Genomic DNA, 70,916 nt, shown 5'->3' on the forward strand with positions numbered 1-70,916 from the left:
TTCAATGTATAGACAGGAGTAAAATACTAAATAAGAAATAAATAGAGAAGAAAGTCATAAATAGAATTGAAAGATATTAAAATAACAACAATAATAATAATAATTAAAAAGGTATCATTGTGGTAATGTGAGATTGCAGGAACAGCACTGACCCTGTGACCCTTAAGAAATGCAGTAGATGCAGGCTGGCTAGGTTAAGATATATATATATATATATATATATATATATATATTTAAGTGTATATATATATATATATATATATATATACAGTTTTTCATGTTAATTTAACAGCTAGTTTTAAAAACCCTTTAAAATTAATTTAAAAAATGTATGTAAGTACAGATTCATGTAGCTTAAAAACCACCAGAACAGCTTCTTTTGAAGATTTGGGAGGGGCAGCCCTTCCAGCATTACCCAAAATGTGGGTGCAAGGGACAGTGCTGGAATGGCATCAACACCAAAGGAGATGAGGCAGAGCCCCATGAGCAGTGGGGCTGCCTGCAGCTGGAGGTGGGAAGGGAGCCCTGCAGAAGGGGGTCCAGGGAACAACATTCCCCTTGCCTCATTGTGTTTTCAGGCAGGCTGAGGGCTGGGCACATGCAGTGGTGTTTAAATTAGACTGAGTCCAACATGTGCTTTCCACATGAATTTTAAGGTGAGAGAAAGTGGGGGCCAAGCTTCTCTATATGCCAAGTCTGCTGCCAGGAGACTCTTCTCTCTCTCTCTCTCTAACAAGACAGGGATACAGCACTTAATCCTCTGGGCTCTTAAACAGCTCAGATGAAATACTGGCCCTGTGGAAGACTGTGAAGAAAAGCTACCCTTTAACTTCAGTAGGGAATGCAGCTAAGCTCTTGAACAGATACAGCCCTCCACTGGAGCTGCCTTCAGAACTTGCAGGCTAAGCAAGACCTGTCCCCACATGCCTGCCCACCCCACTGCCCTCTCATTAGCTCTGCTTGTTGCTAATTTGCCTTGTCAGCAATGGTACTGGACTGTTCAGGCAGCAGCCCTCCACTGATTGCCTGCTGCCAGGGGGAAGCATCAAGATCCACAGTGTTCCTGGGAAAGGCTCACAAACGCTGTGCTCAGCTGCCTGCTCAAATCTGATGGACAAATTGCCTCCTACCACTGGTCCCTGGATGGCTGGGAAGCTCAGTGGCTTCTGGTACCCAGTGGGGATGCATACACCTCCAACTGGTCAGCGTGATCCTGTCTGGTTCCGTGATCAGCATCACTTTCAGCATCTAAGCCACCATGCCCGAGGCCTCAGCTGAATGTTTAGGCTGGGATTTAAATCCTGTCTGCTTGTGGTGGGAGAGGCCCTGGTTATGCACGTGGTGTGGTGAAATGCATGCTGGCTCCCTGTGCATAGTAGGGAAGGCATCTCTTAGCATTTCTGAGAAGAGAAAAGAAACAGTACTTCTGGTGTTTTCTTATTCCAGTAAATATATTTCTCTTGACCTAGCAATAGTGTATCATTAAGGTAGTGTATTGACAGTCTAGGCACTGTGGAAATACTTGTATGGCTCATTAACCTGAAGCCTTACGTTTGGTTGTAGCTTATTTGTAATTCTTTCCAAGACCACTAGATATTCCTGGACCTTAAACTACAAGATCCCCAAACACTGAGCATGAGGAAAGAGGGCAAGGTTACAAACCAGTTTTTACGGGAGTAGTATCCTATAATTCCCTTGCAAATCTCAGAGATGGCTACCCCAGCTCAAGCTCAGCTTGCAGAGCCCCACTGTGTGGGTGGTAGTGCTCACTTGACTTTCAGCTTCTCCTTGGTGGTATTTCAGTGGTGTAATGATGTGGGGTAATTATTCATTATTCCATGCACTATGATCATAGAAAAACTTGTAAAGTATTTAGCCTTGCAAAGGAGATCTTACTTAACAGCTCTGCACAGGTAAGAGCACGGGGAGGGAGAAGCAGAGAGGCATGTTAGTTCACACAAACCAGACAAGTTCTGGTTTCTTCTACTTCCTCTGCAAAGTGAAGAGGATCTGAGGTGGTTGGAATGGGGCAGCATCATCTTGTCCTCTCTTGGGCCCCTTCCCAGCCTGTTCCCTTGGCTGTCCCTGGTGCAGAGATGCCCACAGCCATTGTGTGCAACAGGGCACTGGGGTAGAGGGCTGAGGGAGGGCCTGCCATTGCGCATGTCTAACCCCAGGATGAGGTATATGAGGAATTTGATGGCCTTGTGTCACTGTGGCTGTGTGCTAGTGCTTGAGCTCTTTCTTAGAGCAGTCTTTCTGGGGACTTGAAGTTTTACACAGCAATTGTGCTTCCCTGCCAGAGCTGCTGTCTCTAAATTGAAGTTAATAATTCCTGACCCAGCGAAAGACAGAGGCAATCTTTTCCTGTACCACCATGTTTGTGAGCCCCTACATAGACCACAACCAGGGAAAGCAAAGCCCAGGCACTCCCTGGGGCACTGAGCCATGCTGGAAAGCTTTTGTTTGCTGAGGTCTATCTCCATCTGGGTCACCAAAGGGCTGGCAAAGAAGCTCAGCATGATAACATCGAGAGGGGCATCCCCTACACAGACCTCTACAACTCTGCGCTGCATCTCAGAGTACAACATGGAGAGGGAGCAGGGTAGAAGGAGGTGGGCTAATGTTGCCTTTTTTCTGGTTCTGGTTATCTTCCCAGCCCTGTTCCTCGCTCAGCTGTGGGAAGCCATAGCTCCTGCTAAAATGATGTTGGCAGTGTGAGAGAATCTCTTTGCTGGCGCCAGAGTCCCCATCCAGTCCCCTGCCCAGGGCAGAATACGCATGTGTGAGTGTGTGTGGGTGGGTAGTGGGATGGGAGAAGCTGCTGGAAGGCCAGTGGGCTCTTGCTCTCTGGAACAGCAGAGCTGGTGTCAGATAAAATAGAGGGAAGAAAAAATGCCCAGGTTATCGGGGAGGTGGCAGCGGGAAGGGATGCATCCCATCCCAGATCTTGATGGAAGAGGTGCTGCTCCACAGCCTCCCTCTCCCTGCCTGATCCCAGGAAGCCGGGAGCTGCCACGTTCATGCCGGAAACACTCCACTTACATTAACATATGTACTTTATATGCCTAGGGTAGCTAAAAGTGCTGCATTCAGATCCCCGAGGAGGCAACTGCTGTCCGGAGTCTAAGCGGGTGGATTTGCTGGGCTGTCCCCGTGTGCTCTCTCCGTGTCTGGCGGGCGCTGGGCTGCAGCCCTGTCATGTCGCCCAGGAGATCGCGGCGCTGTGCTCCTTTGCTTTCATCCTCAGGGCAGCGATGCTGGAGGTCTTGCGGTCCGGCTCGCTGTTCAGCTCGTAGCCATTGAGGCTGGGGCTCATGCCGGCTGTGCCGAAGAGGCCGCCCATGTGAGTCTGTCCCACGTGGCTGCCGGGCCCGGAGACTCCAAGGAACTCGGAGACGCCGCCGGCCGCGTGGGGGTGGCCATGGGGGGACATGCAGGAGGGCACCGTCTCGCAGGGGACGACGCAGGCAGGCACGGGGGAGGCGGCTCCGTTGTTGCCAATCCAGGAGGGGTTCTGGATCTGGGGGTGGGAAAAGAAGCGTCAGGGCTGCCCCGTGCAGGATACATCGGGCAGCTGGCCTGGGGGGATGGAGTGTGTCCAGCCCCGGCCTGGCGGGACAGCCTAGTGGAGGGGCAGCCAGTGAGACGGGCGTGCAGACTGCTGGCCCCTGACAGCTGCGGCACCCCCAGCCCTGCTGCAGCCAGCAAATCCCCTCCAAAGCCTCTATGCCAGCCTGGACAGAGGCAGGGAGGGCAGCAGGATTACTCACAGGGAGCAGGATCGTGCTCCTCTGCCACAGCATCTGTTTGTTTATTCCTCTTCCAGTCACTTCTCTTACTTTTTTTGTACCATGAGCATTTTCTCAGCACAGGAAACTTTGTGTCATCTATGGTGTTTCTGTGGTGCTACTCATTAGAGAGGGATCAGACAGAAAGCAGTCCTGTGAGGCTGCTCATCCACCTTCCTTCTCCAGCTCAGGGCAGCTTTGCCTAAGCAAGGGCTATTTTGTACCACACAGACATACCTGTCAGAGCTGAGCCCCCAGCACAGGCAGCTTCATTGCCCCTCTCCCCCTGCAGTGCCCATCAAGGCAGCATCACCCACCCTGCTGCAGAGCAAAGCCCTGCGGGGCCACCTGGAGAGACCATCTGGCATCCTGCAGTGTCACTCATAAAATGGCATTGCAGAAGAAGAGAGGAGGGCTCACTATTTGACAGAGGGAATAAGTATGCTGCAGCAGGAGGCACATGGGCATGCAGGATGAAAGCAGGGAGGAGGTGAGCAGCTGGCTGGAGCAAGAGAGCAGAGGGTCTTTCATCCCCATGCTCCTTTCCACTGCTCACCCTTGGGCCCTCTCTGATCTCTTACCTCCTGCAAATAGCTTTTCAAAATTTTGATCTCTTGTGCTGGGAGAGGAGGGCAGTACGGAGGGAGAGAGCAGTGTAAGTTCCAAAGGCAAGAGAAGGACAAGCTGAAAAGGCTGCTGAGAGTGTTCTCTGCTTGAAAAGCTGCTTTGGCATCTCAGCTGTTTCAAAAGGGCTTCTTGTACAGTTTATGGAAGATGCCAAGCAGGAGAGAGGTCAAACACTCCCAGCTTGGCTGTGGGGTAGAATTGGTACAGAGCTGGCTGGGGAGGCAGCTGACAGAAAGGGTGTCAGGGAGGGAGGACTTCTAGCAGATCTGTGAGGACAGTCAGGTTCAGAGCATCCTGCTTGCAGAATTGCGCCCTTGAGCAAATTCTGGGTGGTGGGAAGAGGAGTGGAAGATGGAAGGAGTGCTTTCTGGGGCACAGCCTAGCCCTGGAGCTAGCAAACCCCAGTCTGCCTGGCATCATCTGAAGTGTTGTGAAACTGGGGCTGGCCCCATGTTTAGGAGGCTATTGTGCTGACAGGTTTTTCAAGACAGGAAGCCAAGGCGGGGAGGCAACCCTGTGTCTCACTTCCAGGGTCAGGCCAGAAACAGTTTCAATAGGACTCAGAAGCAGCCCCAGGTACCCCCAACCAGGCTGTTCCCTCCCTTCCTTTGGAGCATAAATCTACAACTCCCTTGGGAAGCATCCTCAGATGTCACCAAGTGTGCTGCATGTACCACAGCCCATCACTGGGAGACGGCTGTGGGAATTTGCCAAGGGAAAAAAGCTTTTATCCAACTACCATGTCCAAGGGGCATGGAAACCAGACATGGTAACAGGAAGCCCCCATGGGATCTGCTATTCTTTAGGCATGAATTAGCCTTTTGGATCTTCTTGAAACCAGTTGAAAGTTAGTGGGCAGCAGCACACGTGATAGGATGTGCTGGGCAGGGTGACCTGTGCCCAAGGGTGCTGCTCTGTGTCACACACAGCTGGGGCTTGGTACCTGCTCTAAAGATGGCTGCTCTGGGCCACGGCATGAGGGAGCCAAGCAGGACACCTGACCAAAAACCTGGCAGCCCTTCAGTGCCTGACAGTATAGCCCCAGTGTCCTTGCGGCCTTGCCAAAGGGCAGGTGGAGGTACCTGAGCAGCGAAGCATGGCTTGAGGAGGACTGGGCCCAGAGGCAGCGTGTCCAGCAAGCCCTGTGCCCAGGCTGGGGAATGCACTCACCTGGGCGTAGTTCTCAGCACGGGTGAGCAGGGGCAGCTCATAGGCGGTGGAGAAGTGGGTCCGGACCTGCTGCATCTGACCGAACCGCTCCCGCTTGCGCCATTTTGCTCGCCGGTTCTGAAACCACACCTGGGGAGAGGCGACAGCAGGGCTGTGAACACGGGGAGCCCGGCAGCGGCTGGTAGCCCGGCAGCCCTGAAGAGCCCACCAGAGGGCAGGGCCTCACCAGGCAGGTGCTTTTGTATGGCACAGATGGGCACTGCTCCACACACATGCTCTGCAGGGGAGAGACAGTCCTTCCCTGCTTCTCTTGAGGGTCTGGGGCCAGCCTGTGCCCCTAGGAAGGGAACACTCCAAGCAAAAAGGGGATGCCCATCTTGTGGTGCACAGCCTTTCAGGGAACATTCCCAGCTCTTGCCTCCCACAGCCTGATTTGCCCTGGGAAAGCCTGTCTTCCTCTCACCCCTAAATCTGCGTTACCCAGGCTCTGTCTGCAGCTCTCCTGCTGTCAGCCAGTCTCAGACAAGAAGTGTGAATACATCCATGTGTGCTGCTGCCAGGCTGAAAACAGCAGTGATGGGGCTTTCCCCAAGACTAAGCCTGGCTATGATGATGCCATTGACTGCAGCTTGCATTTCTCACCCAGTCTCTCGCTTTTCTTAACCGCAACAAGAAATACAAAGCTGAACACCCCTTCCTTCCTTAGCTGCAGGAGAGGACAGGTGCCCTTCTATAGCATCCTTTGGTTTACACTGAGATTTTTTTTGCAGGGTTTGCTGCTCTTTGCTTCATAGTGCTGCTCAGATCCCTTCAAGGCAAAGACCAAAACTCTGTTTCTGCTCTTATTTTTACTGGCTTGACATCAGTGTGTATTATTGCACTGTTGTCAGCACCATTGCTCCTGATTTGCATCAGCCTAAGAGAGATCAGAGCCTGGCCCAGTGTCTTCAAAGCCTCTTGAAGCTCGTGAGTCAGGGAAACACATCAATCAAGAGGTGCTTTGAAGGCACTGAGAGATGAGGGTGATCACCAGGGGCTGGGTTGTGCAGGTCACGCCAGTGCATGAAAGGAGCACTCCTAGAGCCTCACAGCTCTGCTTCGAGTTTTACACGGTGACTCGCTGGGGAGGGCAGGGGGGGTATTGCTGACAAGCAGCTTGGCCCTTCCCATGCCTGGCCGTGGGGCAGCTTCGCTGCTTGCCAGGCACCTGGGGAAAGCAGACGCCAGGTAGGAAGCTCATGTCTTCAGAGGCTAGCAGGACAAGCCAGGTGCTTGGCACAGGGTGGGATGGCAAGACAATTTTTGCAGGGGCAGGAGAGTCGTGGCACCTGCAGCCTGAATCAGTGCAGCCAGAAGCTGCTACGGGGAGCGATAAAGGGCTTGCTTTCTGGTCTGGGCTGACCTTCCTGCTCGTGCTGGAAGAGTTGTTTCAGGCTCTCCTGCTTCAGTTTTTGCCTTCCACCACATAGGCAGCCTTGTGCTGGTCTCTCCCAGCCAGGCCTGTGGTATGAGCTGAGGGTCTGGCCATGCACTGTGGTCTGCTTGGGCGGGGAGCCGATGGTGCAGCTGCCAGGCATGTGCTCCGCATGTGAGCTGTGGATAGCATAGGGTTTAGTGCCCGGCCCCATGGCACTGGCAACGCCATCCACAAGCTGGCCAAAGCAGCAACCTGCCATCAACCCCCTCACCCCAAATCAAAAACCCTGCAAGTGTTTTCAGTAGGTGCAAAAAGCATCGGCAGAAACGTCCTAACGTTATCCCAGCTGAGCACACACTGCACATTCAGAGCGTCCTACTGGAGCAGGTTTGATGCCTCAGGCATCTGTCTGTTTTTCTTCTACCTCTTCTTGGCACAGCCACTCCGGCCCAGCTGCAGGCCAGTCCCGGGGCTGGCCTGGATCACGCCGCTTTGATCTGCAGATTCAAAGTTAGCGGTGGTGACCTGGTTCCTCCTCAGGCGGAGGAGGCCCCGCTGTGCACAGAGGGGTGGAGAACAGGTAGGGAGCGGAGTGCTGGCTGTGCATGAGGCCAGGGTGAACATATGCCAGGCATACGCGGCCATTCCCTGTGTGGTGAAGGCACGGCTGCCTTGCCCGCCGGAGCTCCCACCTGGGAGCAGGGCGGCCGCGCTCAGGCCCCACAGCGGTGCGTGGCTCTGCAGTGTGACCTTCGAGGCTGTCAGCGCAGGGTCTGCGCCCTCTTCCTCCTGGGACAGCGCAACAGCTGCCTTGACAGAGCAGAGTGAGGTCTGGGCCTCTGCTCTGACACATTTATGCATTGGATTGAGCAGAGCAAAGTGGTTTAAACTAGCAGTTCCCAAATTTCCCTGTGGCTGGTGGGCTGGGAGGATGTGGCAAGTCATTGCGTTAGGCTGAAGAAGAAGAGTATCTTCAGTCCAAGTGGTGTCACAGGCACCAGAGACACTCTGAGGGCTGACACTGAGCTCTGAAGCACTTGTGGCAAGGTTTGGACCACTTTTTAAAGTTCTCCTTTTTCCTCTGGTCCAAATCCATATAGGCTTCTTGGTATCTTGCAGCTGGGTTTCTCCAGGCCTCCACAGTGCCCAGGGGAAAATGAGACAGGCATGGCAATGTATAATGTGAAAATGTCAGCAAAAAAACCCAACTAATCCTCAGTATTTCACAGTCTTAGAAGACACCTGCTTTTAAAAAGCAAATCTAAACCCAAACAGAAGTTCATTTTCCTTTCATTGCCTGTCACTCCTTGTCGAGAGTGGCTGTTGTGGGATGGGAATGTGACAGCAGAGGTTGCAGTGGCTGGTGCAGCATGTCCTCTGGGGTCAGGATGGGCTACTTTGTGCAGGGGCCAGCAGTCACTGTAGGCTGAATCTCAGTGTTAGTAATTACAGTAGGAGTGTACAGTAATGTCATGTATCTGACTCCTGCAGACAATGCTTTGATAAGCCCTGATGTACCAAATCAGCCCTGTAAAAATCTACGGAACAGAGAATGTTTCGTGTCTCCATAAACATTCAGCCATATGCCGGTACCTAAATCCATATGCATACACAGCTGATGTGCTGTTGGGGGTGGAGAGGCCAGAAGTGGAGAGGCTCCTGCTCGCTCTCTTGCTGCCTCTCCCCACCCAGTGCGCACTGCCAGCCTGCCCCTGCCACCAAGCCCCATGGTGGCAGGTGTATGGGCTCAGCTGGGACTTAACCCAGGACTCTGACCATGCCTGGATAGTTGGGGGCTGCATCACCTATTTGTCCTTCCTCCAAGTTAAAGGCGTTTTCCCCTCTCCCCTACCCCCACCACGGCAGTGATGGGTGAGGCTGACCTCTGCACATGTGGTGGTGGGCTGATAGCAGCTGTGGGGTTGTGCTCATGCCCTGTGCTCAGCACCCCTCACTGCATCACCGCTCTGACATTCAAGCATCTTGTGCTTTTTACTCTCTTCTGGCAGGCTCACAGCATCCATTCTTCCCATTCCTGTCCTCTCACCCTGCTACCCTCCTCTCTCTGCTCAGCCTCCATCTGTCTGTGTGCAGGACCCCATCCCTCTGTGAAAGGTCAGGCCATCTCTCCTCTTGCCAGAGATGGCCACCAGCCCTTTACTTTTCAGACTGCAAGAACAGAGCCAGAATTCATCCTTGAGTGCTGAAACTGGACACCATTTTATCAGTGGCCTGGAATGGGAAATTGGAGCCTGGGATGAGAGAATTGAATAACTCGAGCTTGTTTTCATTTCATGTTTAATTTCCTGCAGGCTTAGCTCAGTCTTTCCGCTCCTTCCACCAGCCTCCCAGGGTTTTATGGGGGAAAAGGGATCAAGATATATTACTTCTTGCTTTGCTTTGCTTTTTTTCTTTTCTTTTTTTTTTCCAAAGCAGTGATTTTGCTACAGCAGAGTTTGACATTTCCCTCTCACTTTCAAGCCCCCGCCGCATCACAGGGTCACTGCCAAAAACATTTCATTAATGGTCCCAGCAATGATAAAGCTGGCTCTGAGGGGGGCTGGCTGATGGGTTATATTCCCTGGCTGCGAAGCCTCCTTCCAGTCCCATCCCTTTCTCCTCTCCCAGAGAGCAGTCCAGGAGGCAGATACTTGATAATCCAAGAGAGGTAAGCAGCCAGGACCAGGCTGGCATGGGCTTGGGATGTTCCTGTGTGTGTTTCTATGCAAGGGGAAGGAATAATGTGTGAATACACGTGTCTACCTTGTTTTTTTAGTGCCACTGCCTCAGACATCTGCTGCAGACCTGGATGAGCTGGAAGAGACTCAGCAGTTGCTGATACTTCTTTCTGGGGCTCTGCAGCCCCGGACATGGAAGAGAACAAAGGAATGGGACATACATGTTGTGTAGGACCTACATGAACACAGAACCCCCTGTGCATCCTTGAAGGTAGCAACCTCTTCCTGGCTGTGCCTCTGCATAGGCTTATGTATGGCTCCTGCTTTGCAAATCAGGGATATGCAGTATCTTAACAGTACGTGGAATGAAGGGACAAGATTGAAGGGAGTAGACAGGAAAATGTTGGATTGCATCACAGGGGAAATTAGCTTTGACATTGACAGACATCAGTACAGATGGCTGGAAACTGAGGCAGGCAGGGAAATGGAGCAGGAGAGGGTCTAGGCCATGGAATGTCACTGCTTCATAGACAGTGTGGTCCACCTCATGTGCGCTGCTGGCACGGGCTCTTCTCCAGGCACCACAAACTCCGGCAGCTACTTCACTAAAGAAGAGTGAAACTTGGGGAAGGGATGGAAAAATCAGAGCTGTGGAGCCTGTCTGGGCTCTGCATCTGCTCCTGCCTGCAGTGCAGCTGGTCATGCTCCCCAGGAAGCCAAGCCTGGCCAGAGGGGATGACGTCCAGCCAAAAGCTGTAAGAGGGAGCATCACACCTTAAACCAGTGCCTTACCTTTCTGAAGATGACCTCCAAAAAGTCATTCCAGGGCAGGATTATCCCTTAGATGACCATACCTTCCTTGTGAGAGGGACTACTGTGCTGCCCTCAAAGCTCATGGGGTTGCAGTAGGTGTGTGCCCAAACACCCCACAGCAGCCAGAGCCTTTCCCAGCACAATGGATGGTGTCTGAGTACTTCACAGTTCTTTGGCTTGCAGGAGAAAGGTAGTGAGGAGCTCATGTCTAATTTGTGGTTTCCACCCTCTAGCCCTTGGTTTTTGGTCCTTGCAGTGGGCATTTGCTTCGCCATCAGCCTCCTGAGCTGCAGCCAGTACCCACTCTTGGGCTGTGAGCCAATGACCCTTGAGGCCACACTGCTGGTGTTGGAAGACCCCACAGAACAGAGCTGCCAAGGGGGTAAAGGCTAAACAAGCTGTAGCACAACCCAAAGGTGGAGACAGGCACTAGGGTGATTCACTAAGGTTTCGTCTCCAAAAGCCCCACTCATGGGAAGAGCAGCCCCATTCCATCAGCAGAAAAACCCTGTGCCACCTCAGACTGCACCTCCCGGGGGCTGCCACTGCCATGCCAGGGCCAAGCAGCTCACTAGCCAGCAGCCTCACCCCTGGAAACACATTTGAGATATCCAGCCCCTGGGCTGCCTCTGAGCCTGCCCAGCCAGCGCCTGCTGCTCTGGGCACAAGCCTGCTGGTTCTTCCTATGCAGTGATGAGAGCCTGCACTGCTGCTGACAGCACGGCAGTCCTGCAGCACGAGGTGGTGGCCTGGTGCCAGCCCACGGCCCAAGTCACCGGCTCCTTCCTGGCAGAGCTGGGGAATGACTGAAATGCAAGTGCTCACCCCTTTCACCATGGGGCAAGTGCTCGAGCGGCCAGGCCACTTAGACAAGTCCTTCAGCAGCTCTGTCACACGAGCCCTGTCATCGCCATCCCAAGTGAGAGGTGTGCACTGGCAGCTGCAAGAGCAGGGAGGCTGTTCTTGGCTGCCTGTGCAACAGGCTACTGGCACGCTTATCTCAGAGCAAGCTGAAACCCCTCTTTGCCAAATATACTCCTGGCTACCCAGGGAGTTGCTTCTACCCTCAGCTGAGGTGTTATCCAGTGGTAAAAGTGGATAAGTGGGGAAAAACTCTAGAATGAAGGATCATATAGTAGATTGCATCTGTCTCACCTGCCCTGGCTCTGATGGCCACCCTTCATGCTGCTGGGATGACACAGTAGCTGCAAACCCTGGCTCAGAAGAGAGCAGGAGGAGCTCACCACCATCCAGCACCTCATTCTCATTCCTGAGCTAGAGGAATTTCATGCACTGTGCAGCCAGTAACCCGATGCTATGTCTGGCCTCCCAGGAGACCCCATTAGCACTTGTGGTGTGTTCTTGGGAAATCAAGAGCTGTATCCAGTGTCACAAGTAAAGAGCTGATGTTTGTAGCACTGCCTTGCTCTGCCCATGCTGCAGTGCCCAAGATACTGCACTCGGGAGCAGTGGGAATCACACTGCTGGCTACTGAAACACATCCATGTCCAGCCTGAAGAGAAACAGCTGTGGGGAAGAAGAGCACACCAGCCCTGCCAACCAATTTACCAAGCAGACAAGAAAAATCCTGCTTCTGGTGAATTGAGAAGTGAATGTACAAGCTAAAATGGACTTAAGCGTGGATGTGGGCCTTATTTGCAACAACTACTTGTAAAGGTTAAAGCAGAGGCTGCCTGGGAGCTGGGAATATTCCTGGTATAAAAGATAGAATCAGGTGTCTCCATGGGCTAATTATTCTTGATGCTAATGCAGGTTCTGGGGGTGGTGAGCTGACAAATGCCTGCAGACGGAAGTTACAGGATTAGCTGTGCTGGAGAAGGAGCTGGCCACCAAGGCGTGAGCTGCGGATGTCCGCCCCATGCAGTGGTGCTCCCTTTTGCACATGCTTCTGAGCCCTGACAGGCCTCCTGTTTAACCTTGACTCAGAGGAAAGAGCAGTAGTCAGAGAATCATTCCCTCCTCTGATGTGGATTTCGGGTCTCCTGGCCCCCCAGGCTAGTTCAAGGGAGCTAGTTCATGAGAGCTGGCACCTGTGTGGGTAGAGATGATTGAGACTGTCAACAGAGCGTGGCTGTTTGACTCTCCTGCTCCTCCTAAGGTTGTGGGTGCACCTTTTACCTCCAGATCTCCAGCTTTCATGCAGTCTCCGTGCTTGCCAAGCAGGCAACAAGAGCGGCCTCTCCTGTATCTCCTCATGCACTGAATTCCCCTCTGCAGCCCCATCTGCCAGAAGGAGCCCATCCTGCCCATCCTGCTCCCACTCATACTGATGAACCTGTGTCCCCTGCAAGCCTCCTGAAGAGAGCAGGTTTTGTGCAAGCTTTGTTCAGGGTGGCGGTGAGGCTTACCCACCTGCTGTCCCATGAGCTCAAGGGCAAGGGATGTTTCTGTGAACTCTGGATTGCAGGACACCAGACCAAGTAAAGGAGTTGACACCAGTGTCAGACATGGAGGTACCTCCTCGTGCTTCCTCTGTGCCATGGGCTCTGATTAGGGCTTGGCTGCCTGCAGCTTATGGTGGGGCTGCAAGGGAACCTCAGAGGTTTTTTGCAGCTCATCCACCTCTCACCCAGCCCCAGGATTTCCCCCCATACCTGTACACGAGCCTCGGTGAGGTCTGTCCTCATGGCTAGCTGCTCCCTGGCATAGACATCAGGATAGTGGGTCTTCTGGAAGACCTTCTCCAGCTCCTCCAGCTGGTAACTTGTGAAGGTGGTGCGGTTCCTCCGCTTTTTGCCCTTGTTGCTCTCCGAGTCGGCCTTGTCCATGGGGCTGGGGAGGTCTGTGCTGGCCCTGTCCTGGGGCACTTTCACCCCGGCTTCCTTCACGCTGAGGTAGCTGCTGTCCATTGCTGAAGGGTCAGAGCTTGGCTGCAAGTCAGGCTCTCCCAAACCGCCTTCCTTACCTATTTCGGTGGGAGGTGGGGCAGGGAAGAGGGGGCAGGTTTGACCAGGGGTAGGGGGCAGGGAGAGAGAGAAAGGGAAACAGATGTAAATCTTTTGATCAATTTTACCCAGCGCAGATGGGCAAGAGGAGGTTGGGGCAAGCTCTCTCAGCTTCTGTTCCCTCTCAGAGATCCAGGTGGGAGGATGAGCCCTGAACACTCTGGTGCACACACCCCAGCAAGACCCTCCTTCAACCTCTCAACACCCACATCAGGGTTGAACATCATGGAGCACTACATTCCCTGGTCCTAGCCACAGGAAGGGTCTCTGAGAGGTCCCATCTGCTGCTTGCACCATACAGGTCCCCTGTCAGCAGTCCATCTGTGCTCCCCTGCTGAATAACGCAGAGTAGGAAACCAGGAGTATACAGCAGCCACACGTGGTGCTCGGTGGGGTCTGTCTCCTGCTCCTGCATGCTCAGGCAGTGGTGGTGTGTCAGCAGAGCGGCTCCTGACTGGCACCCCCAGTCACCCCCACAGCCTGCTGCCAGGACTTGCACTGCTTTTGCCCGTGAACAGGGCTCAGTGCCGTGGAAAAGGACAGTATGAGACCTGTGGAAACAGCACCCCCTGTGTGCAGGGCAGAGGGAAATGAGAGGAGTGTGACAGCAGTCTGGGGGGCTGTTCCCACCTGGTTGCCCTCAATTAATAATTAATGAGACATGACATATGAGAGCAGTATGGCAGAGCAGGAGGAAGGGGTTTAAACCACGGAACCAGTGAACTGGTTCCTTTCTAAGGCTTAGCAGCTACAGTAAAATCACTTTTGAGCTTTGTAATGGGGTATATGCATTCTCAGGTGCAGGCACTATGCGTGTCCTGTCCTGCACACCTCCTGCCTCCTATGACAGTGGTGTCCCCTTCATTTGCAAGAGTGATGCTACGCCAGCAGGACCCTGCTAGGGACCCATGCCTCTCCCTTATCTGATGGCACTGCTCTGCATGGTGGGCTGAACCCAGGACAGAAAAAGAGGGATCTGTGTGAGTGACTGGCCACCTGTCATATAGTGCACAGCCAAATGTCACACCTGGCCACATTTCTGGCTGGGATCTTTGGGCAAAAAACAAGGTGCCCCTACGGCGGGTTTTAACCTTAAGCCACTACATTCAGTTCCCAAGTGTGTGAGAAGTGATACTGTGGTATTCTCTATCCATTCTCTCCTTACCAAGCCAAGAGCACACCAAGTGTCTCATCTTTTTTTGAAATTTCACTTTAGTCTATTTTTAAAAATTAACCAGGAACCAGGCCAGGATCAGTCTTTCTGGGAAACAGCTCCACTATTTAGTGATGTCCCCACTGGGAGCTCTTCCCAGGCAATGTGATAGCCAGGGTCATTAATGCCTGCTTAGGCATCTTAGCCTGTGTCTTTGGCAATACTCATCTCTGGTTGCAAAATCCTTTTGCTAATTCACTGTATATTTACAGTTTAGCCCTTCTGTGAACAGCTCTGTCACATCTTCAGAGCCAAAAGCCCATGAAATTGTGAGAAGGTGTCCAGTACACAAGTCCTTGCCTGTCTCTCACTGTCACAGGTGAAGGGCTGCACTGAGATGATGGGGATGAAACCAGGAAGATGAAATGCAGCTGTCACCCTCAGGCATGAGAGCAAGGGTGGCCCAGGTTTAAGCCTGGGGGAGATGAGCTATGAGAGGTGTTTGAGAAGAAAATTGCCCAGGTGATACAGAGGGCTTGTAGGCAGACCTTGGATGAAGGCAATGGAGTTACCTGCCACTTTCACCCTACTGTGATTTCAGATTTATTGCTTTCTCCGATATTGTTCCTTCAGACTTTTGATGAGCTCCCTACAAAACTTACCAAAGCTTAATGTCTATCTCAGCTCTCTTTGCTTTGATCCTTGGGAACATTTTGACAAAATTTATGCTCCCTGGGTTCCAGGACCAGTGTCTAGTGCAGTGGCTGACACACTGCCTCCTCTTTGAACCTGCTTTCTCCAACTGGCTGACTGCTCCCACTGCTCCTGGGGAATGCAGGTGGACAGACCCATCCAAAATGAGCTGGGACAGTGCCCTGCCCCACAGCCTTGGTAAATCATATGCTACAGACATGGTATTTATAATTTTTACAACTGAAAATGAAACAGTTCCAGAAAGTCTGCAGCAATGACTACCACCTATGAGACTCAGTAGAGACAGAGTAATAAATAAAGTATTCCAAGAGGCTGGGGTGTTTTTTCCCTTTCTCTCTTTCTTTTATTATTGATGATGTCAGGAAGCTCAGTACATTCTCTCCCATGGCTTTGTGCTGCCTGCCTCCCTGACTCCTAAGCCCCCTTTTGCCTCCTAAGCCCCTGTTTGCAGCAGCAAACACAAGACCTGAAGCCTTTCCTTGGGAACTCCTCTGCTGGTTTTTATCTGTTTCAGGAGCTCAGGAAGGTTCTGCACAAACACACACACACACACACAGAGAAAAGCTCTGTGTCAGTTCTAATTTCATTGACAGCATAGCTCAAACTGCAGGACCCAGACTTTCAGCAGTGGTAAGGTAAGTTATCTCCATCACAAACCATCAGCCCCAGGGAGCAAGGACCGTCCCTGCTGCACACACAGTGGGTGTTCCCATGCCTGCTCTGCCAGCCCAGAGCCCTCCTTCGTAGCTCAGCCACACTGCCCTCATGCTCCTGCACTGCAGCAGACATGGACTTCTTCACCTCTAGTCCCTGGGAGCCCTGGTAGGGATGAACTGTTTCCATGGGAAGGGCAGAACCTCTGGGATGGAGGGCAGGATGGCAGCATAGAGAGGACATGGTGTGCATCCACCCTCAGCTGAGCATCCCAAGTAGTAACTCTCATTCCCTAGAAACAGGCTCCCTGACCTCAAAACAGTCACGCTAACTGCTGAAGTGAAACAAATTGCATACATCTGCATATGGATATGCCCAGACTTCCTGTAACTGGAGATGGCCTCAAAGTTTCAGTGCAAAGTTTGGGGTGTCTGTTTCTAATCAAACCTAGAGAGACCTTGAGTTACATATTGTGAAGGTCTCTGTGACAAGGAGTTAATGTGAGCACCACTGTACCCTTACAAGTCCGACAGGATCACTTGGTGCCTCCTTCACTGCTTGCCAATCCATCCTTGCTCTCCTGGCAATAGAAGGAGGATATTTTCTGACTTCCCACAATTATACCCTGCTCTCCCAGTGCCTTGGCTAGACCATCAGCACTCCCAAGACCGTCCCTGAGTCACCCTGTGTCTGCTGCCAAGGGGCAGGGATAGTCCGGGGTAACTGGGCATATGGGCCCCAAGCATCTGGCAGCTCCTTTTGGGCAGGAGGGATGCCTGCATTCCCACTTCTTCTGCAGGGATATGCCTATCAAATCTCACCACATCTGTCCTGGGAACCCTACAGAGGAGAAAGGGGTTGCAGGAGACACAAGACCATGTTCACCTGTGACTATGAGGTAAGGCCCTGAGACAGCCAGGAGTTGCACTGCTTTGCTGACACACTTCTGGAGGGAACAGTCATCTTTTTCACGCTATCAGAATGTTTGGATTCACAACTTGTATCTCTTTTGTTCCTCAGGTGTGCTATTTTGAGAGGGTGACTAAGTAAAATCTCACTATGTACAATCTTATCCGTGGAATTTAATTTAGAGCAAAGTCAACTTGGCGCATCCACAGGGATGGAGATTGGGACATTTCCAACACACAGCTTTGGACCCAACTTGAAATGGTAGGTCTGCTTTGCACAGCACATGCATGACAAGCCACAGCTCCTGCACCATAGGCTCCTTCACACAGATCCTGTGACAGCAGCCCTGCAGTCCATAAGGCTGCAAGAGAGCTACATGGCCAGCACAGCCCAGGCACACAGCCAGCACAGGGCAGTTCCACTGGGCTCCAGGCTAAAAAGCCTGCTGGGTCTTGGCACTGTTAATGTCCTGCTCTGGCAACATCTTGTCCAAGCTATTACAGTCTCAGTGAAGAGCTGATGCTGTCCCAGTCCTGGGAGGCATCAAGAATAGCCTGGAACACCTACTGGCATGTGGCAGCTCACAGGCATTGTCTGTCTGTGGACAACCCATGTCCAAACAGTGTGGCACAGGTGGCATGGGGCTGCACCAGCCTGCCCCTCTGCTCCCACACTAAATGACATTGGGGCCTTCTACCCTCCTGTCCAAGTGTGGGCACAGCAGTGTTCCTCTCGGCCCACCCCCAAATTCTATGGCCTCCAGTGCTGGCCACTTCAGGGTGCCTCTCTTTGCCTGCACAGGCATGGTCTGACTCTTCATAGCAATGGTGCCTTAAAAAAAATGAATTTTAATGTCATTCTCTTAATGCCATTCTCTCAACTCTTGCTTAAATACCAGTGCTAACATTTTGCCTAGAGAGGGTTCAAGCAGTGTATTTTACACTTCTTACCAAGACAGATTTGCACTACAGCACAGCCGGCACACTCAAGGACTTGGCCAACCATAGGAACCTTATCCAACTCCTGTGACCTTACCTTAACACATTCTGAAACCATTATACTTGTTTCTAAGCTGTCTGTTGCAGTCTTCTGCCTCCTATCTGTCATTGAAGTCTAGAAGTCAGCACAAAACTATTATTTAAAAGACATCCACAATTTGGGTTATATAGGAAAAAAGTGACTGAATTTTAGACATATAAAGACCTGAATATTTAGGTTTATTTCTGTTCAGGGAGTCAGTGCTCTTGCATGACTCTACATGTGACATTCTGCACATGTAGAAAAGATTTTAACACTTTTTCAGTTGTATATGGCATCACTGATTTTATTAGCAATGATCAGGTGCTTAATCATACTTTCACTCTCGTGCCCAACTGAAGTGTAAAACTGGGCAACATTCATCTCTTAAATGCAGGTGGTATAATTCTACATAAGACACAAACCATTGGCTTCATTTTGGAAGCTGCAGTTAACATCTGCTGCTGAACAGAAACTGGTTGGAGCATCTCCATTTCAGCTCTGGATAAGGATGAATACATGTCCATCCCTCCCAGACAGGGACCTCTTTTGGTTGATTCTGCAGAACCTGAAGGAAGGCTGAATATGGTCTATGCTGTTCCTCTGCTCGTGGTACAGCATTCACTGACCTCCCATTGTGCTCAGGAGACCTCTGCATGGTTGTTCTCATCTGCATGGACACCACCCATCTCTGCTGAGCTTGTCAAAGCTGCTGGCACTGCTGCCTGCTGCCTCCTTAGGCTCTACAGCAAAGGAGGGACACGTTTGGTGTTTGCTCAGGGTGGAACTCACAGACTAAAAATAGCTGTGAAATACCTGATCACCTTGGGGGTCTAATTACAGACAGAGCGAAGTCCTACAGAAAAGGCTACTTGTAGAAGAATGAAAGCAGGAAAGGAATGATTCTCTTTACTGTGCTCCTCCTGACCACACCTAGGGCTCCCTTTTCTGAGAAGAGGCTTATTTTTCTGATCAGAGCATACAGAAGGAACAATACTAAAGCCTGGAGCTGAAATGTCTAGAAACCTCCTCATGTTCCCGAAAAGCTGGAGTCAGTGTCAAAAGTCTGGAGACAGTGTCAAAGGTCCCATACAGTAAGTCCATTGGTGGCTTTTTGGTGGCCCTGAAGCCAGTGTATAACTCGAGTCACTGGCTCTATCTCCACTGTGTGCCTGGGAGATGTTTCTGTGGGAGTCACATTCCCCTCAGCCCTGGCTGCACTTAAGCCCTCTTTCTGCTGGCTGGCTAGTTCTCCTGGAGTAAATCACTGTACGAGTTTGGGGACAGACAGCTTGATAAACATTAACTCTAGTGCTGCTGAGAAGTTTACATCACAGCAAGCCTGGGGAATATGCACTATTTACTTGGGAAAATTGCTGTTCCTCTCACTTTCATTCTGAGCTAGCGCTTTTTGCCCCACACAAACATCTGTTTTTGAGGGCATGTGTTGCTTTATTGCCTGATTAGCTGGATTCACACACCCTGTGGCTACTTGGGGAGACCTCAGAGTTGTCTGTACAAATGCAACATGTGCTGCTTGCTCCTCTTTCATGTTTTTTAAAGGACACTAACAAAACTGGCTTTTACGTAAACAAATCAATTCTGAAAACTCTGCATAGAAGCTGTGGCTAGAGAAAAAGGCACAGCTCATTCCCCAAGCCCTTTTTCATGTGGCACATTCATCTGAAAAGCAGGAAAGTGCTGACTAGCAAATTTTGTAAGGCTCAAAAATGCTTCTAGCAACCTGCTGCAATTACAGTTGACTTTCTGGATCCCAGAACATGATATAAGGAAAGAGCAAGAAAATGTACTGCCACTGCCTCCATGGAGAGAAAATGAAACTGCTCCATTGCATACCATGGCTTCCTCACAACTGAATGTGAAGGGAGATTATTTCTTATGCCAATATTCTGGGGTTGGGCATCTCAGCTCTCTCTGATGAGCCCATTAATTTCCCAGTGACACGGTCTTGTCCTCTCTGAAACCCAAAAGTCTTCAGTGCTGCAGGAGGTGACACAGTGCCATGGGAATATGCCAGGATCAGCCACAAGATGACTTTTTAAGTGACAGCAGATGGAAGTGACAGCCACCTCGGTGGCATCAGAGCCTCATTAGATCCCACACAGGTGTCCCCAGGCACAGGGCCGGGGGTGATCAACTACAGGTTTGCAGCATGCCAGGCTATGTGCAAAGTTTGAAAGTACAGCAGACAAGATGGGTCAGCTACTACATTTTAAAATGTTGCATTTCCCACTGTAGGCATGTCACAAACCCCTAGGAAAAAGTGATGGCTTTCTCCTCCATGCTGCTTGTGTCTCTGCCTAAAGCAGAGCCTGAGAACCAAAAGCCATCTAGAACCTCTGAACTGATATATCCCCAGTGAGTACCAGCCAAGGAAGATGAACAAGGCAGGCAAGGATGGGAAAGGGGGTTTGAAAGGGCTTTCAGTTTCCTCTTAGCCCTGGTTTTGATACCTTTTGGATAAGTAGTCTCCTCCTTCCCAAGCAGTCCTGCATGCCTTGCCATGACAGTGATCGCCTGAGGGTCTTGGTTTTCCCTAAGCTCCTCAGAACCAGATGTAAGCACCTAACTGCTCTGAAGACTTGGCTCAGTGCTGAGTAGATAAAATATGTGATTTAATTAAGAAAAAAGATAAGCATCACTAATATTGGACAAAGTGTTGAATGGTGTTGTCTCAGTCATAGACTCATACCTACACACAGGCTAGTTACTGTTTATTGGGATTTCAGGCCAGAAGAGTCCACAAATCCTTGGGCAAGTGAAAGACAGGACAGACAGGTCCTCAGTGCTGTTTGCTGAAGACTTGTGTTCTCCACAGACAGGCACTATAGGGTTTTGCACACTTTGATGCTCTGTCCCAATGTGGGAACTCTGTTCTGCTCCTGTCTGAGCTGAGTTCATCTACTGGGACATCCTTACTGGTTGTCAGCATCTGGAGCAATGTCTGCCCAATCCACCTAGTCTACCTTACTTTGGGGTCATTCAGTTATGCCTCTGTTGTGCTGTTTTTAGAAAAATCTAGATCCAGCAAGGTTGCTCCTCCTCTGCTTGGATGCTATCTCCAGCCGAGTTAGCAACAGTAGCATCTAAGGCAGCCAGGATTCAACCCCCCTCCCTGTGCTGGGGCCCTGTGAAATCAGGCCCTGCACCTGTAGCAGGGAAATGTGAGTGCTGTGGAGCTCCGGGCTGGCAGCAGGCAGTGCCACTCAGTGCCTGCAGTAGCACCGAGTGCTGTTCAGATGTGGGTGACAGATGAGGTTGATGCAGGGCTTAGGGCTAAGCTCTCACTCTGAAAGGAGGGGCATGAGAGTTCCCATCAGGTACAGATTTATGTATTCATCTTAACCTCACCCGTATCGTTTGGTCCCTGCAAGGATCTGAAAAGATCCCTCACCTGAGCACTGCAAGAGAAAAGGGGGCTCTTCTCTGAAAGCTGTAATTTTCTCCACACAACCTGTTAGTGCCTCTCTCTTTCCCACAACATGCCCTGGACATTTCCTCTATAATTTCAACCCCAGGCTGTGTGCTGGGTGAGCAGGACCTCTGCTCTGTCAGGGTGAGAGGGAGGTATGAGGCAGTCATGCAGCCTTCCACATCTCAATGTGTGTGTTTCCTTCCATGCCAACCACACACCAAGTGAGGCACCATCAGCCACCACCTGTGGCAGAAAGCATCAATCAGACATCTAGTTAAGAAGGGAGTGGGGGATCCTACTTCCTGCTGGTGAGGAAGGCTGGTGAGACAAAGCTGCCTGGAGGGAGTTGATCCTTGCTCTGATGTCTGTCTATGGCACAGTTTAATTCCCTGCTACCAGCTTGCAGAGTGATTCACCCCATCCTGTGGGTCGGTGCCTGCCTGGACGCTGTTCACGTCATTGGGTTGGTTGGTCTCTCTGCCTCTCTCTGCATTCTTCTCTGTCGGCTTTGCAGAAGCAACCTCTCTGCAGCAGAGACAGCCATGCATCGCTGAAGTTTAGCTGCCTCCCAGAGGTGACTTCTTGTTGCCTGTTTTGTGCTGCTGGTGGCAGGGCTGGATCTGCAATGTGAAATTGCAGGCTGAGAAGAGGGGCAGGAGGAGGGAGGCTAGGGCCATTTTATAATGGGCTGGGCAAGAGCTCAGCTGCATCTGCATTATGAAGTCCTGGTTCAAATTAATGACAGACAAACTTCAATGGCTTGTGGGCCCCGGCCAGGGTGGTGTCCGAGCAGGCTCTGCCCAGCTGTCCAGCCCAGCCTGCTGCCCTAGTCCAGCAAGACACTGCAGCATATGTGTGTCCCTGGACTACCCTTTCTCTGAAGTGCAGTGTTTTGTACTTCAGATGGGCAGTCAGGCAAGCCCAAACAAATCTTCCTGACACCACTCCCATGGTGCTCCTTGTGCTTCTCAGTTTGGGCCCCCAGGTGCCCCCACGGAGAAGAGCTGGGGACTCCTGAGTCTGGATGAGATGCTGTGGCAACCCCATTGGAGCACAAGTACAGCACATCTCAGGGGCAGTTGGGTGCTACCAGTTACACTTGGAAATTGGAAAGGAGGAGTAATAGAAAGCTGGAGAAAAAGCAGAAAACAACCAAAGTTGGCTGAACCTCACAGAACCACAGAAAGGGTTGAGTTTAAACACTGAGACAAAGTTTGGGCAAGATTTCTTAGCAAAGTAGTTCTGTTGTTCTTCAGTTTTATACAGCTGATTAGTAAAGAAAGGCCCAGACAAGGGAAGAAAAACATTCAGCCTTCCCCAAACCTGCCTGTTCTTGGAAGAACATCTATAATTTATTTCCATTCCAACTGCACATTGCAAAACTCAAGGCCAGTCGGGTCTGGGAAAATTCCTACAAGCACTAGGCTTTTAGAAGCATTCCAGAAAGAAATTAGGTTTCTGGCTACCAAACCCACTAATTCACAGTCACTGGGCCTGGGCAACAGACTGGCATCAGCTTTTACTGGCAGAGAGTAATAGGGAACAAAATCCCAAACTGAAGCAAGAAGCAGCACAACCAAACTGGGAACTTTCCAGCCAAGAGACAAGACACAATAACCAACAGAAAACCTGAGAGCAGTATGGTTGTTTCCCCTGACCTTTACACCCTCATCAGGAAGTGAGGACAGTGCTGCAGCCCCACAGGGGTTTCCTGCAGAGGAGATGCTGATGCCAATAGGGGTGGGAAAGCCCAGACTCCTGACGGGGTCTGAAGGTGGCATCAGCAATGGCCAGAGACTCTCATCCCTGGTCTCCATGAACCCACATGCAGTGCAGGGGTTACACAGTGACCTCAAGGTCTCTCTGAGCTTGAGAGTTGTTTTGAGGTATTGAGGAGACGTGGCTGCACTGCATGGCCTGGTCATGAACCACAGAGTGTCTACACTATAACTGTGGAGAAAGGGCAAAGACAGAAAAATCCATCTAAGACTGGCTTGCTTGGAAACTCCAGCTGACCCTGACACAGTCTAAACAAATATTTTTTTAAATTACTCAGAATGCCCCAGTCTTCTTATATGTATCCCCAAAGACTATCATAAAATGTCTACAGAAAGGACTCCTTGAACCTCTGCTGCCCTGCTCTAGAGGCACATATTTCAGCTCCAGTCAAACTGAAGTTTAATAAATCCTTGGCCTTCCTAGGTTCCCTCCAGCCTCTGCAGCAAACAGCTCTCCCCTGCCTCAGTCTGGCTCAGGGTCTGTGTCCACCATTGGTGTTTGCTGTGAGCTGCCAACACTGCTGCAGCCTCTGATGGGAGACCACGATTAGTTGTGAGTGCTGCACTCTTGCACTTCACTTTTTTTTCTTCTGGGGCTGTGAGGAGTAGGGAAAGAGTGTTTGAAACTCTCCCTCTTTTGTCATCAGCTCTGAAACATATATACCAACTTAGGACTCCTATGGAGCTTTAGCTGCACATTCTTCATATCCTAGAAGAGAGAAGGTATATGTTGACTATGGGAGCCGGGAAAATCTAAGTCTTTTGAATGATACCAATAGCTGATGCAAGCCACTGTGCTTGGTAAAATACTGGGAAACCCTGCTTGCATCATGGTTTAAGTGCAATGCTTTCCTCATCCAGAAAAAAACCTTATGTGTTGTTCAATAAAGCAACTTTTAATGAAGCTTTGCCAATTCATCAAGGAGTAAAAATGATACTGCATGACTTGACCAGTTACTCTCACGAGACACTCGTGCAAGAGCCCAAACACATGGTTCCCAGAGGAAAGGGATGAAAATGATTTACAGAGGCTGTGAGGCAAAGGTTTATTGATAATGAGGCACTAAGAGGAAATGGGATGAATGTGCCTAAGATTCCTCTAGTAAATGAACAACAAATAGTATTCACAATCAGCAACTTACATTTTTAATTTTGAGCTGAGAATAGCAACAGATTCACAGATTATTCTGAGTTAGAAGGGACTCACAAGGATCATTGAGTCCAAGTCTGAAGTGAATGGCCCATATGGGGATTGAACCCAAGATACAGGTCAAATGACAGTTATTAAGGAAAAAAATCCATTAGGTAGTACTGAGCAAGGAAAACATCCACAAAAGTGTGCTCTTACTTGTGGAAGGGGAGCCATGAATTGCTCAAAGGGTAAACTGTGCTTGTCAAGTAATTCAGAGAGTTATGCACTCTGAGGTCAGAGAAAGGGATTTCATTTCACTTGAGAACTACTTCACCTTGCAACACATATAATTGTCACCGGGGGGGAAAAAATTAAATTAAAAAACAAAAAACCAAGACAACCCCAAAAAAAGCCAACCCAGAAGTAGGGTTGCATGAGCCAAGAGCACATGACCTTTACTTTCTACTCCACCTCTGCATGTCAGTTCTTTTCCCAGACTGTGCCTGGTGAGCCACATTCTCGCAGTGTCTGCCCATCCCACACATGCTCTCCAGCTACCTGACCCTGATGGCCAAAGTTACCAGAGTCTGTCCACCCTCTGTACTTGGTGGTGACCAAGCCAGGCCAAGACCTGGATCTCTGACCATCACCTGCACCACTTAATTCATTTATAAAGCTGCTCTGGGACCAAATTTTTCTAGAGAGAGGTTGTTGCCCCCGGTGCTGTTGTGGCTGCAGATGGTTACATTGTGTGAAGCCTCTGACAGCTGGAATGGTCCCTGGCTGCATGGCACCGCAGTTAAACACAATGCCAGGACCAAACGTGTCTACTGGACCCAAGAGGATAAGCAGTGAGAGCACTGTCTGAAGGGCTTCTTCACCAATCCTCTTACTTTTTTTCCTAAATACTTCTTGCTTTCTGGGTCTTCAGATCAGACACTGGACCCCTCTCTGTGGTGAACACTTCTCTGTTTTCTCATCATCATCACCCAGTGTTTGAAGGTGATCATTATTTACTGCATTTATTCAGCAGTGTCCTCTGGGCATCCCTCGGCACCCACTGAGCTGTGCCAGAGGGTCGTGCAGAGATGCCCGAGTCACAACAAGCCAGGGGAGGTGAGGCACTGCTATTTCTCATGTTGTGTGGATGGCAAAGTGAGACACAGCCACCAGGCACACAACACACACTCTGTCTAAGCCTCAGTTTTAAAAAGTACTTAGCACTGTCTAATATTTTTGCAGCCTGGAGGTGAAGGTCCTATGCCTCTCAGGTGCCCTGAATCATGTGATATCTTTGTGTCTTGGCCAAGTAGATCTAAACCCCCATCCAATCCAACACACTCCTCAGTCTTCAGAACAAGTTTCTGCCACATCAAAATCCCTTATCCTTATCCCAGCCTTTGCTTCCTTTCTTTGTCTGGGTCCAAGCAAGGCTGGACCAACTACTGGGGTAAAAGGCCACTGCAATAAGAGTAAGTTCACACCTGTCTGAAAACACTCCTAGAACATGAGAAATCTGCAGTGTCTTTAGGTGTGAAAATTAAAAGTGTCACTGCTGAGGCAGTTCAAACCACAACTCCGTATGGTTAGTTGTTGGATAATCTTTCAGAGGAAAGGCACAGAGCACATTTCCTACCCAAAGCCCAGCTCCACTGTAAATCTGGTGATCTTGCTCCACAGCACAGTGCAGCAGAACTTACGAAAAAAGTCATCATCAGAATTTTTTCCTCACATGGAGAAAACAAAAATGTGCTTAGTTTTAGTTACATTCTTAGAAATGGCTTAATTGATTCGGAAGAACTTTAAAAAAAAAAAAGTATTATAAAAACAGCCAGAGGCACACAACTGCTGTGGGAGCTTTTAGGCAAGACTGTTAAGTTTTGATTAAGTTAGAAGAAACTGAACACAGGATTGTGGTATGAAGTGTCAGGCAGTAGACACAAACAACACTGACTCTGGTAACACATTTTCCTAACAGAAAGCAAAAATATCATGACTCTTGGAAGGAGAGCAACTCCTGGAGCACCATTAGTTCTCAACCAAACTGGATGATTACGTGAAATATAATGACCATGAAAATCAGCCTAAATTAAAAAGCGGAGTTCATGCCCACTTTTGTGTTTGCTTCCAGTTAACATTCCAGGACGGGATTACATTGACATGAGTGACTACAAATGTGAAGTAAACATTACCAAACATTTACAGAAATCATCTTTATGAACTTGTGAAAAGGAATTATTTGTCCCAGAAACCTGCTCCTGCCAGAGGTGCTCATCTGATCAGGGAACAAGGACTCATCATTTGTGTCTGCCTCCCACTCACCACCGCAGATGCCCTTTCAGCTGCCTGCTCCTTGCATCAGTTCACACACACACAATCTGCTGACCAGAGATTACTCACAAACATCATCCCAACAACAATTTTGTGTCCCAGACAGACCACAAAAACTCGTACCTTGCTCACTATTTGCAAATAAAACACACGGGGCATTCATCCCTCCTGCTCCCTGTCTCCCAAAATACTTCCTTAGGAGAGCCCTTATTTTGGGAGATACCTGATCTCTGTAAGGGTGGCTGTGTGCTGACATGGACCACAACTCAGGAAGTCTCTGCCTAGAGACATCATGATGCCAGTGCCACAAGCAGAGTTTCACTGCTTAAAAGCTGCCTTTTTTAGCAGGCTGGGAAGCAACAGGAGGCCTCAAAAGCAGGTGGAAAGAGTCACTGCAGGCAGGACAGCCTAGAGAGGAGAATAAAATACACAGTCAGAATACATGGGCTGGAATCAATACACCTGGAAAGCACTGGTTGAAAAGGTATGTGCTGTTTCAGTTTCCTAGATGACAGCACACAAGACTCCTTTTCACCAGCTGTCTTCCTGTTCTCTTAAGAAACAAGCCTGTCTGCAAGGGTCTGGAAAGGCTGAAATTTAGGAAGAACAGATAAAACACTTCAGTTTCCCATGTCTGAGGGCTCCTGGAATTAGTGGGCCCACTAGGCATTGGCTGGCCTCTGTTTCCCCAAAGCATTTACAGCTCGTGGGCTCTGACTGCTTGCAGGGAAAGATGCTGGGGGCTGTAGTGGGTTGCTTTCTCCTTCCTTCTCATCTCAGACTAGGCTTCCCACACACTGCATTCTCAGATTTACTATCTCACAGTACATTTGGGTCACAGTTTTTCGGATTTCATGAGAGGCAAATGAAAATGCCTGTGTGGGAATGTGCAATTTCTTCTGCAATTCACTTGGTTTATTGGACTCTCAGGAGAAAATATACAGTTGGATGTAAACAATGAGACTCCAAGCTCCAAAACCTCTTCAGTGAACACAGTTATGAGTTTGTAGCTTCCAAGAAGCCAGGGTTTTAGAGCCAAGGTTTTAGTGTTAGAGGAAAGTCTCCATCCCAAAGAAGGGATTCTGCTGGTAAGGAGAGACTTGCCTGGAATCAGGGACCCTCTGAGTATTTGCTGCTGGTGTCCTCTGTTTTCCAAAGCAAAGACGCATCTTCCTGAACTGGATTAAACCACATTGTTCTTCCCACTGACACCTCCTACAGCTTATGAAGCTGAGGCTTATGAACTGCTATACAGTCCAATTTGCTTTAAACTGTAGTACACTGTGGACTACATGACATGAGTTTGTAACTTTGTCAAGAACATGATCTGACAAAGAGAAAATAAAAGGTTACTTTGTCCCCTGTCAGCTGATGGGCTGTGGTGTTTGGATGGTACAGTGGGAAGCTTCATAGATTATTACCAGGCAGGGAGAGTCTGGAAGCCAGTGTGCCATCTTTTTGTTTAATGGTTTTTGCCCCAGAAGAAAGCTGGGCCAGGAGAGCTGAAGGCTGAGGAGCAGAGCTGCCTGCCTGGAAAAGGGGTGGTCTGATGATGCTTTGGGTAGGACACAACAGAGTGAGGAGCAGGTCACCTCAGCCATGGTGCTACACCACTATCATGCCATGCTGCCAGGTCCCCTGCTTTCCCCTGCTGCCTGGGCCAGGCATGCTCTGGGATGTGCTTTGGGCACTCTTCACTGCCCATGCTCACACCACTGGGTTAACACTTCTGGCACAGGACTGAACAAAAAGGAACTGCTTTCCTCACCATTGTCAGGCATCCCTGCAAAAACATGCCCTGCTCAGCCCCCTTCCAGAAGGACCCAGACCCATGGACCTACCTCATGTCAGGCATACATGGAGGAAGTGCCAGAGCAACCAGTGTAGCTATTTACACACTCATATCACATTTTCCTCTTGGGACATTTTCACAGAGCTTGGGTTGACTGTGCTCCCACTGGGATGCCACCACAGGCTTTCAGCTGCTGCTCACTTTTCTTTAGAAATTCTCTCGAGGAGGAGTTCTCAGCAAAGTTCTTGGTTTTAATGAAATCTGTGGGCTAAATGTGGCCATTCCCTGGTTTTCCCCAGTGGGAAACTAATTTCTACCAGACTGACACCCTTAGTTCTTGGCTTTCAGAACCCACTCAGTTATCCTCATAACTTCTCCTTGGCCAGGACCCACTGGTCTCTTACGTGTTAATGCATGTATGCGGTCTGTGCTACAGACCATGGCTTATCTGCTGCAGGCTCCTAATATCTCCATCTCTGTGGGATGTGCAATCAGCCAGGTTTCCACACAAAAGCCTACATCAGACAACATTCACATTGCCTGGGGCAAGCAGTACTTGCATCAGATTTTCTCTAGAAAAACCTAGCCCGTTCCACTTGATTTTTGCAGAGTTCAGATAGGCTGGACTTACATAGTCCAGATTTACGAATTTCTTGCAATTTCTTTGTGTTTCCTGGATAATGTCTGAAAAGGAAAACTGGGTCATACAGTGCTTTCCCTTTACAGTGAATGTCATTAAAACCCAACAGAACAGACAAAGGGCTGGATCAGTCCTGGTCCTTTTGTCACTCTCTTGTGAAGGGTCTGGAGGATGATTTGGTTGCACACTCATGGCGTTTTGGTGCTGTGTAAAACATGCTAAGGTCTCTCAGTGTGGGGCAGGTACCCAAGCCTTGAGGAGCAGCACAGGGAGAGCAGGGAGTGTAAATGGAGGCATCTCAGGCCAGGTGGCATGCAGTTGGCTCAATGCCTTCTCTCAGCACCAGCCAAGCTTCTCCTCCCTACCATCTTTAGGATGCTGGAAACCTCCCATTTCCTTTACTAGCATCTGACAAACCTGTTGAAATACTTCGGCTTCAAAGCCTCTGCCTTGTTGTGTGGTCTTTGTGTCTTGGTCCCCAAATATGGTGAAAAACTCAGCCCTTAGAAGCTTGGTTAATATCACAGCCCCTTGGTTCCTTTTTGGGTAAACTTCAGGTCATTTTCTAAAGAAATCCATAGCTACCAACAAATATTGTCTGGCAGATTCTGTCTCGGGCAAAAGCCCAACAACATCAACAGCAACAAATCGCAATAATGTCCCAGGAGACACTGCTCAGTAGGGTTTCTCCCCATCTTTGGGGACCCACTTTAGAAATACAACACATGCAAGAAAATCATCACACCTCCTTGTAGAAATTTTCCATCATCTGTCTGCATTTTCCTCCAAACCAGTTCTCTCATGGCTTGACTAAAGACTTTACAGCTTCAAGACATCATAGCAAAACATCAGAACCTCTTTTTTGAGTGTTTTGGTGATAATGAGTTCTTGTCACAAGTTGTTTTATTTTCCCATCTCCTATACAACATTTCATCTTTAAATTCCAAGCTTTCCCACCATGACCAGAGGGCTTTTGCCTTGCTAGTCTGAAAAGAGTCAAAAAGCAGACAAGGTTGCCAAATAAGGGTTTGTTTTTTTTAATCACACCTTGTTTGACATCAGTAGCCTTTTTGAGGAACATTCCCCTCTCAGTTCCATGAACTCTGCTCTTGCAAACTTGTATCTATGGATGAAATAGGAGAGTTTTCATTCCTGCACACTGTGGAAGAAGGAGATAAAAAAGGATGCAATCTCCATTTTTTCTTGCTCCCCTGCTGAGGGAGGTATCTGCACAAAAAAAAAAGCCTTTGAACAAGGCACTGGCAGAACTAGTCTTTGGTGACTGTGCTCTTGTGTCAGTGCTGTTCCGACCCCACAGGCACCCCCGGCTGTGTTCAATGGAAACTGCTTCAGCCCTGAAAATGCCTGGCTGCTCTCCTTTCACCATCAGGGTAGCTTTCTCTTCTCACAACGGGCATGTGGAGCTTTTGTCATCCTGGCAAGTCTGCAGTTGAGCCTCCAGGAGCAGGATCAGTGCCCTGCAAGGCCAGACAGGCTGACAGTCCCATGCTGCCTTCCCTGACATTTCCTGACACTGCCCCTTTGCTCCTGGCTGAGTTTGCCCAGGATGCATGTTATGCCTCTCTTCAGCAGTTCACCTTGCTCTGGGTTCAATTTAGCTTGGCAGCCTGGAGCTTATGACAGCCTGTTTACAAAACATCTTCAGTTCCTATTAAAGGGCTCACCCCACAGCAGGACATCCCAGCTGTGCCACAGGGACTGGGTGGCTGCCTATGCTGTCTTGGTCTCTTGAGGGAGGGGATGGGAGACCCACGCTACACTATTTCAGTGTGTGGACTTGTGCTAACATGAAAGCCGTTTTCACCTCCAGATACCCACTGTGGTAACCAAAATGAACCCAGTAAGGCACATCCCAGATATTATCTAGTAATGGTAGGACACAAACACCCTCTGGTTAATGTATCACACAGCAAAGCTCTTCCTGGCCTTCTTTTCTAACCAGGACAGCTGATGAGGTCCAAAAACTGTGTAGAAGCTCAAAGAGACAGCTCAGGTCCTGCCCACAGAGGCAGGTGCCACAAACAGATTGCCCAAACCTCTTTTTTTCACATGAGCTGTGTTTTTGAAGGAAAGCACTGCAGGCTGAAAGCCCTGATGCTGACTGACCAGGTGCCAACCACAGTGATATATATGCTCAGTGTTAGCTCATCTCCCACCTTGGCTATGCTGAGCAATTTCCTGGAGCCCAGCAGTCCAGTCTGCTGCATGCATTTTTTGCCAGCAAGGACACTTTCCTCAGGCCCTGCCTTCCCTCAGACACATGCGAGGGTGAGGGCTACATGTTGGACTGTCCCATCATCTCCCTCTCTGGTTTCCATGACCAGCTGCAGTAGGGTTTCTCCTCGTCTTTGGGGACCCATTTTAGAAATACAACACATGCAAGAAAATCATCACACCTCCTTGTAGTAATTTTTCATCCTTTCTCTGCATTTTCCTCTAAACTGGTTTTCTTATGGCATGACTAAAGACTTTACAACTTCAAGACATCATAGCAAAACGTCAGAACCTCTTTTTTGAGTGTTTTGGTGATAATGAGCTCTCAAGAGTGCTTGCCATACGTTGTTTTATTTTCCCATGTCCTATACAAAATTCTAGCTTTAAATTCCACACTTGAATGAGCACCTGTGATGCCTGTAAATTACACAGGTTATAAACCCCTCTCCTGCTACTTGGCTATTCCCATTGCCCATCCTCTGAGGTGGACTGCTGACAAATGGAGAAGAAGGTTGTTCAACCAAGAACTCAAATTTTTACCACCTAGGCCAAGGAAAAGGGGATTTCCAGGACAACCAGCCACAAAACCAAAGGCCACAAGGGAACAGCACGGTTTTCTGGATATCAACTTAATATCCAAACCTAGGCACAAATAAGCTTTATTATAGCTTCAACTCTAACTTAAAACCAGCATCACCAAAATTTGCATGTGCAGCTACAAGTCCCTCTGTTTCCTGAGCTGACTTTGGGCCTTTCAGTAGATTTTTATGAGGCTCTGTCCTGACCAGTCAAATATTTATAACAACCCTCTCTGTGGATACTTCCCCTCCCCAACAGGGCCGCAGTTAAGTGAGTTGCTGCACTCATGTTTGATGTTGCAGCCAATACCCCATTGCTTTCTATCCTTCTAAGTCTCTTTTTCTAATAGCTTGAAGTGGTATAAACTGCATGGAAATACTCATTTCTCTAGCACAAGACCTCATACCTATATAAAGCAACCAGCTTCCCCCTCTTCCAGTAGCAGCTTTCCAACTTCTGTTCAAGAGCTGAAATGCAATATTTAAGCTCTGCCATAAATCCCACAGCTTTGTGGAGTGTTTCTGGCCTTCTGCACAATCTGTCTAACTGTCTAGCAATTGGTCCATCAGCTATTTGTCTTGGAAGTCCTCACTGGAGATGTGAGAAACACAAAATGTCTGCAGGTCCTCTGCCAATTTAGGTAGGTTCTTCTTCCTCTTGCCTTCTAGCATTTGGCTGTGTCCTGTCTAGCTCAGAGTGATATCTGGCTCCAATCTGCTTACGAAGGTACAGACCAAATCTTGATAAGCCAGGTTATGTCTATAGCACAGTGCTTCTCAGCTCTCAGCTATGGGTCCTTGCCACAGCTGTGCTCCTGACTCTACTCCAGGCAGAGGTCTGGGCATGCACCATCCCCTGGATGGCTGGGAAAGAATCGCACGGTGCTCCAGAAGGTCTCGCTGCCTCATGAACCATAGACCAGCACTGTGGTCCAGGCTGTAGTGCATATCCTGCCCCACATTTGGCCTCAGGCTCTCCTCTGGGAGCAAGCTCTGCAGAACAAGGCTCTGCCCAGTTCATCTTTCCAGCTGGCTGCACAGTGGGAACGGACATGCATCAGCCTCCCGTGTGGTATTTCTTGAGTGGCTTCTCTGGGGCAGGAAAAACCTGGTGTTGTGGGCTTGTGCACACACACTGGAAAGGACCAGTCTCATCGGTGACCCATCCCCACCTGGCAGATCCAACAGCCTGAGACCAGCTCCATGCCCAGCAGGCTGGTACCCCTGTGGTGTAATTTTTTAAATGCTTTTATTTTCTTTTGAAAACCTTGCTGTGGCTCAGGTCTCATATTAAGTTTTGGGCTGAGCAACATATTCCTGTTTCCCCTGTTTTGTAAAACTTCTGGCCTGTGTCACACACATTCCTCAACACCTTGTAGAGTTATGGTCTTGCAGATGGGCCTTCAGGTCTCTCTGAACACTGTACCAGAACAGAGTAATTCTCTGATTGTTTTCAACCCTTTATGGGAAAATTCTCGATATTGCACTCTTTCCCTGGGCATAGTGTAAAACTTTGGTTTGTTTTGATTTAATTCTGGTATGAATTTCTTTCACTTCCCACTGCTCCTGAATAGGTTACATACCTGCAAGTGCTTTTGTTATCTGATCTCTCTAGCATCAAAAGAATTAATAGTTCCCCATTTCCCCTTTTGGAAACAGCATCCTACCCTAAAAACCAATGTTACGGCTCCCAAGTGAAGAAGTCAGTCAGTATCCAAAGCCCCGGGGGTACTGCTTCCACTACAGGGAGGAATTGATGTGACACAAGATATTTCTTTTAGGCAGCAGTGCTTGCACCTAGAACCCTCATGGGGAACAACAGCAATCAGATAGGTGATATACTGAGACCTTACAAATTTATTTTATTTCCCCCCAACATCAGTCTACCCAAAGCATTTGTTCTCTTCCTCAGTTTCCTCATTCCCCATTGATAGCACTTCTCTGATGGGCCTTGATGCTGTTGACTCCCTGCCCTTTGGTTTTGTAGGGTTTTCAGGCTTCCACTGAATATAGGTGGCTGCTATCTTAAGTCCCACAGAGTTTGCACCTGGGCTCAGCATACAGAGTGGAGTATGTTGGTGAATAAACCAGCTTACCTTTCAGCCTCCACCACCAGCTCACCCACTGCCTTACAGCTAATGAACTCAGTTCTTGCCAATAAAGAATATATTTAGAAATACTACCGATTCAACCATCTCTTTCCAATAAGCAGATGTGATAAGAGTAACACTTCAACTGCATCTTCATTAAAAAAAAATATCATTTGATACAAACAGACTTACTTAAATAGACATTTAATACTGAGTTGGGTAATGCAACTGTCTTCAGTCAGTGCAGATGAGAGACCATAGTTCATGATATACCAACTTGTCATGACTAACTCCTGCTGGGACCTGAAGGCAGCAGCTACAAAATATTGAATCATGGCTATTCTCAAGGGAGATATAAAGAATTTGATACTGGTGGATTCATACTTAGATAGTTCATAAAATCTGTTGCAAACCACCTTCCATAATAATGCTGAGTCCGTCACTGTTTATTACCCATCTAAGATATCTCCTCTTCTTCTTTTTCTTCCCCTGCCTCTCCTCATTCATCTCTTCTTCCTCTCTACATTCATTTACCCTATTTCTCAGCGATTTCTCTTTGACCAAAATATGACCTTAGAGTTATCATGGTGATCACAATTGCTCTTTCACTTCGTGTCTACTTATGTGACAGTCAAAATATGAAGATGATTTGCAAGCATGAATGAAAAATATGGCCAAGCAGATTCACCAATATGTATAATAACATTGAATCATCTGAACTTGCACAGAAAATAAAGTGGAGGTAATTTATTTATTACATGTAAGTGCTTTCCTCCTTTACTTATGAACTTTCCTCTACAAGTTGAGGCTGCTGAGACATTATGATAAATTGCTCTGACATTTTATTAATATGAAATATTTCCATCCATCTCTTAGTAAATGTTTCTCAAGTCACAGGGGTCCTATATCAGCTGCATTACCACTCAGGCTTCTCCTAATCCAGAACTATCTCTTTTTTCCATATGAAAATGTATCTACACAAAGATATTAGACCTGTGCTTTCCAACATGATTAACAATTGAGATGGGATTTTTTTCAGATGTGTAGGAGGAGTACCTCAGAAACATATGACTTTTGGGGCAGTGATTGCTCAGCAATTTCTGAAAAGCACAACTCATATCTTGTGTTGGCCAATATAGATTGCCTACACTGATGAGTTGCTTTTTACAGATTAGACCATTAACGTGGATTGGCGGGTTGAGCCCAATTCACATGAGAAACCTGAGGACATGAGGACATACCGATTGCTTAGAGCTTTTTGTATGGAATGAGGATATGACTGTCAAGAAACCTAAGTTAAAGCCCCTCCAAAATCACACATGGGACCTCTACTCTGTGAGTTTCTGACTCCAGCAGCAGCTCCTTCTCAGGCGGCCGAGTGCCTCCTTCTGCCAGAGCCACGGCCCTGTGAAGGTCACACAGATGCCACTGAGGGGCCACACCTTGCACAAGCCACTCGGGCATTCCAAGTGTCTGTTTTTCAAACTGTAAAATGAGAATAAAAGCTTCTTACTGCCCCAAGACATATTCACATTTTTTACCTGAGAAATGCTAAGCCACAAAAATTCCCTGAACAAATAATGCAGCATCTTAAGGACTCTGGGGAGCAAAACTGGCTAAAGGGCCAGGAACTAGGTGAACATTAGGTCCATTAGGTGACCTAATGGACAGGTCTGGAGATGTCCTTTAGCAGCAGACCTTGGCTCTGAGCCTCTCAGCCACCACGTCCCTCTTACTAGGGAAACTCACCATGGCTTTGAACACGGGGCTTGGAAAATGAATAAATCCTCACGATCTGAGGGACTGAAGTCTGCACATTAGCTCCCCTTAAACCGTGGGTGCATTTAACTTGGGAGGTTAGAAACCACAGCCAAAGAAATCTCTTTTGATTCACAACTTGTTTTGAGCAGTCACCCATAAAGCAGCCAGTGAATCACTCCAGCCAGTTAGTCATGCAACCACACTGCATGTACACTCAAAAGGCTGCACAAAATAAACAGCCTGCAGCTCCAGATAACACACACAGAGCTCATTTGCGCTATCTGGCATCAGCATATATTGTTAATAGGACTCCTACACCAAACCCTTAGGAAAAAAAAACACTCAAATAAGCATCTCCAAATCTCTCTCTCCATCAGTATTTTTCTCGTCTGCTTCACTCTGTGTTGCTTTCAAAATAATAAAGACTAGTAAAAGTTTTAAGACTCTTTCTCTTTCTGCACCTTTTTGTTGCTGGTAACGTCCTGCTGGTTTTACAGGCGTGCGCTGCTGAAGTGTAGGGCTAAAGCGGAGTTAATTCCAATCAGCAGCGGACAAGTCGAAAATAAACAGCTCCAGCGCGAAAAGAAATCATCCTGCAAGGAGGGAGCTGCAGGGATACAGGGGGAGGGAGTCTCCCGGTCCTTTGACACATGAGTGTTATAAACAGCTCGGGTCAGGAATCCTATAAAAGCTTCCAGCCAGATCTACTGTCCAATTCAAGAGAAGCGCAAAACACGTTTTGGAAAAAGCCGCGAATAAACCTTCCTGCGCGGCCCTAGGGGTAAGGAACGTGAGCCCTACCTTCGCGTCTGGCTCCCTGAGGAAATCCCGCAGGTTTCCGCGGAGGAGATCCCGCACCTCCGAGTGTCTGCTCAAACAGAGGCTTAGCCAAACTCCTGGCGAGAGCTCCCTCCCCTCCCTGGGAGGGTGCCGGAACCCTTGAATGGCAGATCTGGTGGCCCTATTGTGGAAAAGAGAGGGCTATTGCCAGGGCGGCGTCAGCAGCACGCCGGGAGCCGGCGGCCGAGCCTCGCCGGGCAGCCGGTCCCACATCAGCGGGAGGGAAGGGCCGGCTCTGCCGCCCTGCTCCCTGAAGCTCGCCTCGCCTCCCCGCCCTCCTGGCTCCGCTTGCCGGCTCCTGCTCCTTGATGCCAGCTCGGATCACGTCCCCCCGTGTCCCCTTCCCCCACTTCCCCACTCGCGCCTGCCTCCCGAGCACTTCTCCCCTTTATACTGGCCCGTCTCTGAGGGATCAGGACAGCAGCATCTCCCCACCCCGGCCGAGAGAGGTGCGGGGGAGGCCGCGCAGCCCGCCTGCCTCCCCGCCGGCTCTCTCAGCCGCGCCGGAGGAACCCGGGCAGGAGCCGGGAGCCGGGATCAAAGCCACGGGGAGACGGAAGGGGAGGAAGGGCCGCCGCAGCTCGGGACACCCCTCCCCAAATCCTCTGCACCCCGGGCTCTCGGCGGGCGAGGGGCAGGGACCTCCGTCCGGCTCCTGGCAGAGCCGTTCCTGCGGAGATCCTCAGCAGGGCGGCCCGGACGCCGGTGCGGGGACACGGCATGGCCCGAGGAGGGGGAGCTCTGAGGGAGTCCCAGGGGGAGCACACGGGCCCCGTTACCCCGTTCCTCTAAGGGCGCGGGGCTGCGGCGGAAGCCGGGGGAAGGGGGCAGACGCCGGCTGCGCTCCCCGGAGCACGGCGAGCTCCGCAGAGCCCTTGAGCGTCGGCGGGAGCTGAGCGCGGCCCCGCGGGGAGCCCCGAGCGCCTGGCAGACGGAGGTCTCTCGCGGGAGGAGGAGAGGGACCGCCAGCGAGCTCGTTCCTGCCGTGCCTGCAACTAACATTACATCAGGGAAGGAGGAGGAGGAGAAATACATGAAAAGTGTCAGTTTGAAAAGCACGCAGAGAGGCTCCGATTCCTACAGCGGTGGCTTTCTGTACTTCTAATAATAACGCACTTACGGCCGCACTTTTTATTTGCTAGCTAAATTTTTTAAATGGTCGTTATTTGTATAATGCGGTACTTAAAGAATTTCCTCTGTTAGGGAAAGTCGTTTCCTTTGTTCTGTTTCCTTTGAGCAAATATCCCCATCACATTTGCCTTCTCTCCCAAAAGGATTTTGTTCCAGTCGGTATTTCTAGACAGCAATATACGTATACATTTCTCTGTGTGTAGGGGTATGTGAATACATATGTTTCAAGAAATACAACTTACTTCAGCTCCACGCAGTAGAAATAGCAAGTCAGATTACTACAGCACATAAATCATCCAAAAGCTTTATCCCCTCCTAAGCCAAGATATATATAACCTGTTCTCAGGACTAAATGATCTTGAAGGTCTCCTCCAACATTGAAGATTCTCTGATTCTATGACTTTTATTTAAGAATTCGGCTGTCACTGTTCGTGCCGGTTTGCGGAATAGCCCGTACCCCTATTCGCGTCAGGGAACGCTGGGTAAGCAGTGCGAGGCTGCCGGCCCATCGCAGCGCAGGGGCAGCGAGCTCCGGGTGGGCACAGGAGGAGCCGTGCCGGGAGCCCCATAGGGCCAGGCCGGCAGCCGCCGCTGCGAGGGGGCCGCGAGGAGCCCGGCCGAGAGCCAGGGCGCTCGGTGCCGCTGTCCCTGCCAGAAGCCGGGCTGGAAGAGCTCCGACGATTGCCGTCCGTGTTCTCCGTGTATTTACGGCCGCAGCTCTCCCTGGCCTATATTTATCCCTACAATGCAGTGGAAGGTCTTAGATCTAGAAATAGAAGCCGAGAGCAATAGAGGGCAGGCTCGGGCTTTTTATAACTCAAAAAGACTTGTTTATTAAAGAAATAAAATGAAATCAAACAACTAAAATAAGGGAGGGGATACCGTGTCCCTCCGGCGCGCGGTGTGCGCGCCATGCCCGCCGCGCCGGCCCCCGCCGCAGCCCCCGGCCGCTCGGCTCCGGGCTCTCCCGGGCCTCCACAGCCACCAGGGGAAAGGCGGAGGCGAGGGCTACAGGGTGGCCGTGCAGGCAGCAGCATCCCCAGGAGGGGACCAGCTCGGGCGGGACCGGCCGGGCCATGGGCCCACCGCAACGACGGGAGCGGGGGAAGGGGACCGCCTGAATATCGCCTGGCAGGAGAGCCTGCCTGCTGGTTGGCCTCGGTTTGTGTTTCGCTTGCTTGGGTTTCTTTCCTCCTCTTTGAGGGTTTTGTTGTTTTTAAAACTGAGGGGTTTGCAGTCACGGCGTCCCAGCACTCCAGCATCCTGCTCAGGCCCGGACAACGGGGGACGCGGGCAGCCAGTGGTCCCCGCCGCGCTCCTTCACCACTGCGCAGCGCCCACGGCAGCACCCAAGCTGCGGCGGGGTGTCGGCGGGAAGCAGTGGGACAGCCGCCTGTCCCCGGCTTCCCAAGCAAACCTCTCGGGGTAGCTCTCCTGACCCGCCTTGAGTGCCGTGTGCGCGCTGGCTGACCGCGCTTGTGCCCGCTGCTGAGAACCAGGACGGCTTTCTCTTTCCCCGCGCCCACCCGCACCGAGGGGATCTACCCCGACTCGGAGGTTTCCCCTTAGCCCTGGCGGGGTTCCTCGGGCACAGCTCCTGCTCCCGGCGCTGTGGTCTCGCTGTTTGGGAAAAGGCGGAGAGGCGGCTATGGATGTTGCAGCCGCTCCGCGAAACCCCGATCTGTCTGTTATTAGCGAGTCTCTCTCATAAACCATTAAGCACTATTATTATCACTATTGCTATTAATTATCCTTGCCGAACCATGTGTCTCTCATTACAGCCCACCGTCCCCAGCCACATCACAAAGGGCTCACAACGAGCGCGGTCTGGGTCGGGCCGGGCCATCCACCACCGCCGTGGGGCTCCCACTGAAGGAGAACCCCTAGCCTAGCTTGAAAATAAGTCGGGGGAACCCCGGCCGTGTTAGGAGGGCAATAAACTAGTGTGATTCTACCGGGGGGTTGTAATGTGTCATCACAGGCTATGCCGGCGCCCCGGGCTTTGCAACCTACAAAAACAAGAGAGCCGGTTAACAGAGAGAGGATGTCAGGGCGGCGGGGAAGGCACGAGGGGCTGTCCTGCGATCCCATTCCCGGAGGGAGCGGGGACCGGTTACCTCCTGCACTGGCCGCAGCCCCGCAGGTCTCCCCGGTCCCACCATGTGTCCTTTGCCGCGGTGCCCGGGCTGGCCCTAGAAGGGCTCCGCCTGACGCTGGTGGGGGTTGTCCGCCCACGGGGAAAGGGCAGGGGAAGAGAGCGAGCGTAGGAGAGGGTCAAAGCTCCAGTTCTGGCCAGAAAAAGTGTGCAAGCATCCATCAAAGAGAGCCCTCATGGCCTCAGGGCCCGGTGAGGAGATACCTGCGGGAGGATGCTTGTGCCACCGGCTGTGGGGAGGAACCGTGCGGGTCCGGGCAGAACCCCGTCCGGGAGCAGCGTAGCTGGGCTATGCCTTCGGCTCCCGGCACGTCTGTATGGAGAGAATTTAATGTCTTTTTCCTTGGAAGGGAAGCCACCTGTGCGTGGGAGAACTGAGGCTGTGGACCTGGATCCCGGGGTACCTCAGCTGCAAGCAGGGAGCGAGGGACTGCGCCTGAAGGCGACCTGGCAAGCCGGGGTTTGGGAGACAGGCAGAAATAAGGCGCTTCTACCCTCTTTTAAGTCTAGAGATGAAAGGGTAGAGAGGAAAAGGGTAAAGAGAGAAAAGAGTGCTCAAATGACAGCGAGAGCCTAGAAGTTGGATTGCTGGCCTGACGCGGACCTCCTCCACCTCCTCTGTGCCCCCAGTCCGTAGTTACTGCCTGTCTTAGGATCACCCTGGAGACACGGTCCTATAGCTGTCCTTGCCTTTGGGACTAACGCATGGAGAATGGGACCCCGTCAGCGGAGACACGCTCTGAACCTAGGCCGGGACAGCCCCTCGGCTCACAGAGAGATCACCGGGAGGGAAAGGAAGAACTTTCATTTCCACCTTCTCTTCTTGGGAAAACTTAGAGGGGTTTATTTGTTTCGTTGTTGAATTTTTCTGTTTGTTTGTTTTTAGGGGGGGGGGGGCTGTTTGTTTGCTTTGCTTTCTCCTAACCACCCCGATACAGCGGAAACCTCCCGAAGAAGCCTTCTAAAGCCACGGTCGGAAACGACATGAGAAGCGCCCCCGTTCCCGGCTGTACTGCCGAGCCAGCGTGAGGGAGTGTCTTAATTGCCGCTAATGACCCACGGAGGGGATGCGAGGGGGTTATCTGCAGCCGGGCAGAAATCAGTTAGGGGAGTGGCAATTTGGGGAGAAAGTGAGAGATGGGAGAGGTCGTTACTGCTAAAACTGATGATTTCGGCGAAATTTTCCAGAAATTCTTTCTGTGGAAAACAGTCCCCTCGGAGAGTGCGTTGCACAGCCTGGTGCTCCGCTCTTTCTGATTCTGTTTCCGTCCCGGATTCCGCGGAATTCCCCGCACTGCTCAAGAGCTACAACTCTGCGGGCGCGCATCGCCCGCGTTCCGAAATTACGATTAAGATCACGGCTAAGCGGGAGCCGGGGGAAAGGCTGCTGCCCGCGGGCATCGCGGGCTCCAGACCCGGCTGGCAATGAAGATACTCGTGGGGCACGGCGGCCCCCGCTGCGGCGACAAGGGGCTGCAAGCCGGAGCCGGCCAAGGTCTCAGTGACCCCGGTAGGGTTTGTCCTGCCAGGCAACCACCCCCACGTTCCCGGGAGGCCCTTTCCAGGCCCGGGAGTCTCTCTCTGCTTTCGCCTCCAGCGCTTGCCCGCCGCACGCCAAGGACTCACCGTAACAGGAGACCTGCAGGGCTCCGTTGTGGCCGCTACTCTCTTGCAGCTTGATGTTGCTGTCCGGGGGAGTTTTGCAGGGGCCTCGCTGCATGTAGAGGTGCGGCGGCTGCTGCTGCTGCGGAGGGTATTTGTTAAAGGAGGCCGGAGACCCGGCAGAGCCGGGAGCCTGCACGCTGCCATCCAGGGACTGACATTCCTGCTGGCTGTAGCGGCTCCGGCACTTAGTGCTGCTGTCACCAAAGCCTTGTCCTTTGCTGGCCAGGAAAGTAGGGCTGAACTTGTCACTTGCTTGAAATGCCCTAAAAGGCGAGGAGCCTTCTGTGTCCTGGGAGGCTGCGTTGTAGTAGGAATCCATGGCAGCCGGATCACAATAAGAAACACAAGTATCAGCATTCATTCCTAAAATTAAAAGGCCCGAGTGTCCTTAATGCGCTTGGAGGGGCACCAGGAACCACTCTTTCTCTCTCCCTCTCGCATAGACACACACTCACAGCTGGGCCGGGGAGCTCTAAGAGGATTCAGATGTTCGTGAAAGCTGACCAGATCTCCAAACCCCCTTAAGTTCTCGCACAGTAAAAGGGGTCTTTTTCTTTCCCTCCCTCCCTCCCTCTCTCACATACGCTTGCCCTCGTGCCTCCCTCCAGACTACACTCTAAAGAGGCTCTTCTCTGCACTTTCCCCCCCACCACATAGGAAAAAAAAAAAAAAAAAAAGAGAGAGAGAGGGAGACCTCTCCCCCAATTAATATGTAGATGATGACAGTGGAGGGGAGGGGGCCCAGGAAGGGGTGTGTGTGAGCGTGTGTGTGTGTGTGGAAACAGAGGGACGGCGGAGGTCATATCTTTTGCGTTTAAAAAAAAATAAAAATAAATCAACCAGACCAGAAAAACAAGCCATCCCCCAAATTTTTATGATTGAAACCCAGAAAATGAAGCAGATGACATAAACGCCACAAAGGGATCCGCGCCGGCGGAAGCGCCGGGGACGATTAAATGGTCGTGACACGCTCCGTGCACTCCGGCTCTCTCCGCTGCTCACTGTCCCAGCTGTGGGGACCCTCGCCTCTGCGACCCCCTCCTCTCTATTAAAGGCAATACGGATTTTCCCCGCAGCTATCTGCCTTTAAGCCTCCCCCCTCCCGTTAACCTCTTCAGGGCCGACAGCTCTCCCAGCCCTGCCGTGAGCCATTTCCCTACCGTGGCGCGGCGGTGGCGCGGCCGCCCCTCACAGAACAGTGCGAGCACGTTTATGATGGTCATTATTTATTTACCTCGAAAAACGTGCTCTCTTCAGGTGTAAAACTACTGGATCCAAACGGGAGGGCGGCAGGGACGGATTTTAACAGGGTCACCAAGCACACAGAATTGGACCAAGCTTCTGGGATTGCCAGAGGTGACTTGCAAAGGGACAGAGGCTGGCAGGAGCCCTTTTTGGTTTGAGGGGTCAATTACAACCCAGAAAGAGCTTAAAAATAAATCAATACTCACCTTTCGTCGTCCTTCCCCCCTTCAACCTGATTCCCCTCCTCCCTCAGTTAACTCCTGCTACCCCTTACTTACTCTTACCCTGCCTTCCTCCCATCCCCACATCTGGTTTCTATTGCTCACTTACCTTGAAGTTTTCAGTAATAAAGATATTACGCAAACTAAATCCACAGGAAAAGAAAAGAAAAGAAAAGAAAAGAAAAGAAAAGAAAAGAAAAGAAAAGAAAAGAGAAAAGAAAAGAAAAGAAAAGAAAAGAAAAGAAAAGAAAAGAAAAGAAAAGAAAAGAAAAGAAAAGAAAAGAAAAGAAAAGAAAAGAAGAAAGATTTTAACGAAATAAAAGAAAAAAGAGTAATGGAAAGGGAAGACGAGAAGAACCTTAACCCCTTCGGGAGCGCGGGCCGCAGCAGAGCCGGCTGCGGGAGGGGAGCGGGGGCACCGGCGGCTGCTCTGGGCTCCCAGCGGGCTCCCCCCGGGGCCCGGAACATGTGTCCTCCCTTCTCCCGCGTAGCTTCCCCCACCCCGTGCAGAGCAGGGGGGACTCGTGGCTTTCATCTGTGTGTGTGTATATCTGTGTGTGCGGGGGGGAGCGGGATGCGGCTCCGGGGGGAGCGGGAAGGCAGAATGGGAATGCGACCCCCCGAAACTGCGGCTCGGGAGGGGCCCTTGGCCACCGTCACCCTCCAGGCCTTGCTCCACAAACAAGACCGGCACCGCAGTTTTCATTAGCTCGGATCTGTCAATAATAGGCGACCACCCCTCGCCCCCCAGATGCAGAAGGGATTTCTAGCGACGTCGTCATTAAAAACAGCCAGAGACGGATTCATTTACGAGATTTGAAACCATTTTGTGAGTTTCCCTCAGAGCAGGAACGGGCTCGCTGAGTTTTCTAGTCCAAGAAAGCTTTCAGCGGATTTGCCTTCTTATTCTGTTTATTACCTCTACTTAATTATTTTCTCGTCCTTTCTTTCTCCCCTCCCAAACTCGCCCACCCCACTGCAGGCCCCTTTCTTTCCCTTGTCCACAACATAATAAAAACCAAACCAACTCAATGCACGAAAGCCTTTCTAAAATCCGCTTCGGGGCGGCCAAGGGAGCCTGGGTACTGCCGGTACCGGCAGCCTGCGAGCGGCTCTGCTCAAGGGCAGCTGCCCTGGGTACCGAGAGCACCTCAGCTCCCGCATCCCCAGCTCCTCCGCAGCGGACTCGCAGCGGCGCTCACGGCAGAGGAGCGCTTCAAATACGTGTTTCCCAGTTCGTTTCCCCGCGATTTTTTGGGAGAATGGAAAAGAAGCCTGAAACAAACGATGTGAGGGCAGTTCTCGATGCTACAGCATTATACTCGGCCTCGGGATTTCTCTTCGGCAAAGTTAAACAATTTGCAAGAGCAAAAAAACTGAAGGGAGAGATCTGGGGATCGGGCAAGAAAAATTATAAACACACACACATATGTGTGTACATTTACATATATATGTACATATATATAATTTTTATTCACAAACGTTGCAATGCACTGTCTCGGAGAGGCAGTGCAGCGTGGCCGACCCGGAGGAGGGCTGCCCAGGGTGTCTTCGGTCAGAACGCCCGGCTAGCCTCTCCTTGCATTACATTATAACGAAAAATCCAATAAATTCAAATCAGGGCTAATCCGCAGCCCTCGGAAAAGACAGCAATGGAAACGTCTGTCTAAGAGCCAATTTGCGTTCCTAGAAGCGGGAGGTTAATTCGGGAATCGTTACCGGGGGAAAGGATGTGCGCAAATACCTGGCGATCTAGCGGGCGTGGGGGGGAATAACCGGGAAATCACTGTTCCTGGATGTTTTCGTTTAGCCGGACTAAGTTTGGCGTGCGGTTCTCTCAGCAAGTGTGACGGGGGATTCCCCTCAGCCCCTTCAGCCGGGAGCGGAGCCTTGCGAGTACAAAAGCCTGTAGCCGCCTTCCCGGTAAACGAGGCGATGGAGCCGCGTGTCGCGGCGCAGCCGGGACTGCCGTGTCCATCCGGCCGCGGCGTTCTGCCCGCCCGCTGTCCCCGCATTCCCGACTGCGGGACCCAGGATCCGCAGAGCAAGGGTGCAAAGGGACGCGCACCATTTGAAACACGATCTCGTAATTTTTCCTCCGAGTGACCTCAAATCTACCCTGCCCCTGCATCAAATGCATCCAAAAGGGAAGGGAGAAAGCGCGGCCGAAAGGTTCGCGCTCCATAGCAACAAGTTGCCAATTCCATGTGTACGTGGGTTTTATATCGAGACAATTTTCAGGTACGGTCGCTGTTGGTTTTGGAAGGGGTCACTCCAGAGAATCCCTTCTCCCGCAGAGCTGCTGGAGCCCATGTAAGAGCCAACCGGTCCCTCCTTTATGGACAGCAGCTCACAACGACCGAGTAATAGATGGGAGAATCGTTAGGAATCTGCAGTTCCGGACGCTCCAGGTGTCGCCTGCCGGCCATACCCCAGGGAGAAGGGATAGCCCAGGGCAGCCCTGACTCGCTTGTTTCCGAGGAACTGTTTCCTTTCCGCTGAGGCAAGGGCGGGTGTCACTCCCGGGTGAGGACCCGGAGCGAGGCGCAGGCGATGGCGGGCATATCCTGCATTTCGATTTCTGATAGAACAATAAATCTTTATTCCTGTGTGATTTAAACATTCAGGCTTGTGTTAAGCCCAGGGAAAAGGCAGAGGTTTCCGCTGGTCCCTGCACACCGGGCGCGGCATCGCAGGGCTGCAGGGAGCGGGCAGGCGGGACGGCTGCTGGGACGAGCCCGGCTCTCGCAGGAGGCCGGGGGGAGGAGGCAAGAATGCTCTTCCCCACTTTCCCAGCCACCGCCGAGGGAAACCCGCGGTGTCCCCTCAAACCTCCACCGTCCTCCTGGTACTCCCGATGTCTGCGGCCAGAGCGGCGGCGGGATGGCTGAGAAGAGTCACGGCAGGACTCCGGGGTGCCGGATCCAGCTCCCCAGGTCCTGCCCTCACCTCTAAGCCGTGGGAGAGTAAATACTTCGGTTCAGGGAGCGGGGTCGTTTCACTGGAGAGGGGGATGGAGAGAGGGGGGATCTTTCACACCGTTCCCTCCTGGCACTTTGGCAGAGCCCTGCTCTTGGAAACTATTTCGGATTTGTTTCCCCAACGGTTTGGTTTGTGTGGTCACTTCAGAGCTGCGGGCTCCTTTTGTACTGGACTGAGGTCTGAAGGTGACCTATTTATAACACCGCTGCAAGGGGGAGTGAGGGAAAAAAGTACTCGTGCTAATCTCCCCCAACATTTTTTTTTTTTTTTTCCAGCGGGACGAAGTTTCATCTTTATTTCGGGAGAGGAGCTTGCTTAGTGACCGTCCGGCCGGTACCTGCCGCCTTGCACTCTGGCTCCTGCTTCCTGCCTGGCACCGGCTGGGGCCTGAGCTGCACCGTGCGGGGGCTTTGCTGTCCTGCCTTTTGAGCCTTTCCTCTGGAATAAATATCTAATGTTTTTAAAACACGTTCCTCGTGTAACGAAAGCGCTTGCAGAGAACTGAAGCTGACCCGCTCGCCTCCTTTCCGGGAAAAAAGGAAGGACCAGGCTCCGATGCTGGCCAGTCTAGCCCCTATTTCTCTGAGCTTGTGCTGCAAAGCTATTTCACCCACGCCCTCAGATCCCTCCCCGCTGCCTGTTATCGCCACCTCAGCAAGAGAGCTCCGTTTTCCTCAGCTCTCACCCCTCAGCCCTGCTGCTTTTCGGCCGTGGTCCCGCAGCCGCGCTCTCCGCGGCTCTGGGCCCCACTCCGCAGCGCGGCCCGTCCTGCTGCTCAGGGGACCGAGGGCTCCATAAGCATCCACATGGCCACCTGTGCCTGTGTATCTCTGTGTTGTCACCAGAGAGGACACCTGCTTGGTGGCTGGGATGCTGAGTGAGGGACCCGCCAGACGCAGGCTGCCTCCGCTGCCGGTCCGCGGTCTGCGCAGCTCATGGTGGGGCCGAGGTGCCCGCTCCGGAGGAGGGGGCGAGGCAGGGGTACCCAGCCCTCTCCGTGAGGGACACAAGGGGAGGCAGCAGGAGAGAACGACAGCCACCATGGCCTGCTCTGCTCGGACCGCGCCGGGGTCCCTGAGGTGCCTTAGGGGACTGCTCCGGGCCGCAAGGGTTTTCCAGATGAGAATTGTGCTCCCTTAGGTTGTTTTTTTTTTTGCAGACAGTGTGGAGCTCGCACCCAACCGCGGGCAGCGAAGGGCATTTATGTACCCGGTCCTGCACGCGACTCCGGCCGCGGCCGGAGAAGGGCGGCTGGGCCCACTCTGAGACGGGCCGTGCCCTGCGCTGTCCGGCTGGTCAGCGGAGCCCGGGAGTCCCGGAGCAGCACAAACCCCTCTATTCCGCCCCTTCCCCAGTGTTCCCAGAAAAACATGGAAAATCATCTCTTTCTGACATCGCGCTCGCGGGGCTCCGGGTGACGCCAGTGTGTGAGAACCAATGGGAAGATGGAGCAGGGGAGGCCCCCGCACCCCGCTCCGTGTCCCGCCGGGCGCGGCGGAGCGCACCCAGCTGGCATCGTGTCCCGGTCCGGGGACCACAGACAGGCTTAGACGGTAGAGCCGGGCTGAGTTAAAGCCGTGCTGCTCACTTCGTCCCGCTTGCAAGCACCCCGGACAGATCTGGGATGCATGGTGGTGGGAGGGAGTCTATATTTAATGTGTCATCCCTGCTGGCTGATGGTAAATTCCTTCACGCGGGGAAATATGCACTTGCTATTAATTTGCACGAGACTTTCCTTTTACGTGTGACCTTGCCAGCACCGGCCCTGAAATCAGGGGCTATTTTTTGCTTAAGTCAGAAGTTCGGTCGCAGTGAAGGCAGGGCGGCTGTGCCCTCAGGGGAAGCCGTGGTCCTCCGGGCGGTAACGCCGAGACAGCGGCCGCGCTTACCCCGCAGCTCCTGCCGAAGAACGGTGCACGGCAGCAGCTACGGGAGCTGAGGGAGGCTCGGCGGAGCCCTGGGGATGCGGCACCGCGCTCTGGGTACCGCCCGCCTGTCCCGGGGTGCGCTGCGGGACCAGGCAGAGCCACCGCCCCGAGGGTCCCGGCTCTGGTCCCAGAGCAGCGCAAGGACAGCCCCCGACACCGGTGACCTTTTGGGGCCGGGCCGGGATGCGCTGCGGGATAGGCATTTCCCCTTGGGGTGCGTCGGCCTGGGAATGTCCTCCTTGCCCTACGCTTGAAACAAAGAGGTCGGCGAGGAGGGAGCTCCGAGCCGAAGGCATCCAGTGGCAGTTGCTGCACCTGTCAGAGCGGAGAGAGCGGCTCCCCCTGACCTTTATGAGCAGGGCAGCGCTGGGACAGCCCGCGGCGGCGGGGGCGAGGGAGGAGAGACGGGGACATGCTTCAATAGGAGGGGGGGAGGTTGAGCGAAAGGGGATCTCGCCCCCGGTCCGTCGAGACCCGGCCTCGGGGACGGCGCTGGCCCAGCCCGGAGATCCACCTCCAGCATCCCTCGGCGAACAGCAGCTGGTGCCTGCTGCCAAGGGAGGATGAAAAGCGCTCCCAGAGAAGCGTGGATACTTTTTATGACAAATATGAGGCACTCAGGGCAAGGCGACTCCAGGTCTGGGAGAGGAGCGGCAGATCCTCTCCCGTTCCCCCACCCTGCAGCGCTCTGCTCGGCACCCCCGAACCTTCGGGCTGCCGCGATGGAGCGGCCGGCTTAGCCCTGTCCCCGGTCCTGCCTGGCCCTTGAATTTCGTTTGCTCCTCTCCTTTCCTTACTCTCTGATAGGTATTTCCCTGGTTGTTTGTAAAAAATAGATATTTCTCGTTGCAATCTCCAAGCAGCTCCCTTAAACCATGTCTAAACCAAAGAAAAAATAGATCTTTCAAATAAAGCAACTCCCGACCCAGAGCTAGGAATTATAATCGCGACGATTTTTTTTCCCCCTGATAACAATCTCGTATCAATTACAGATATCACAGCACAATTTAGGCGGCCAGTCCACCACTCACAAACTTATTTTCCGTATGATTTGCGCCAAAATCTGCTGCCCCAGCATAGTTTAAGTGCTCAAGGCGATGGCTCAATGCGCCTAGGAGCTCCTGAGCTCCTGGCTCGGGCGATGAGCGCCCGTACTGGGCTCCCACGTTTGCTCCGGGGCCTCGGGAGTGGCTTTCTCCCTTCCCTCTGCTCAGAGCGCTGGTTTCCGAGGCATCGGCGCCGGAGGAAACCCCTCTTTTATCAGCAGGTTCATTCGAGGAGGAGCACAGGAAGAGCAACGTGTGATTTTTGGTGGGCTTTTCCAAGCCCTGGAAAAGTCCTTTCCAGAACTGTCCCGAAGAGGGAGGGGAGCAGGACAAAGGGGATTTGCAAATAAAATGCTCGGCTTCTTCGTACGGTGTCCTCTCTCAGGACGCTCCGCACCCGCCCTTGGCGGCAGTGGGCACACAGAGCCCGGCCCGAGGGCTGCCCGGCCCCGCCGCCGCTCCCCGGGGCTTTAACTTTCCGCCACGGCCGGGTCTCGCAGCCGCAGCGGCGGATCTCTGAGTAGCTGTGATTCCTAGCAGGGGCTTCATGCTGCTCTTCCAGTCTCCTGAACGATAGATATGACCCCTTCTTTCCTGTTACTCGTTTGCTTGTTTATTTTTTTAAGCCTTCCAGGAACACTGCTATTCTTTTTTTTTTTTTTTTTTTTTTTTTTTTTTTTTTTTTAACTTGCAAAAAATCCTATCAAGGCTTATTGTGTCAGGGCCATGTCTAATTAAGGGGGAGGCGGTTCACAGGGTTCACAAATTCCCAAATTCCCTCCACAGGATGGTCCAGGGTTGGTCTTACAGAAAGCATCCAAGATATTTTGCAAGCAGTGGAACAGGCTGAGGAGATGCCTGTGTGAACATCCCACGAGGATGTCACGTCCTTACTTTAAATCTCACACTGAGGGAAGCACCCTTGATTTAAGACAGAGAAAACAAGTCTCAAACAGTGATTGCCTGAACTCACACTCAGCCACAGTATTTGCTGTCCACTGGAAGCTGGGAAAGAGCCCAGGAGTCCTGTATGTCTCTGCCCCTTCCTCCAGTGGGCAGCTCAGCAGTAGCAGCCACCTGCCCAGGTGAGCGGCTTGGCCAGCCTCTGCATTTCAGGCAAAAGTACCTTATCTACTGAAAGACACAGGGACACAAGTGACTGGTATTTCTCTAGGTCCTGAACTTCTTCAGCTTTCCCTGGAGAAAGCTGCAGCAGCTCACACAGAAGTCTGTACTAAGTTAGCGGCCTTGGTGAAGTGTACCCAAGTCTCCAAATTACATGGTGACAACCTTGCCCAGTCACAGCAACAGACCTTTTCCCAGCTGCCATCCTCAGCTTTTAGGGTCATCCACTCATGAAAACTTCTCATCAGGACACTCTGCAGCCAGGGCACAAGAGAAAGTCACCGAGAAAGTCTGAAAAGGAACAATGTTTGAATTACATCATTAGGAAATTTGCTATCAAAGCAGGAACAATGACTTAGTCTGACTGGTCGTTTCTGGTGGCTTAAAAATCAGAAGGACAAAAAGAGGGAGTGAACCCAACAGCAACAACAATAACAGCAAAAGGTCATAGAATGGTTTGTCTTGGAAAAAGAAGCACAAATCACCCAGTTCCAATCCCCCTGCCATGGGCAGGGACACCTTCCACTAGTGCAGGTTCGTCAAAGCCCTGTCCAACCTGGCCTGGAACACTTCCAGGGATGGGGCATAAACACCTTCTCTGGGCAACCTGTTCCAGTGCCTTACCATCCTCACAGTGAAGAATTTCTCCCTAAAATCTAATCTAAACATACTCTCCTTCAGTTGAAAGCCATTTCCCTTTGTCCTATCACTACATGCTCTTGCAGAAAGTCCATCTCGCTCTTTCCACTTTAGGTGCTGGAAGGCTGCTGTAATGAAGCAAAGGCAGAGCCTCCACAGCCACTGCAGTCTGTGATGGAGACAGCCTGTGGCTGTGCTGATGCTGGGATGGGCTGGCAGGACAGTCAGACAGACCTTCCCCACGTTTAAAATGACAGTCCTGTCAGCTGAGCCCCAGGGCCACCTGTGTCCTCCCTGCTGCTCAGATTTATAGAGTGTAACATTTTAATAAAAAACACACACACCTCTCCACTTTGGTGCATTAAGAGATTTCTAGCAAAACACAGTAATGTTGCTATAAATTTCCCTCCCAGCACCCTCACAAGTAATAACTCAAGCCCCAGCATTTTGCATTTAATGTTTATTTTGATGGCTGCATTCCAGAAAGAAAAGGGAAAAAGAGGCAAAATCTACTCAACCGCTCTCCCTATTGCTATTAGCCTGATGTTTTCAATAAAATTTAGTGCAAACTGGGAAACAAACACTTGGAAAAAGAAAGGAGGAAAACAAGCACACTTGGGCAAAATTCTCCTAGACATCTGCCAAGGCCTGGGTTCGAATCCTGGCTTAAATTACAGATGCCCTGCCATGGGTTCTCATTATGTTCCACTCTCTTGGCATGTTTGCACAGCACCCTAGGATGCCATACCTGTATTCAAAAAGGTTCAGAGGTGGGATGCTCTGAAGGACTGAGACATATGGAGGCTTAAGGTTGAAATGGCCAAGTCTGGAAGTTAAAGGCTGAGGCTTCTTGGCCAAGTAGTGCAGGGCAGAATACTAGGAGTGCTGCCAGTCATGTTTGAAGTATGTGGCAGAGCTATTTAAAGCTTTCAGAGCACCTGCTTTTCTGTGAAGCCACCAGTCCTTCACGTGCACCAGCACTAAGCCCACATTTGCCACTGAGAAAGGACAAAACCATGCAGACAGATGGTGATACACCCAGACAAGCCATGGGCATTTGCTTGGTGACTCCTGACTCTGCTGAGAGCAGCTTAAACCCTCCTGCGATGGTGAATATTTACGCAGATGCAGCTTGAACTTCTGATTGCTTACCCAGAAGCAGTAACCCTCATTCAGATGTGATTAACAAAAATGTGCTGAGAGCAGCAGCACTACATAACCTGGTTGCTCACTACTGAGAGATGTGTCCCAGGCCCATGCTGAGACGCGTGTGTGAAGAATGCATGGGCTAATCATGGAGAGCTGCACATCCAGAGCATGTGAAACACATCTTTGTGCTTCAGGCCAGGAGAAGCCAATGGGTTTAAGGAATTACCAGATTTAAATGTTGTAAAATCTTTTGGGTTGCCTGTTATGCAAGGCACACTTCACCTTGCATTCCCTGTCCAGTAACTCCAATGCTGGTATGGCTGTGTCTCTGCCTTGAGGTGTGTATTCATCCAGCTGTGGCTGGACCTGAATTTTTCAGGTTTCCTTCTCTCCTCAGATCACTCTAGACCCCAAGCAGATTCAGAGACTGATCATACTGTGACGTTTCACTGAACCACCAGTGCCTGTACACACTCCCAAATTCCACTGGTTCAGGAAGGTGCCACCAGCTCAACCAGCTCTCCTTTTTCCATGGAGTATCTCTGATCTCTGAGTACTTTTATATGGCACTCACTTCTCCCCATTTTTCAACAGTGAAATTAGAAAGATTCTCTGCCCTGGGTCAAAGGCACCAAATCCACCAAACAGTTCTGCTATGGTGGCACAGAGTGACCCTTTCTTGCATTCAGGCCATATGTCTCTTGAGTTCACATCCAACACTTGAGGTTTCTATGGACAAAATTAGTGCCTGTTGTTTGGCTTATGATATTAAATTCATTGGGAAAGTGGGATGTACTAAATTAGATATTGTGGTCATGACTTCCCTATGTGGAAAAAACTGTTATCTCACACTAATTCTTATATTTTGATATAAACGAACAATTTGTAAGTGTTCACAGTACCCAGATTCTCTTAAAAAGGACTTCATGTTGTCTGTTTTTCTCTGAAATTTCTATGCCATCTGAGCCAACCTCTGCATTGAATCCTGTCATCAAAGGCAAAAATCTCCCAAATCATAGAGAGACAAAATATGTTACTCCTGCCCATGGCATCTTGCAGTGTGCCTCTGCTTTTTTCAGTGGCATGAAATGAGCAATCAGGACTTGGTCCTGAGCACACTGGTCAGAGTGGGGGTGTCACTGCCTGTAAAGGTCAATAAAGTTTTTGATCTCCATCTTTGAGCTAATGTGATTATTTCTATTTGAATTATTCCTAGTCACACACGTCATGAATGCATGAGGCATGATTGTGAACTCATGTCTACTTTCTGGAAACAAAAGGCTCATGGCAATGGTGAACTTCCCACCAGCAAGGACTACACTGACAGGAATGGGAACAACTCTCAGCTCCTTGCCAGTGATTGTCAAAAGTATGTTTACTGCCAGAACATGTCTAGAAAATGTCAGATTTTTCCTTCCTTCAAGGTGCTTACTCTATTGGCTTCAGTGTGGTTACCATGAGGATAACATTAGTTTTACACCCAGAAGCTGGTCCTTTGCTTTCTTTTCACTCTCCTTTTGAGCAGAAAATTAATTAAACAGCCTACGGCTCTGTGGGGCAAGCTTTAAAAATGCTGGTAGAAAAGTATTAATCAAGCACTCCTTCGCTATTACCTGGAGAACATCTGCTTACTGAACAGAATTTGTGACTTTTTGACTCCTTTTAAGAAACACATCTGTCTGTGACCCCACCGGTCTGAAACATGAACCTGCTGTTTCTAGAGGGGTTAAGGCACACCTTTTTACCTTTTATATTTTCCCATCTTCCTTCCCAGCAGAACTGTCTACAGCAACCTTAGTGTACTGAATACCCAGGATCGTTTTGCACCTCACAGAAATTGCCATGGCTCTGATGGCATCATGGCAATTCACACAAGGCATTTGGCTCTTCAGTATTTGTCTCAATTTTTTTAAAAAAATCTATGTTTAAAAAAATTAATGCTGTTCAGAAGGAAGGCAGCTTGGGTTTGTGTTGATTGTATTTCAACAGTCAGAATCAGCAAAACTTCCAGCCAACGTGGACAAAAGGAGAGAGTTCAGTGGTGTGTCTATCTGATTTCTTTTTTTATGCAACACCCGACACTGAAAAATATTGGAAGAGGTATAGTAGTTCCTCTTCAAGGCCTCAAGCAGCATGAGGGATATATATTCACTAAAAACCTTAAATTGACCCACTCAACTGATAGCCAGTTCCAAGAAAGTCAGCATTTTTATTTTTTTTATTTTTTTTTTTTTACCTTGGTTAATATTATTTTTATAAGGAGAATGGGAATAAAAGTTCACTCTGGATGACTGGCATGATTTACTTCAACTGCATCAGCACTCTCACAGGTCATATTTGAGGCAGTTTTTTTGTGATATTTCCGGGAGGGCAATGGAGTTGTGTGATGCCATTTAAACAAAACAGAAAGCTGAAATATGATTTTTTTAGGTTCCTTAAGGGACAAGAAGAGATTTGTTTTAAAAACCTTCAGTCACCTTAAATCCATAAATTTATTTTACCTTGGGACAAGCAGCAGGGATGAGATCACTGAACTGCACAGATGAACAGAGACCTCACAGATACCAAAGAAACACGAATCCAGTGTACTTCCATGGCTGAGGATGAAATGGAACTCCATCCATTGCCCTGTGTCCAGTTCCTCCTCTCTCCAGGGGCATAATTTCTGTGTTACCCTGGGTTCAAGCCTGGCAGGTGCAGTCAGTGCCCTGGGTTTGGCAGCTACCCAGGAAACCTGGTGCAAGAGGCAGTGGAGATGATTTGGTGGTGTCTTCTTGGACACTTTTCCCTGACCTCCGTTTCAAACCTACATGTGACAAGTGCCAAGCACTGGTTTGCTGCCAGAAGCGAGATGGGCTTTGCCAAGCTGATCCTTCTGGACTGCCCTCTGAAATCCCTAAGTAACTATGGCAGGAAAAGAAAAATGGTGTGGTTATGACTGGGTCTGCAAGGTTATGTCCTTCTTTGAGTGGCAAGTGTGGTCATGGGGAACTGAATTTACCTGGAGATTAAATTAATCCCCTGGAGGAAAAGCCCTCCAGTAAAGTTTGCTGCAGTGAAGTTGCTGTTAGGTCTGCTGAGGATACACCTCTTGCATAGTCTCCTTACAGAAGCAGAGGCCAGTTCAAGGCTGTTGTACTGACATTTCCATCTCCTGAGAGATTCCTCTGGTAAAAATATGAAGGACCACATACATACAGCATTGTGGACACCCTGCAGCTCTGGCTGCTCACGGTGTTAAACCTGTAAAAGGATGTCTGAGCTCGAAAGAGTGCAAGAAAATGCAACAATCTGGAGAAGAGTTAAAAATATCCATTTCTTCATCCCATCTTTACCCAAAAAGTACATCTACACATATGTTCTACTAGTACAGGTATGCAGACTATTAAGTTTGCTTTCCTATCTGCTAAAAAGAGAAATATATGGTTTTTGGAGCTGTCCAAGAAGAATACATCCAGGTCTGTGAGGGAAGTTGAGTTTTGGGAACTATCTCCTTCTCTTAGTCACACGAAGCTCCAGCATTTCAAGCATTTGGGTAGACATGTTTCCAAAGGGAAATCTCCCTAACCTCTTGAGACTGCATTATGTTGGCTCATACAATCCAGATAGCAACTTTTCCTACTTTCTCTGTGCCTGGGCCCAATCTGGCCTGTGCTAACATCAATAAAATTTTTGCTGTTCAACTTCTTGGCAGCAGGATTAGGCTTTCTGTTTGTATTACTTCTTTATCTGTGATTTCGATTTTTCTGCCAAGGCCTTTAACCATTGATGTCAATCGATGAAAGTGAGAGGAGAGGGTGAGATGATTTATTTTTTACTTGAAATACTATACACTGAGAGTTCAAGCATCTTACTAGTTGTTTACAAAACTAACAGTTCTTTATGCAAATGCCCACTTTCCCAGATTACAATAACTTGGCAAAGTTACTCTGTACTTCACCTTTGCATAATGGCTCTTAAAGATATTTGTACATCTTACGCACTTAGAGTATTTTCCAAATAATTTAAGAGCCGAGAGCAGGAATATGCCCATGAGGAGTTGTTCTTCAAAAATTGTGTAAAGAAGAATCTAAAGTTAAAGTTAACTTCTTTCCTCTCTCTCTGTTTCTCGCTGTCTCTGTCTCCCTCTGCCTCATATGGGCCATAAACCAATATCCTCTATTCTCCAGAAGCAGCAGGAACAGTGGCTAGTAGCACAAACATGCAGATATTAAAATTTGAGCTTATTCAACCATAATTGACCAAAACTAAAATGAAGTGAAAACAAAAAGCTTAGTTACACAGCTAAGAAAAAAATAATGTGTTTTCTGAACATATAAGGGTACATTTCTGTCTCTCTGATTAGAAATCCTCAGGAGAGGTGGGTTTCAAGTGAGCTTAAAAGCTTTATGACTTGTTTAGCCAACACATGTAAACCTAAAGGGTATTTTTGGCCAGGAGTGTGTCCTTGGTGCAGGGAGCATTTGCAGACAGGCAGGGACACTGTCCCCTCTGTGCTGCTGCCCAGATGGTACGTGAGCATCCTTTGTGTGCCATGCTGGGAGGCAGCTGCTGGAAAGGCAGCTTGGGAAGGGCAGTTGTGGGAGTGGGATTTCTGCACCTCATGCGCAAAGACCAGGATGGCTGAGGGCTCTGGCAGGGATGGACATTGTGTCCTGGTGGGGGCAGCTGAGTTACACCCTGCTCTGCAAGCAGAGAAAGGAAGATTGAATGCCCGAGGGTTGCCTCTGGCTCTGTCCTTCCTCCCTCCTGAGCAGGAAAATTTCATGTCCAGTTCCAGGCTGGAGCCTTAACACAGCCCAGCTCCCCAAAGTTTTGACAGACAGACGCTCTTACATAAAAAAATCAAAGGACAAAAGCAGTTTTTCTCTAACATAATAATAGACCTACAGGGACAGAAATATTGTGGGTTTGGATCATTGCTGCAAAATGTTACTGTGAAAGTGTCCTGGCTATGTCCCTTCTCCAGCACGGATGGTTAGACAGAACTGCTCCCGAGTGCCCAGACTGGGCTCTCAATCACACAGAGGTAAACCTAGGGCCAGTCCACAAGACTTGTGTATAAACAGTGCTAAGTCTGGGACTGAAAGATGATTCAGGGATCTATAGACAGAGCAGTCTGATACTGGTCATGGATTAAAAGTGCAATAGTTTTGGTAAAAATCAAGGACAAAAGTCTTTTCCCAATACACTGTTTCACAGGAATGGGTCTTGTGAGAGGAGCTGCTTGTCCTTTTGAAAAAGGAATACAACTTGCTTGGTAAAGTCAACTTACATTAAATCCATCTGCTCATATTTCTTGACTATGCTTGTCTTAATACTGCCAGATTAAAAACTTCTAGTATGAGGAATTAAGATGGAACTTTATAAACTGAAAGAAAATTTGTTCATGTATTTTAGTGAAAATACTGCCAGTGTTACACCAGTAGAAGTGTATACTTCTGGGAGCAGAATGACACTTGGTAAGGTTGCTACTCAAATGCTGCACCCAGGTCTGCTCTTCTCTGACTGGACAAGTGCTGGAGGAAGCTAAAAAGATTTTTAGCAAGGCAATCTAAAAAAAAAAATCACAGAAGGAGGCTGTGTAGAACATAATCCAGTAATTTTATTGGCGACAAAACGTTGGGAGATCACTGACTGTGTGCACTTGCAAACAGAAATATCCACCTATATGGATCTTTTCCATCCTGCAAGCAAAAATGCTTTTTATGATGCAGTGGCTAGATTCTGGGGTCAAGCAAGTTCATCCTTGGAGCAAGGTATCATTTTATTGTCACAAGGTTACCCCTGCCTATCCCGGACTCTGCCCTGTAGCGTACTGGCGCTCGGGAATTTTAAGCTTGGGCAGCTTTCAGAAAGACTTGCTTTAACCCAGCTTGTGGGAAAAACCTATTGCCTGTGTAACACAGGAAGCAAACAAGAAGATCACAGCAATCCCCTCTGCTCTGGGAGCCTGGGAATAGACGAGTGGAGGTGCTTTGCTTTTGCAGTGGCATGTGGTGATACGAAAGCTTCTTGGTCATTTAAGAATTTTGGGGTCTTTATTTTATGGGCAGGGATAATGTCTAAATACACATTATTTTTTTAACACCACCACCCCCTCTTGTGCTTTGTAGAGTCCCAAGCTACAGTTGCAGAGCTGTGGTCAGGATAAAAGCCGACAGTCCAGCCATAAATCAGCCAGAACCAAGTTCCTTAACCTTTCATATTAACCTCTTGCATTGACTTGAGTTAGGTGCTACGCTCTGCTGCTATAAATTGTCCTGCAGTGAATTTATGAGCCTCAGCACAATAAAGGAGTTTTTCTTTGCCCCCCCTGCCCCCCACTTTTCTCTTAGTGCATTTTAGAAATTATGCAGGAAAAGCCTAATGACTGGGATCTGTGGATATTGCTGACTCTCTTTCCCCACCAAAGGGATCTGACAGGAAGATGTGGGGGTTGGGAGTGGGCTTAGAGAAATTCTTAATTCTTGTATTGGTGACATGAAGAGGAAAACCTGTTCTAAAAAAACCCAAGAAACTGTTAGCTTCCCCTTGGAATAAGGAAAAAAAATCCTAGTAATTAAACCCATTTGAGGGTTAAAATAACAATCTATTCGCACAGTTGCAGTCATCACTCTGCTTCCCCCTCACCTCAAATTATTGGTGCATAAAGGCGGTGGGATGCTTTGCCCCCTGGACCCCGAGCACTCTGCTCAGGTCACCCCTGCACACTTTCCAGGGGCAGAAACTCTTTGTGCTCCTGAACAACATGTGTAGGAGCCAGCCTGTGGCAGTTCTAGGAGAACCCTTGGAGCAGCACTTTCCTCTCTGCATATCTGCAGTGGGGCTGTGGTACTGCACTGAGAGCCAGCAAAGCCCCATGGCTGGCTGGAGTGCAAATGTGCCTTTCTGCTCCTGGGCACTTGGGGGGAGAGCCAGGGCTGGAACTGCTGAGGATGAGCGTGCAGGTGAGATGGCTTTACAGTTCTTCAGTGCTGTTGGGAGGGAGGAGATATTTTTGCATAGACATCAAACACCATGGATGCCTTTTGGTGTGAGTGGGGGCCTGCCAAATCCTTCCTTCCTTCCTGCCATTAATCTGTAATGCTGCAGTTCGCTATCTGCTTCCCTCCATCCCAGAGCTGGCTGAATTTCTCTGAGGTTTGGAAGTATTTTGAGATATTTACACAGTGATAAAGTATGCGACACACATCTGCATCCTGATGTCTTTGAGCCTGTCAATCTGCAGTATTTCCATGGTGCTGGTGACTGCAGCACCTGACCAAGAGCTATAAAGAGTTTGGTGTCACAACCGCCGGGTTTGCTCCTACCTCTAGATGTGACCCTGCAAAACAATTAATGCTGATGGACTTCATATTGTGTGGATGACCAAGCCCTGCTTGGCCTTGCAAACACAAGCTCTCTGACCCCATGGCTAAAGACAAGACCTTGTGCCTTTTGAAGCTTTTGGGGATTTCTGCACCCTGATGTTTTGATGGTTGATGTGTCAGCTGCTCTCCCAGCAGTACTGCTGGGGCTGGGGGGTTGGAAACATCCTTGCTGTTTCCAAAGCAGCACCTCTGGGTCCCACACCATGAGATGGTATGGATCAGAGGTACTCCAGTTAATTCAGACAGAGCTACCTTGGAGGGAAAGCATGAGCATCAGCACGGCCCGACACCTTCCTGAATGATCTACTTTTCTGTGGAAAATCAGGAAATGAGTAAAAAATGAGCCTTCTTCTGTCCTACCTGCAGTTCATGCAATTTCAGTATCTCTTTCAAAGATAAAATGGCCACTTAAAATAAACATAACTGGAGCTACAGAAAGCGTTTTTTTTTTCCATTGTCTGCATTTATAAATATAGCTGGTGCTCCCTAAAACTAGAGTGACTTTGCTGAGATGCAGGGAGCCATCTGGGCCCTCCTGTCTGGGTGATGGTGGGGAGCAGTGGCTGCTCCCTGGAGCTGGGGATAGTTTGAGGGATCAGTGTGGCACTCCTGAAGGAGAGGCACAATCCTGAGGACTTTGTTTCCCCACTGGGAGAGCAGCACAGCTGTTCCACGGCTAACCGGGCAAGTGCGCCTGTGTTAGGGAGCCAAGCAAATATCTAGCAAGGAGAAAGTTAAAAAGAGCAGGTTTCCTGGTTATGTGCAAGGTGGGAGTGAGGACCTGTGTATTTTTATATTGTTTTGTTTTGTTTTGTTTTTTTTCACTTTGTGAGAAGAAAACTGAAGAGCGTTTAGCTGAAAGTTTTTCTCGTGCATTCTGTTTCTCCTACTCTGGCCACCACCCTTGCCTCTCTGTCTGTGTGTGAACTTGTTGCTTCTCTCCTACCCCAGATTTCTCCAGAGGAGCCCCAGTGTGTGCCTTCTCGTCCCTCCCTGAGCCATGCAGCATGGCCAGGCTGTGCCCAGGTCCCTCAGCCCAATGGGTTCCTATGCCTGCCTGGGGCTTCTCAAGCTGCGGGGGACCCTGCTGCAGCCAGCAGTAGGGGAGGGACTGCAGTTTGTGATGGTGAGGAAATGCTCCTATTCCCCCATTATATGGTGGTCCCAATTTATGTTATCCTCTTCAGTGCTGAGAAACATCTCACATCTCAAAAGCTGTGGTGCACCGTGGGCAGTCTTTGGTCCCGTCCCGGGCTCCTCTGGGTGGGTGCTGTCAGCCTTTCCCGGCCGCTCTCGTGAGCCCCACAGGGCTGAGCTGCCTGCCCAGCCCCTGCTCAGGTCCCCTCAGAGCCCAGCCTGAGGGCACCTCCTCTGCCCCTGCCCTGGCCATGCGGGAAATGGCACCGAAAATAAAGGGAAAGCAACAAAAGGCCGGACCCCTCCAGTCGGATCATTTGCGGGTGTATTTCTAGTTCCCCGTTTGTTTACCTTATAGAAAAGTTAATTGGCTCCTTTTGATCTTACAGTGAAAACCACAAAGGAAATTTTGTTAGAGTAAGAACAAACTGAAGCCTGTGAGTTTCTCCGATATTCATTAAAGCAATTCTGTTCGAGTCTTAATTTAAAGAAAACATTAATTTTTTTCCCCCCTTGCTTATTATTAAGAGCCCACTACGTCCCTAGGCTAAAGCGCTCGCTCCACAAATAACCTTCCCGACAGCTGCCAAGTGGGTGCAGTTTATAACCTGCCCTTGCAATATATATGTATGTGCCTGTACCTGGTAATGCAGAAAGAGCTGTGTTTATAGTGGTATTGTCTTTAAAATTTCCAAATAGGCAAGTCAAGATTATTAGAAAGTTTAACGGGCTAAAGGAAAATCACTATAAATTTAGAGAATGCTACTTTATTCTTTTTAAATATGAGTCTTCCCAGTGTACTGAAATTAAAACAATTTTTTATTCCAAGTTTGAGGCGGTTAAATTGAAAATGTGATGAGAAAATATTTCTTTTTTGAGGTTGATTTAATTATCAGAGCTATATTAGGAAAGCAAGTAATGCAATCTATTTATGGACAGATGTATCTCTACATAATAATAGACAATAAAAATAAATTAAAGAGAATCACGAGGCAAAAATAGCTTATGTTTTTCTCAAGTCTCTTCTAGTAATTTCTTGAGGGCAGTAGGCAGCACATCTCTGCTACTCCCGTTTTTTTTTTCCAAACAAAATGATTCCCTCATTCTTTTTATGAAATCTCTGTCTATTTTTATGAAAATAGTTGAGGAAAAAACAAGTCACCCAGCAGTCACCCTCCCACCCCTCACTTCATTTATAACTGTTGCACAGCAGCAAAATGAATTTAGTGAAAATATGGCTTGTGACAATTGATGACACAAAGCGAACAAACAAATAAGGTCTGACCTCATGCTCTGAGGAAGAAAACTCCACATTTTAAGCAGATAAAAATCTGAAGGACAAACTCAGAGGAAACTTGTGTGCCAAACACATGAGTAAACCAGTACGGCTCGAAGGCAGGGAAATAATGGAGCGGCTTCCTGTAGGATTTTCTTCTTTTAGTTGTAAAACTTAACTATACCCACTGCCCATCCATCCGTGCGCCTACGTACAAGGGGACAGAGAAATACTTCATTGTGGCTCGTTGTCTGGACATGCTGCCATACAAATACAAACTCTTCTGAGAGCAGAAATATGTTGAAGACAAAAAATAAATTGCCACGCAGCAAGGCTATTGCTGTGTGATTATCAGAGAAGAATAAAAGCAGGGAGTCATTCTGGAAAGGGAGCGAACGCGCTGTGCATAATTACAACATCATGGTCAAGATATTTTATTTTCATTTTAAAAGGCTACATAAGTATTAGCCAAAATGTGACAAGTAAGCACTACTTAAATATGTAACATATTAAAGAGAGTTTTACAGCTTTCTTGTTATGCTTTTCATTGGTAAATTTTAAATCAACATATTTATATGGAACATATCAGACATTCAAAAATAAATTGCAATATTTGTTGCCCTTGTTTTAACATGCATGTATAAGAAATATGATGCTGTCAAAATATCGTTTTAAATAATTAAAAGAATAAAAGTGGAACTAAGTTTGATTTTTTTTTTATTTTTTTTTTTTTAGCAGAAACAGGCTTTAGAAAATATCTTGGAAGATGTTACAATTCTTACAGAAATTCTTATGGTGTTTTTGGCATTTCTAGTTGCCTTTTCCAAACCATGAATAATTCTCTTCTTTAGTGAATATAAAGATGTTCGCGAGCTATTATGTCAAGTAAAATAAAGGCAAGGAAATATTTTTGACTGGTAAAACGGGAAGGTATTTTTCAATATTTTTAGTGAAAAAAATCATAATAAGAACACATTAATGCTGTCTAATAAGAAACAAAACCTACTTGAAAAACAAATTTATCCTCTCCAAAATATTGTTCTAAACAGCATAATTTTCCCCATTTTTACCAGCAAAGACAAATTCGCAGAATTACTGAGAAGTAACAATTATTTTTTTTTTAACATTAGAAGGAACAAGGAAAATAAAAATTTCTGCAGGTTGGTGACTAAAATAAGATAATTCTCAGAAGGGAAAGAGAGAGGGAATGAGAGTGTTGAAAAGCACAAACAGGCAGCAAAATACAAGTGTATCTCTTGCCAAATCCAGCTCAGCGTTAAAGCAAATAAGTTACACAGCAAAGAAAGAAAAGTTTGGACCCTACCTTTGTCAGCTGAAAAGTAATGGGGAACGTCTTCCAATTCTGAGAATGACCTGCACTGCCTATAGGGTACTCCTTACCTTAAAATCTATACATTTCTAACCAAAACAGCTTGGAGCAATTCACATAAAACAGACCCAAATGTTGCCCATTCCATGTAAAAGATCAGGTTTCTGTCTCAGCTCAGCCTGTGATATCAGACTTGGACTTTTTTTTTTTTTTTTTTAAATATGTATTCTTATGTTTCCAATCCTCCAACACACTTTTTTCATCTTAGTAAAGTTTGCTTTTTGGAAAGGGTGTGTGGGAAGGATTTTCAACTTGTCAGAACTCTCTCTTTTCAGTACAATTAAGCTTTCACTTGATCATTTTGCAGGCCGGAATGATTTTCTCTGGTCACCGGCTCCTTATTATTAATATTGTTTCAGATACATAAAGTTTACTGCAAGCTGTAAATATGTCAGGTTTTGCCACGGGTTTTACTAATAAAGAACTCTTAGAGGGGGATTATTGATGGGAAAGATAATCTTTTCAATAAGGGTTCCAGCTTTTTTTGTTTCGCTGGGTGAGCGCAGTGCAGGGGCACTCCCCGTGGGGGACGCCCCGGACTCCGTGCGCTTCCCTGCAGAAATCACAAGGATACCGGGCAGGGCCCTCCTGCTCCTGCCTTCCTCCCAGCCTGACACATTTCTGTCTTTCTGCAGGATTTTAAGTGCCCTATTAATTTTTTTTTAATACCTCTGGTGCTACAGTTTTTTTAAATGGGTTTGTGACCATAAGGAATTGATTGATTGTCAAGTGACACTTCCAAGTTATTTCTGTAGGTGTCACCTTGGGTTAGCGTAGTGGTATTAAACATAGCGAGTACTTCTGTTTCTTTCAAATATGGCCACACAGCTCAGCTAATTAGTTATTTTTTTAAGCAAACAAACAAGAAAGAAGCATATATGTTTGAATTTCTCTTCTGCCAGCATTTCTCTTTCTTCTTTTGAAACATCCTATTATTAAATATGTATATATTTGGTCAAGTCACAATAAATGTCTGATCAATCATTCTTAATTCACTTTGGTATTTACTGTAATAACAATAAACAATTTTAGGCTCCTATGATGTTAATGTGGCTGTTGTTTGGCTGCCCAGAAAACTTCTATGCACATCTACTGTTAATTAAATGCATCATTGTGAATTGTGAAAAGAGGAGAGGAGAGGAGAGGAGAGGAGGGGAGAGGAGAGGAGAGGAGACTCGAGGAGAGGAGAGGAGACTCGAGGAGAGGAGACTCGAGGAGAGGAGAGGAGAGGAGAGGAGAGGAGAGAGAAGAGAAGAGAAGAGAAGAGAAGAGAAGAGAAGAGAAGAGAAGAGAAGAGAAGAGAAGAGAAGAGAAGAGAAGAGAAGAGAAGAGAAGAGAAGAGAAGAGAAGAGAAGAGAAGAGAAGAGAAGAGAAGAGAAGAGAAGAGAAGAGAAGAGAAGAGAAGAGAAGAGAAGAGAAGAGAAGAGAAGAGAAGAGAAGAGACACATGGAATGCCATCTGGTCAGAAGCCTAGTTAGCGTACACTGCATAGGGAAAGAGGGGAGATTAGTGGTGAGATAAAACTGTATTGCTTCAGCTGTCACTTCAAATCCAAAGCTTAAATTTTCCTGTCAACTATATAAAATTTACCCAGCCCAACTATCTCTAGATTCTGCAAGTCTGTTAGGAGAATTTCTTTATTCTCACACAAGATAACTTCGGAGAATACAAGATGAGGGCAGCACTGATTTTGCTTGACACCTTTCCGCTGTTTCCATGCAGTTGATTTGCTGGGAGGTGGGGGAATTTTAAAGCTCACAGGGAAGGTGGAAACCAATTGTTTTTTTCCCAAGAATGATGAACAGGCTAGAAAATACGCTGCATTAGTGTGGGAAGGACTCCAGGGCTGTAGATGGGTGTATTTAGGGCCCTATGCCTGTTGAGCAGGACGGACTGGGGAGGCAGTGTGAGCCCTTGCTCTCTGCCAGTGGGACAGGAGGGGATGTGAGAGGATGGGGTGATGCAGGGGACCCTGGTGCACCTGCACCTTCTGCTCAGGAGGGTTTAGCTGCAGGCGAGTGGCCATTCATGATCCCCAGGCATCCCCACCAGAGGGGGGCAGCTGAGCAGCCGGGGCTGCAGGGGAAGTCAGCTGCAGGAGCAGGAGGTGTGATGAAGCTCACTGAGTGGGATAAACTGGCAGGGGCAGGCGTGCAGTGGGGATAGCATGGCTGAGCTTGCCATGATGGAGAGGAGAGTGGGGGGATGGAGCTCAGCAGCCAAAAAACCCCAAACCTCAGCTGTCATCAGCATAAAATAATGGATGTCTGAAAACCAGGCACGGTAAAGCAAGCATGTTCAGGAAAACCTGTAACCTCATGCTTACTTTTAAGCCCCACTGGTATCAAATCAGTGCTGTCCTGAGGAATGGTAGATTTAAGCATGTACTTAAGAGTTTTCTGTATTTGTGGAGGTGGCTGGTCAGAGCAGCTGCAAGCTGATTTTCTTCCTATGGTTGTGGCTGCAGAAGAGCAGAGCTGAGCCTGCTCAGAGTCAGCTCTGAGTTTTGATATATAATTGCAAGCAATTCTCATCCAGGCTCAGGAAAGCTGAACAGGGGCCCTGTTTACTTTACCCTTCTTATTTTTTCCCCTGAAGGCAAGCAGCCAGGGTTAGGTTTCAGCCTGGTGGTTGCTTGGGCCAGTGACGCAAAGGAACAAGGTCTCGTTTTCGCTGTGATGGTCTCTGGGTACTACAGCCAGACTAGTAATGTTAATGAAGTCCCTTAACATAAACACTGCTTTTCTAACACACTCCTCGGGGACATGGAAAAATCCCTCAGCTTCAGCTCAGGGAAAGACTGGGGCACACAGAGGAGCACAGTGGGTACAGCACTGGGAGGAAGAAAAAAGAATTGACTATTTACAGCAGGTACTGGCAGTTGTTTAAACATGATCTTTGCCATGCCCTGTGCCATCCTTGCAGGCAGCAGTGAATTAAACTGATTCAACATTTTGGCTTCTTTGCACTGCTCTCCTGATGATGTTGCCAGTTGCTTTGGTGCTCTCCTGGCTCAGTGATCTCACAGAGGTATCAGGCCAGATGTACCTTACATCAGAAGGGCATCCTGCTCTTCTGAAAAACAAGAATTGTTTGACAAACAGAGATTGTCTGCCATTGTCTCAGGCAAAATGGCATGTGATGTTTTAGTGGAGAGAACCTGGAAAAATGGTAAATCATGGAGAAAAGGGTCTTATGTATGGAATGTTTAATAGGACTTTATGGTTTTCTTTGTTAGCAATGGTAGGAAACATTTCAGAAGTGTGAAACAAATGCAGGTTAAAAAAATAAACAACACAAGTTAAAAAAAAAGCGAGAGAAAAAAAATTTATAGTTTCCAATCACTTTGAGCTGGACGAGGCATTTGGTACTGGAACAAAACAAAAGACGGTTGTTTTCTCTGTTATTCCCTCAAAATTTAAAATTTTAGCTTGATGCCAAGCTATCAATTCAAACCTTGCCTAAATTTCAGCTTGGCATCTGAATTAAAAAAAACCAACAACCCCATTAGTGCTTACTGAGCTAAACGATCTGCCCTGACTTACTCAGACCTAGAATTCACCTCCCTAAGTAAAATTCTTCCTGAAGTTTTACCATGTGAAACTTATTCCTTATGCTAGTGAATAATCATTTTCCCCTGGTCAGGTATTGGGATCTGTCAGTGCTTCCTCCTTTGACCTCTTCTGCACACTGACCACAGTGGGGCAAGACCTAATGTCCTTGTTCCACACATGGAAATGGGGCATGGGGGTGTAACTACAGCATCCTGATATGATGGAAAGCACTAATATTTCCCAACAGAGAAGACAAACTTTTAAATGTGACAGTCACATTATTTCCCTGGTCTCAAATAAATTCATATGGCCCTCTTGGAGGCTTGGGAGAAGTAGATAGGCTAGAGTCTCCAGGATAAGGTGAGGGTCTTTTAGTGACTTGTTGACTGCTGTAGCCTGGAAAAATTAGGAACAGTTCAGGTTAAAATAAGGTTTGTTCTTTGGGGATGAAGATCAGAATAAAAATTGGTGGGGACCAGTATGAGCCCTCAGGTCTGAGAATGGTAAAGTCCTTGCTTAACTGTACCACCATCTCCAGTGAAGCAGCTATAGGGCTCTGTTCTTCATGACTGGTGCATTTCCCTCCTCCAGGGACAGAGTGGGGAAATTCGTTTTTTGGCCAGAATCCACATGAAATTGGTGCATTTTCTGCTTCCCTTGAGAAGGCCCTTGAAACTGATAGCCACTACCCAAAAAGGCCATGAAATCCTCGAGCTTGCTGCAACAATCAGCCTTTCCCTTCTGAGCAGCCTTGCTGAAACAGGCACTGCCTCTTCCCTGTGCAGAGCACCTGCCCTCCACACCGTGCTCCCCAGGGAAAAATGAAGACTGTCATTGGCAGAGGGCCTCTTCTGCAGTAGCATTAGATCAATTCAAGGTAGCTAAGCATTTGAAATCCACTTAATAATCTTATTTGGAAAAGTTCTTATTAGATCTTATTTTGACTTTTGATTATTTTTTTTTTTTAAATTTCAAAATAAGTATTTTGAAAAGGCGAAGTACCTAAAGTAGCCAGCTGAAATTAAATCCCAAAGCTAAGGGAAAAATAACCAGTGTTAGGGTCTTGCTTTAACTTCTAATATTCCATCAGACTCACCAATATTTTAGGTGGTTCCTGCCCTACATTAAAGGGACAGTAAGGAAATGCATTATTACGATCATCAATAACATTGTATTTTGGAGGCTTTGGAGCCTGAGATAATTTCTTTATCTGAAGATCAGAAGAATAAATCTGATATATCATTTAGCATACCTCCTGAAACACCTATCAGTTTTGGATCCAGGACAATCCAGGACAAGAGGGTGACAGGACTTCAGGCTCCTCTGAGATGGCAATTCTTACATTCTTATGAAAACAATAAAATATAAAATTGTGACATATTTTCATGAAACTACTCATGTTTTCTTGCAACAAACAAACCAAATAAACACATTCAAACCAATATGAGCTTTACACTTCTAGTACCTTTCACAAAATAATTATTAATTACCTTTTCTTGAAATAATAAAAGCAGAGAGATAATTGTTGAAGGAAGATAATGGACAAGGGTGCTGTGTATTGCTGTAAAGCTCAATGAATCAACAATCAATCACTTTCTGTTCAAATCCCCTCCACTGAAGGAATTGAAGGTGTCATGGGAAGCAGATGCAGGGTGGCAGGGCCACCTCTGCTTCTCCATGGCTGTCAGCAGAGAGGCTTGTGATGTGCTGCCAGGCTTCAGAAGCCACATCAGCATCTTCCAAGTGTGGTGCAGACCCAGGGCAAGGCTGTCACCTGCAGAAATGATGGCCCTAAGCTCTCAGTGCTCAGCATGGGGCATGAGAACAGAGGCACTGGGATGGCAACCCGGGAAGAGCCTGGGACTAAGGGGGAGGTGAGAGCAACCAACAGACCGTCCCAGAGGTAAGGCAAAAATGATAAAGGCAATAAAGAGGGTGAATGGGAGCAGGAAGGAAGGCTGGGTGATGAGGTATGGAGCAGAAAGGGGAAATGTTTAAATGCAATTCAGGTGCAGTTTGATTTCTGTGCCTTTTCTCCTTATGAATATTTCTTACTAAATTCAGGGGACATTAATTATCATTCTTGCACCATTTCAAAGATCTGATTTTGAATTTCTCCTGCAAGGAAAGACCTTGAGCTGACACTCAGTGCCTTCCAGAGGCAATGATAAATATCAGAGTGAAGTGGGGTGCCTGCCTTTGGCTTTTCCCAGTGTCCTGAGCTGCTTCTACTTGTTTGCCTGTTTTATTTGACTGTAGAAATCCTTGTGCTAGATCTGATGGACTAGCTGGATGAGCAAACTGGGTGGTGGCTGTTGCCTACTGCTTCTTAAGAAACCGGGAAAATATAATTTATGGACAATTTTTGGGCTAATTTTCTAAAGAGATTTCTTTTTCCTCCAGACCTCAGGCAGCTGGAATTTGGCCTGTCTTGAAGCATGCTGTTCCTTATTTTTAATTACCTTAGTGCCATCTGGACAGTCTTATGAACATTAAATCTCCACTTTAGAAGCAAGTAGATAAAAACAGGCATTGGAATGGGTGGGAAGGATCCAAACCATACTTATCTGCAGTGAAGACCTAAAAAGAAGTGAAAATAGAAGCCATAATAATTTTAAAAGAGAGTTGATTAATATATCTTTAGGGTACTTGAAGTTCAAGCCTTGTACTGTTCCAAATGGATGGCATTGCTTAATATTGGCATTTCATAAATTCCCTCCCTTTCAGCTGGAGAGGCCACATCTTTGCTCGGTGGTGGGAGGACGCAGATGTATTTTTTACAGCCTTGATTGACTAAAGAAAGCCACAGAGTCAGATTGTGGCACACGGGATCACAAGCCAAACACATTGGAACATTTTGTTCTCCAAACACTGCCTCAATTTCCGTGGTCATGTTTTCTGCCCTGCGGTGGTGGCTGTGACACACTTCTGCACATGGGCAGAAGCCTGCACTTGGAAATGAGCACTCTGACTATTCCTCTCCACTCTGACCATGGGCATGTCTGACCTTGGTTCAGCTGTGGGTTCTGTACCTGCAGCACTGGCAGCAGTCATCAGCTCTGCTGTGCAGCTCCTGGTCTCCTGGAGCTCCTGCCCTGGTTGCACCTAGGCCATCAACAGAGGTGCCACTCTACTGAGGTGTGCCCTGTGTACATCAGGATGGGTGCTGAGAGGTCACTGTGAGCAGCAGGGCACAAGTCCATTGAGGATGACTAAAGTAGTCCTGAAACTGCCCAATTTGGTAAATGAAAGCTCTTTGCAGGGACTTGGGATGACTTATCCCCCTATATGTCTTTAGGGAAGATATATAAGAAAAAAAGATAGAAGGTGATGGTATTTGTAATATTAAGGCTTTTTTTTCCCACTTTTGGGCCTCACTCCCATGCTGACATCTCTGCAGACCTTAGCCCAGCATCTCTGAGCAGATCTTCTATCATCTCCTGGAGTTTTAGCTGTTTGAACTTCCTTAAGATGTGGGTGATTGTTTTTCAGATAAGACACATAGTGTAGGATGGGTATAGTATTACTGTATTATTATACCTCTGATAATTTCATTAAAAAGCTTATACAACTTCATCACAAGCTTTTAGGTCATGGGTTAAAACAGGAGAAAAATATGCCCTGGCTTGTGGAAGATAACTTGTTTACAAGGGTAAGGGGAAAGGCAGGTGCACCATGGGGAGGCAGCAACCAGATAAAGGGGAACATCTGGAAGCACTGCAATGCTGGCTTGCAGACTTTGTATAGAAATAACTTCGTTGGTTTTGTAAGAGCTTTCATACCTTTAGAGGTGCTTTGTTTCCATTTTGCTTCTAGAAGAAAAATTATTGCTCTTTGTCTAGAGGTGGGGGCGGTAACATAATTTCCAATCCCAATCACCTTCACTGATCAGTTTCTGCCCCAGATGGTGAAAGGTTTTGCACGTTTTGATCTGTGCCTGTGTTTTCCCTGGGGGCTGAGATGAAACTGAAATACTTGCATTGGTCTCATGCTGTCTTCTGGCCAATTTCATGTGACATTGGCCACATTGTTTAAGATATACAAATGTGGATGAACAGGACAGTTTTGCAATCCACCTTTAAGACGAGTTGTGATTCCTGAGATGGCAAGGGGAAAGGCATAGTAGGAAGAAAAGAAGTGGAAGAAAAGACAAGACAGCTACTGGGATATCATTTCTACATTGTCTGCTGTGGAATACAGAATCCAGTACTGATTGAAACCTACCCCTTCATTCTTTAATACTTTTTTTTGTTTTTTGCTTTATAATTTTAAACCTAACAAGCCATTCAACTTCATATTTTAAAATCTCGGATGTTGATGAATCACTTGCCTCTTTATTTGGGCTGTGAGATAAATGTTCTGTTTCATTGCAGGCAAT

The 70,916-nt window shown here is 48.9% G+C and overlaps 1 protein-coding gene across 2 annotated transcripts; it reads right to left on the reverse strand.

The window, feature by feature from the left end:
• Positions 1-428: 428 nt before the first annotated feature.
• Positions 429-42,115, reverse strand: ALX4 (ALX homeobox 4). Of its 2 annotated transcripts, XM_088057685.1 has the most exons (5): positions 41,929-42,115; positions 41,435-41,836; positions 13,112-13,422; positions 5,589-5,717; positions 429-3,523 (listed from the first exon to the last, which is right to left on the reverse strand). In XM_088057685.1, exons 2-5 carry the CDS (start codon positions 41,832-41,834, stop codon positions 3,200-3,202), a joined length of 1,164 nt encoding a protein of 387 aa, XP_087913811.1. In that variant the 5' UTR covers positions 41,835-41,836; positions 41,929-42,115; the 3' UTR covers positions 429-3,199. The 2 variants fall into 2 exon arrangements, with proteins under 2 accessions (XP_087913811.1, XP_005522467.1); XM_005522410.2 differs by having other exon boundaries at positions 41,435-42,115.
• Between the last annotated feature and the right edge of the window lie 28,801 nt (positions 42,116-70,916).

The sequence above is a fragment of the Pseudopodoces humilis genome, chromosome 7 (genome assembly GCF_049639895.1).
Source record: "Pseudopodoces humilis isolate 2021_Gansu_Grassland_sample_001 chromosome 7, ASM4963989v1, whole genome shotgun sequence".
Classification (NCBI taxonomy): domain Eukaryota; kingdom Metazoa; phylum Chordata; class Aves; order Passeriformes; family Paridae; genus Pseudopodoces; species Pseudopodoces humilis.

Coding starts and splice junctions, on each gene's coding strand:
- ALX4 (XM_088057685.1), bottom strand. CDS start 41,834: ATGAATGCTGATACTTGTGTTTCTTATTGTGATCCGGCTGCCATGGAT. Junction 13,423..41,434: donor CCTGCAGGTCTCCTGTTACG/GTGAGTCCTTGG, acceptor CCACCGAAATAG/GTAAGGAAGGCGGTTTGGGA. Junction 3,524..5,588: donor GTGCTGAGAACTACGCCCAG/GTGAGTGCATTC, acceptor TCCCACCCCCAG/ATCCAGAACCCCTCCTGGAT.